This window comes from Coregonus lavaretus, assembly GCF_964263955.1.
Source record: "Coregonus lavaretus genome assembly, chromosome: 26".
Taxonomy (NCBI): domain Eukaryota; kingdom Metazoa; phylum Chordata; class Actinopteri; order Salmoniformes; family Salmonidae; genus Coregonus; species Coregonus lavaretus.
Genome location: NC_140013.1, coordinates 31,682,680 through 31,742,092, shown reverse-complemented (window position 1 = coordinate 31,742,092; position 59,413 = coordinate 31,682,680). Strand labels below are relative to the sequence as shown.

Sequence of the window (59,413 nt, the reverse complement as noted above, 5' to 3'; positions counted from 1 at the left end):
AGACACAACCAAGCAAACACCACCTCTTCCTTCCTAATCTGACCCTTGAATCTTGGTCCACCAACCTTTCTTTGGAGGGCATATAAATGCCGGCCCTTGGGCTCTGAGTCCCACCTCTTCTGCCACACATCTATCATAATGGCTCTAATCTTAAATTTGGCCTCACTTCTACTAAGAGGAGCATGAATATCAATTATATCTAGTTTTAAAGCCCTTTTGGCTACCTGGTCTACTCTTTCATCCCCCCCACTCCCAAATGATCTGGGACCCAACAGAATCGCACTACTACACCCTATCTCTCGATTCTCCATAATAACATGAATGCCTCCAATAGTAGATCATTCCTATTAGATTTACTAGATTATAAACTATTCAATGCAGACAGGGAATTTGAACATACTGCAATTCTGACAGGTTGAAGGTCCTCCACCCACTGGAGGGCAGCTACTATCGACAACAGTTCAACAGAGTGTACTGACAGTTAATCTGTTAGTCGTCAACATATCAAATTAAGGAATGTATTCACCTGCTCCTGTACGACCACATCTGTAAAACTCGGTTAAAAAACGTCTATCAATGTAATTGTTAACCAGTTCCCCTATATCACTGACTTCTAACCAATCTATTATTTTCTCTACCAAGATTAGATCAACAACAGGATCCAGGAGGAACCACGGAACAACATACCACAGCAGGGCCAACCACCAACTCCCTCAGACCACACTCATCAGCAAGCTTTCAACTGTCCATCCAAAGCCACTGCCTTGTCTACTAGGGCGCACCACTCTTTGCTGCTGTCACTGTTCTATGGTCACACTTAGGGAGATTCTCAATTGGTTTGCTCAACTCCTCCGTCCTCTCCACGACTTATTTTGAAAAATGTCAAAGGAAACCGAGGAGAGGAAATGTGGAAACAAATACGCGTGAATGAAATGAGGTTCTTTCTTCACTTCCATGCAAATGACGTTCACAGGGGTGGAATCCCAAATTAAATGTGTAACGAGGTAAAAAGTAATATGTGCTAGACATTTTATAGATAAAAGGGTAAGTAGCGTATCGTTTTTAAATATGTGAATGCTTTTCTCCTCTGAGTAAACAACAGCTGATTCAAAGGGGGTGTGGCACATCTCAAAATTATTCCGCGAAGGACTCAGGTAGGATACTTCCTCTTCTTCTTCTTTGGTATTAGGATACTTCCTCTTCTTCTTCTTCTTTGGTATTGTAGCGACCCGCACAGACAGCTGTGTGTTATGTGTTAGGCTAGTAGATGGTTGTGTTGTACCTACCAGTACCCAGTGTTCGCGGTGTCCGACATGTCAATCAACCTGCTATCTGCCAATCACGGGAATGCCTGGAATGTTCTGATGCCGGGCATCCTGGCGGTTGGCGGAGTGGCGTGGAGGGGGGTTGGGCAGGGGGATGGAGCATTGGAAGTTAAGACCAGGTTTAGCCTTTGTTCTCTCTCTCTTTTACGTCTGGGCTTCACAAGAGAAGGTCACGATTGGCTTGTGGGTTATCTTTCATTTATTTGGCGTGGGCTACGGCCAAACAGTAGCCTGTGTAAAGTTGGTTTAATAAACCCTCCATTCGTAAACTCAATCCTCTGTCTGGACAGTTGTTCTTTTATGATCTAGTCAGGTCATTACATTGGTGTCAGAAGTAAAAACGTTGATAAAAGTTAGCCAGCTAGCTAGCTGACTTCTGTGGCTAGCTACCGTAGGTGAGAACGGGGGTTGAAGATGCTTCGAGGGAATCCGAAAGTGAAGGTGGAGGTAGGGGACGATTATGGCCAAGGAGGTGCGTGTGCATGGACGTCGGGGGTTCTGGCTGAGGAGATCGCCAGGGCATCGGAGCCCAGAGGCCGCTTGAGGGAGGACGTTAGAGTGATGGCGGCTGAAGCGGGCATGAGTGCTTCGTCGACTGTGTTTCGCGCAGATTCTGGTGGGCGGACCGAAGGGGTGACGTCGACGCGGCGGGACGAGGAATCTGGGGCTCAGGATGTAAACAAACATGGCGGCGCCCAGTTCCCGGCTGCGTCCGTATCCGTTAAGACCCCGAAGTATTCCGGTAAGGCGGATTGGGAAGCTTTTCATGCTCAGTTTGAACTGTTAGCTCATTTTAGGGGGTGGTCGGATGAAGATAGGGCACTGCAGTTGGCTTTATGCCTCACGGATGAAGCTCTGGCCTGTTTGATATTGATTAGCCCCGAGGACAGACGTGATTATGGTGCTTTAGTGGGAGCACTGAGGAGGCGCTATGGACAGTGTGTACAGCCCGGGCTACTGCGCTCCGAACTGAGTAATAGACGCAGGCAGCCTGGAGAGCCTCTACGGGTGCTAGCTAATGACATTGAGAGCCTCTCTCGGCGGGCATATGCTCACATGCCCCCCTCCGTGCAGAGCGAGCTAGCACGGGACCAGTTCATACAGGCGCTCTCTCCTACGGAGCTGCGCATACAGACCCAGCTGGCTCATCCTGAGTCATTGCAGGTAGCCTTGGAGATGGCTTTGGAGAGGGAGCTGGTGTGGGCTGGGGCTTCAGCTGGGGCTTTGGTGGGGGTGCAGGGAGACAGACCCTCTGTGCGAGCTGGGGGGCAGAGCAGCCCGGAGCCGGAAAAGCCTGCATGGGTGGCTGAAATGACAGAACTCATTCGTGCTGTGTCGCTACAGGCGGCACGAAACACACGCCCTGGTCCCAGGGTCTGCTGGGGTTGTGGCCAGCCAGGCCATCTGCGCCGAGATTGCCCCATGTCCCCCAGAGCTCAGGGAAACGGCTCGGGGTCCGCATAGACCGGGTAGTGCGGACCCCTGGCTTTCTATCCCAACCACCATCTTCTTCAGGAGGAGCCCACCGGCACAGACGGGGAAGCAAGGCTCCACTTCCCCCAGAAGCAGACGAGGGCAAGCGGATGGAGCCTGTTGTTGTGGTGGGCCGGACCTGTGTTGGGGACTTTTGTCATGTCCCTGTCACTGTGGAGGGGGTGCCCTGCTCCGCCCTGGTGGACACTGGGTCCACAGTAACCCTGGTGAGGCCAGATATTGTGCCAGGTTGGACTCAGTGTGAGCCTACAACTGTGCAGCTCCGCACAGTCACAGGTGAGCTGGCACCCATGAAAGGGAAGGGAATAATGACTCTGACAGTAGGGGGCAGGACTGTGCGTCATCCTGTGTGGGTGGCGGCTGTGCAGGACCCTTGTATCCTGGGGTTGGACTTTCTTAGGAGCACAGGCTGCCAGTTAGACCTAAATAGGGGCACACTGAGCTTCCAGGGAGGGCCGGAGGTCACCATGGCCCCTAATGTCACATTCACTCAACCCAACAAACCCTTTACTCCAACAGTTAAAGCAGCAGAGACTCATGGCTGCCCCCCCTCCCCCACATCTGGGTGTGACTTTTCCCCAGCCCCCCTGTCACCTACGGCATTGCGTTACATTCCCCCAGCTACCTCCACGACACAGTCCTCTGTGAGCCCGGGCCGCGCCCCCCCAGCCCAGCTACCCCAGATGGGAGGGGAGAGGACACTGTCTGCAGTGAGGGAGATATGGGGGAGGAACTGTGTTGGTCTTGACCCCGAGCAGCAGGAACGGTTGAGGCAGTTGCTGTTTGAATTCAGAGACAGCTTTGCGCTGAGTGAGGAAGAGGTGGGTCAGACTCATCTGGTGCAGCATGAGATCGACACAGGTGATGCTCGACCTATCAAGATGCGTCCCCGCCGTATCCCGCTGGCACGCCAGGAGGTGGCAGACAAGGCTGTGTTGGAGATGCAGCGGGCAGACTTCATTGAGCCCTCAGACAGCCCCTGGGCGGCGCCAGTCGTCATGGTTCCGAAGAAGGGGGGCAAGCTGAGGTTCTGTGCGGACTACAGGCGGCTGAATGAGGTAACCAGGAAGGACTCATACCCCATACCACGTATCGATGAGTCGCTGGACCTGGTTAGGGGGTCCTCCTGGTTCTCCTCACTAGACCTCCGCAGTGGCTACTGGCAGGTGCCCCTCTCCCCAGAGGCCAGAGCCAAAACTGCGTTCTCCACTAACAGAGGACACTGGCAGTTCAAGGTCCTGTGCTTTGGCCTGTGCAACGCTCCAGCTACTTTTGAGCGTTTGATGGACAGGGTGCTGGATGGCATCCCCCGACAGCAGTGTCTGGTATACCTCGATGACATCCTGGCCCATGGTAGCTCCTTCCAGTCAGCCCTGGGGGCGCTACGGTGTATGCTGGAGAGGGTGGCTGCCGCAGGTCTGAAGCTTCACCCCGAGAAGTGCCACTTCATGAGGAGAGAGGTGTCCTTCTTGGGCCACCGAGTGGGGAAGGAGGGGATCAGCACCATGGAGGACAAGGTAGCGGCTGTCAGAGACTGGCCCACCCCCACCGACCAGCGTCAGCTGAAGAGCTTCCTGGGCCTGGCCTCGTACTACAGGAGGTTTGTACGGGGCTTCTCAAGCGTTGCTGCTCTACTGAACCGCCTGCTGCCGAAGGACAAGGCTTTCACTTGGACAGTGGAGTGTGAGGAGGCGTTCAACACCCTCAAACGTGCACTGATCGAGGCCCCCGTGCTCGCCCCCCCTGACCTCACATTGCCCTTTATCCTGGACACAGACGCGAGCAATGTGGGCATGGGTGGGGTGCTGGCCCAGGTGGGGCCAGAGGGGGAGAGAGCGGTGGTGTACTTCAGCAAAACATTTGACAAACATGAGCGCCGCTACTGTGTCACCCGGCGGGAGCTCTTGGCTGTTGTGGCTTCCGTCAAACACTTCAAGTACTACCTGGGTGGTCTGCCCTTTACTGTAAGGACTGACCACTCTGCTCTCCAGTGGCTCATGTCTTTCAGAGAGCCAGAGGGGCAGGTGGCACGCTGGTTGGAGGAGCTTCAGCCGTATGACTTCACGGTGGTGCACAGGGCAGGGGCACGCCACTCCAACGCCGACGCCATGTCCCGTCGGCCCTGTACTGCAGACGGCTGCCGCCACTGTGAACGGAGAGAGGGACGGGAGAGAGAGCTGTGTGCAGAGGAGGGGGTCTGTGCCACAGTGTGTCGGGCGAGCGGGCCTGTCTGCTGTGAGCTGCAGACTGTCGACGTGGCTGAATGGGGGCAGCAGCAGGGACGGGACACAGACCTACAGCCAGTGCTACAGTGGGTAGAGGCGCAGGTGAGGCCACCATGGGAAGAGGTGACAGCGCTCTCACTCGCGACCAAAGGGTTGTGGTCAAAGTTTGAGCGACTGCGGCTGGCTGATGGCGTGTTACAGCGGGCATGGAAGGAGTCAGCTACGGGGGAGGAGAGGTGGCAGGTGGTGGTCCCAAAAGCATTGCGGGAGGCTGTGCTCCAGAGTACTCATGGGGGGGTGGGGACTGGACACTTTGGGGTCACAAAAACACTGCGCCGCCTCCGTCAGGGCTTTTACTGGGGGCAGCACAAGAGGGATGTGGAAGACTTTTGCCGCCGCTGTGACAACTGCACAGCGAGAAAGGGCCCCCCAGGCCGCTCTCATGCTCAGCTCCAACAGTTCCCAGTGGGGGCTCCCATGGAGAGGGTGGGAGTGGATGTAGTTGGGCCGTTCCCCACCACAGACAGTGGAAACCGCTGGGTGCTCACGGCCATGGACTATTTCACAAAATGGCCCGAGGCCTATGCTCTGCCTGACCAGGAGGCAGAGACCATCGTCGACGCCCTGACAGCGGGGATGTTCAGCAGGTTTGGAGCTGCAGAGTCCATCCACAGCGACCAAGGCAGAAACTTTGAGTCCCGTGTGTTCGCCACCATGTGTGAGAGGCTGGGTATGCACAAGACCCGCACTACTCCTCTCCATCCTCAAAGTGATGGCCTTGTGGAGCGCTTCAACAAAACGCTTGGACAGCAGCTGGCCATCGTCTCTTCCAAACACCAGCGTGACTGGGACAAGCACCTGCCTATGGTCCTCATGGCATGCCGCTCCGCTGTCCAAGACTCCACCTCCTGCACGCCTGCCCTCCTCATGCTGGGGAGAGAGATCCGTACCCCTGCGGAGATGGCGTTTGGTCGGCCCCTGGATAGCCCTCATGTTTCCCCGGGGCCGGAGTATGCCCGGAGACTCCAGGACCGCCTGGAGACAGCCCACACCTTCGCCAGAGAGCAGCTGCTGAATGCAGGTGTGAGGCAGAAGAGGAACTATGACGTGCACACCCGGGGAAGGCACTTTGTGGCTGGGGAGCTGGTCTGGGTCTACAGCCCGCTAAGGAAAAAAGGCAGATGCCCCAAGTTGGACAGTCACTGGGTGGGACCCTGCAGTGTCCTGGAGAGGGTAAGGGAGGTTGTTTACCGGGTGCAGCTTCCTCCCAGGGGGAGAAAGGTGACACTGCACCGGGACAGGTTAGCCCCATATAGAGGGGCCTCTTCTCCCCAAACCCCAGGAACCCCCACAATTCCCCTCTCTGGCAATGACATTCTCCAGGCACCCACCCCCAGGTGCCGCAGACAAGGCTCCAGACAGCCCACTCCCCCTGTGTCACCGCGTGGTTCCCCAGAGCCACGGACTGTATTACCCGTTCCCGCTTCCTTGTCCCCCATGTCCTTGCCTTCATCCCCTGGTTCCCAGAGGGGCACTCTGCGGCCATCACAGCCACGCAGGCAAAGGAGACCTCCGGGTCGCTTCAGAGACTTTGTTTGTTCCCTCGGGGACGAGGGACTTTGTGGTGGGGGGGCTGTGTAGCGACCCGCACAGACAGCTGTGTGTTATGTGTTAGGCTAGTAGATGGTTGTGTTGTACCTACCAGTACCCAGTGTTCGCGGGGTCCGACATGTCAATCAACCTGCTATCTGCCAATCACGGGAATGCCTGGAATGTTCTGATGCCGGGCATCCTGGCGGTTGGCGGAGTGGCGTGGAGGGGGGTTGGGCAGGGGGATGGAGCATTGGAAGTTAAGACCAGGTTTAGCCTTTGTTCTCTCTCTCTTTTACGTCTGGGCTTCACAAGAGAAGGTCACGATTGGCTTGTGGGTTATCTTTCATTTATTTGGCGTGGGCTACGGCCAAACAGTAGCCTGTGTAAAGTTGGTTTGATAAACCGTCCATTCGTAAACTCAATCCTCTGTCTGGACAGTTGTTATTTTATGATCTAGTCAGGTCATTACAGTATTATGGCGTTTGCACATTTTGTTTGTGCATCCCGCCACCTACTGTACGGTAGCGTGTTGTCGATCACGTTACATTTTGTGATACAAAAACAAAAAGGAAAAAATAAATAACGGAAAAGTGCTGCGTGCATATGTATTCACCCCCTTTGCTATGAAGCCCCTAAATAAGATCTGGTGCAACCAATTACCTTCAGAAGTCACATAATTAGTTAAATAAAGTCCACCTGTGTGCAATCTAAGTGTCATATGATCAGGTGGCGAATCACATCTCTGCATGTCTGGCCGACATATCAGTATGGATGACGGATCACCACCTCAAGCTGAACCCTGGCAAGACGGAGCTGCTCTTCCTCCCGGGGAAGGACTGCCCGTTCCATGATCTCGCCATCACGGTTGACAACTCCGTTGTGTCCTCCTCCCAGAGTGCGAAGAGCCTTGGCGTGACCCTGGACAACACCCTGTCGTTCTCCGCTAACATCAAGGCGGTGACCCGATCCTGCAGGTTCATGCTCTACAACATTCGGAGAGTACGACCCTGCCTTACACAGGAAGCGGCACAGGTCCTAATCCAGGCACTTGTCATCTCCCGTCTGGATTACTGCAACTCGCTGTTGGCTGGGCTCCCTGCCTGTGCCATTAAACCCCTACAACTCATCCAGAATGCCGCAGCCCGTCTGGTGTTCAACCTTCCCAAGTTCTCTCACGTCACCCCCCTCCTCCGCACACTCCACTGGCTTCCAGTTGAAGCTCGCATCCGTTACAAGACCATGGTGCTTGCCTATGGAGCAGTGAGGGGAACGGCACCTCCGTACCTTCAGGCTCTGATCAGTCCCTACACCCAGGCGAGGGCATTGCGTTCATCCACCTCTGGCCTGCTGGCTCCCCTTCCTCTGCGGAAGCATAGTTCCCGCTCAGCCCAGTCAAAGCTGTTCGCTGCTCTGGCACCCCAATGGTGGAACAAGCTCCCTCACGACGCCAGGACAGCGGAGTCACTCACCACCTTCCGGAGACATTTGAAACCCCACCTCTTTGAGGAACACCTGGGATAGGATAAAGTAATCCTTCTACCCCCCCCCCCCCCCCCCTCCTCCCAAAAAAAAGAAATAAAAAATAGTATAATTGTAAAGTGGTTATCCCACTGGCTATAGGGTGAATGCACCAATTTGTAGTCGCTCTGGATAAGAGCGTCTGCTAAATGACGTAATGTGCCCTTGAGCAAGGCACTTAACCCTAATTGCTCCTGTAAGTCGCTCTGGATAAGAGCGTCTGCTAAATGACTAAAATGTAAAATGTAATCTGTCACATGATCTCAGTATATATACACCTGTTCTGAAAGGCCCTAGAGTCTACTACTCTTCTTTAGCAGGAGGAGAGTAGCTTAGTGAGCTCATGGTCGGGGATGCTAGCTAGCTAGCTAGCTAGCTAGGCTAGTGCTAACTTAACAAGCCAGCTAGCTGACTACTAACAACTTAATATTAAATTAAATAGGTTAACAAGTAGATACGACCGAAGTGTGTTTAAAACACAGTAGCTAATATACACCGAAAGCGTCTAGAGCTTGAATCTTTCGGCTGTTGGCTAACCAGCTACGGAGGTGGTCACCTGAAGAGGAGGTTGTCGGGTGAGATCGTCGGGTAAGCTTGGCTTTATACATAGTTTGGGCTTTGTCGAGTAAGGCTTAAACTATGTATTTAGATTGTAGTTTAGGTATTGTAGGTAGTTATCGTGGGTTGTTGTATGTAATTATTGTAGGTTAGTATTGTATTCGACTGAGCCCGGTGAAGCACGAAGCTAGCTTGCTAACCCACTACCTGGACTAGCTGGCGGGTAGCTACTGGCAACTATTATCAACGGTATAGTTGTTTCACGCCTGAGAGTGCCTGTAATTACGCCAGCTGGCTGCCTACAATAATTACATACAATAATTGCCTACCATTCAGCTGTTTTCTAACCTCATTGTCTGAACCGTTAACGTTAGGTAGTAAGTGGCTACTGTGCTTGAAATTTAGCTAGCTTGTTGCTACCTGGATAGCTACTAGTAAACAATAGCTGGAACGACCTAGCGAACAGACGCGAACTGGCGGAGTCAATTCAGTGGCTAGCTTTGCACTTGGCTAGCTAACAGTAGCTGCTAGGGGTAAGTCATAACCTACATTTGTGTTTTGTTTTTACACATTGGTAGCCAGAGTCGTTCAAGGAATTCGGGACATGGGTGACTAGTTAACATTAGCTTGGCTCTCTCTGTGTGTTCGTGCCGTGAAAGGAGGGGTTTCTTCTTTGTCTGAAAGCAATGGCTAGCTAGTATGCTAACTATTCTAGCTAACTAACTGGCTGAATAAGTTGACGACGGACTCGCTCAAGCTGTCGGGACTAACCCACAACGTTAGACACGGACACGAACGATCTGCTTGCCGTGTTGACACACTGGTGGTTTGTTGTGGCAGAGTATTGGTGTTAAACCGTGTTGTTGGAGTCCGGCATGCTAGCTGGCTGTGGCGTCTTATGACTAGGTGCCCTGGACGATTTTCACGGAAGAATACTGTACCTAGTTAGCTAGCTGAATAAACTAAGTTAGTCTATTCCTAGAAAACATTGAACCGCTGTAGTTTACAACAATTATAGTTTCTGAGGTGGAAGTTGGGAGAGTTATATTTGGGTGTTGTGGTGAGGGAGGCCCCGCTCTCTCCTTTCCCAGATGTTTAGTTCATTTCATTCCGATCTCCTTTGCATTATTGTAGCCATTTTCTGCAGCCTGTCAACTATGCCTCTGTCTATCCCTGTTCTCTCCTCTCCGCACAGGCTATACAAACGCCTCACACCGCGTGGCTGCTGCCTCTCTAACCTGGTGGTCCCTGCACGCACCACCCACGTGGAGTTCCAGGTCTCAGGCAGCCTCTGGAACTGCCGTTCTGCTGCCAACAAGGCAGAGTTCATCTCAGCCTATGCTACCCTCCAGTCCCTCGACTTCTTGGCGCTGACGGAAACATGGATTACCACTGAAAACACTGCTACTCCTACTGCTCTCTCCTCGTCTGACCATGTGTTCTCGCATACCCCGAGAGCAACTGGTCAGCGGGGTGGTGGCACAGGAATCCTCATCTCTCCCAAGTACATTCTCTATTTTTCCCCTGACCCATCTGTCTATCTCCTCATTTGAATTCCATGCTGTCACAGTCACTAGCCCATTTAAGCTTAATATCCTTGTCATTTATCGCCCTCCAGGTTCCCTTGGAGAGTTCATCAATGAGCTTGACGCCTTGATAAGTTCCTTTCCTGAGGATGGCTCACCCCTCACAGTTCTGGGGGACTTCAACCTCCCTACGTCTACCTTTGACTCATTTCTCTCTGCCTCCTCCTTTCCACTCCTCTCCTCTTTTGACCTCACCCTCTCACCGTCCCCCCCCCCTACTCACAAGGCAGGCAATACGCTTGACCTCATCTTTACTAGATGCTGTTCTTCTACTAATCTCACTGCAACTCCCCTCCATGTCTCCGACCACTACTTTGTATCCTTTTCTCTCTCGCTCTCCTCCAACACTACTCACTCTGCCCCTACTCAGATGATAATGCGCCGTCGCAACCTTCGCTCTCTCTCTCCCACTACTCTCTCCTCTTCCATCCTATCATCTCTTCCCTCTGCTCAATCCTTCTCCCTCCAATCTCCTGATTCTGCCTCCTCAACCCTCCTCTCCTCCCTTTCTGCATCCTTTGACTCTCTACGTCCCCTATCCTCCCGGTCGGCTCAGTCCTCCCCTCCAGCTCCGTGGCTTGATGACTCATTGCGAGCTCACAGAACAGGGCTCCGGGCAGCCGAGCGGAAATTGAGGAAAACTAGACTCCCTGCGGACCTGGCATCTTTTCACTCCCTCCTCTCTACATTTTCTTCATCTGTTTCTGCTGCTAAGGCCACTTTCTACCACTCTAAATTCCAAGCATCTGCCTCTAACCCTAGGAAGCTCTTTGCCACCTTCTCCTCCCTGCTGAATCCTCCTCCCCCCCTCCTCCTCCCTCTTTGTGGATGACTTCGTCAACCATTTTGAAAAGAAGGTTGACGACATCCGATCCTCGTTTGTTAAGTCAAATGACACTGCTGGTCCTGCTAACACTGCCCTACCCTATGCTTTGACTTCTTTCTCCCCTCTCTCTCCAGATAAAATCTTGCGACTTGACGGCCGACCGCCCAACAACCTGCCCGCTTGACCCTATCCCCTCCTCTCTTCTCCAGATCATCTCCGGTGACCTTCTCCCTTACCTCACCTCGCTGATCAACTCATCCTTGACCGCTGGCTATGTCCCTTCCGTCTTCAAGAGAGCGAGAGTTGCACCCCTTCTCAAAAAACCAACACTCGATCCCTCTGATGTCAACAACTACAGACCAGTATCCCTTCTTTCTTTTCTCTCCAAAACTATTGAGCGTGCTGTCTTTAGCCAACTCTCTTGCTATCTCTCTCAGAATGACCTTCTTGATCCAAACCAGTCAGGTTTCAAGACTGGTCATTCAACTGAGACTGCTCTTCTCTGTGTCACGGAGGCTCTCCGCACTGCTAAAGCTAACTCTCTCTCCTCTTGTCCTTCTAGACCTGTCTGCTGCCTTTGATACTGTGAACCATCAGATCCTCCTCTCCACCCTCTCCGAGCTGGGCATCTCCGGCGAGGCTCACTCTTGGATTGCGTCCTACCTGACCGGTCGCTCCTACCAAGTGGCGTGGCGAGAAGCTGACTCCGCACCACGTGCTCTCACCACTGGTGTCCCCCAGGGCTCAGTTCTAGGCCCTCTCCTATTCTCGCTATGCACCAAGTCTCTTGGCTCTGTCATATCCTCACATGGCCTCTCCTATCATTGCTATGCAGACGACACACAACTAATCTTCTCCTTTCCCCCTTCTGATAACCAGGTGGCGAATCGCATCTCTGCATGTCTGGCAGACATATCAGTATGGATGACGGATCACCACCTCAAGCTGAACCTTGGCAAGATGGAGCTGCTCTTCCTCCCGGGGAAGGACTGCCCGTTCCATGATCTCGCCATCACGGTTGACCTCTCTGTTGTGTCCTCCTCCCAGAGTGCGAAGAGCCTTGGCGTGACCCTGGACAACACCCTGTCGTTCTCCGCTAACATCAAGGCGGTGACCCGATCCTGTAGGTTCATGCTCTACAACATTCAGAGAGTGCGGCACAGGTCCTAATCCAGGCACTTGTCATCTCCTGTCTGGATTACTGCAACTCTCTGTTGGCTGGGCTCCCTGCCTGTGCCATTAAACCCCTACAACTCATCCAGAATGCCGCAGCCCGTCTGGTGTTCAACCTTCCCAAGTTCTCTCACGTCACCCCGCTCCTCCGCACACTCCACTGGCTTCCAGTTGAAGCTTGCATCTGCTACAAGACCATGGTGCTTGCCTACGGAGCTGTGAGGGGAACGGCACCTCCGTACCTTCAGGCTCTGATCAGTCCCTACACCCAAACGAGGGCATTGCGTTCATCCACCTCTGGCCTGCTGGCTCCCCTACCTCTGCGGAAGCACAGTTCCCGCTCAGCCCAGTCAAAACTGTTCGCTGCTCTGGCACCCCAATGGTGGAACAAGCTCCCTCACAACGCCAGGATAGCGGAGTCACTCACCACCTTCCGGAGACATTTGAAACCCCACCTCTTTAAGGAATACCTGGGATAGGATAAAGTAATCCTTAATCTGATGTTTTTCATCGGCAGGGACTGGGAAACTGGTCAGAATTGAAGGAATGATTGATGGCGCTCAATACAGGGAAATTCTTGAGTGAAACCTGTTTGCAGCTGTAATTGCTGCAAAAGGTGGCTCTACAAAGTATTGACTTTGGGGGGGTGAATAGTTATGCACGCTCAAGTTCTGTTTCACAATAAAAAATATTTTGCATCTTCAAAGTGGTAGGCATGTTGTGTAAATCAAATGATACAAACCCCCCCCCAAAAATCCATTTTAATTTCAGGTTGTAAGGCAACAAAATAGGAAAAAAGCCAAGGGGGTGAATACTTTTGCAAGACGCTGTATACCACTATTTCATACCACCAACTAACCCTACATCGATATACCACTATTTCGTACCACCAACTAACCCTACACCTACAGGGGGGAGAACAAGTATTTGATACACTGCCGATTTTGCAGATTTTCCTACTTACAAAGCATGTAGAGGTCTGTAATTTTTTTTATCATAGGTACACTTCAACTGTGAGAGATGGAATCTAAAACAAAAATCCAGAAAATCACATTGTACGATTTTTAAGTAATTAATTTGCATTTTATTGCATGACATAAGTATTTGATCACCTACCAACCAGTAAGAATTCCGGCTCTCACAGAACTGTTCGTTTTTCTTTAAGAAGCCCTCCTGTTCTCCACTCATTACCTGTATTAACTGCACCTGTTTGAACTCGTTACCTGTATAAAAGACACCTGTCCACACACTCAATCAAAAAGACTCCAACCTCCCCACAATGGCCAAGACCAGAGAGCTGTGTAAGGACATCAGGGATAAAATTGTAGACCTGCACAAGGCTGGGATGGGCTACAGGACAATAGGCAAGCAGCTTGGTGAGAAGGCAACAACTGTTGGCGCAATTATTAGAAAATGGAAGAAGTTCAAGATGACGGTCAATCACCCTTGGTCTGGGGCTCCATGCAAGATCTCACCTCATGGGGCATCAATGATCATGAGGAAGGTGAGGGATCAGCCCAGAACTACACGGCAGGACCTGGTCAATGACCTGAAGAGAGCTGGGACCACAGTCTCAAAGAAAACCATTAGTAACACACTACGCCGTCATGGATTAAAATCCTTCAGCGCACGCAAGGTCCCCCTGCTCAAGCCAGCGCATGTCCAGGCCCGTCTGAAGTTTGCCAATGACCATCTGGATGATCCAGAGGAGGAATGGGAGAAGGTCATGTGGTCTGATGAGACAAAAATAGAGCTTTTTGGTCTAAACTCCACTCGCCGTGTTTGGAGGAAGAAGAAGGATGAGTACAACCCCAAGAACACCATCCCAACCGTGAAGCATGGAGGTGGAAACATCATTCTTTGGGGTGCTTTTCTGCAAAGGGGACAGGACGACTGCACCGTATTGAGGGGAGGATGGATGGGGCCATGTATCGCGAGATCTTGGCCAACAACCTCCTTCCCTCAGTAAGAGCATTGAAGATGGGTCGTGGCTGGGTCTTCCAGCATGACAACGACCCGAAACACACAGCCAGGGCAACTAAGGAGTGGCTCCGTAAGAAGCATCTCAAGGTCCTGGAGTGGCCTAGCCAGTCTCCAGACCTGAACCCAATAGAAAATCTTTGGAGGGAGCTGAAAGTCCGTATTGCCCAGCGACAGCCCCGAAACCTGAAGGATCTGGAGAAGGTCTGTATGGAGGAGTGGGCCAAAATCCCTGCTGCAGTGTGTGCAAACCTGGTCAAGACCTACAGGAAACGTATGATCTCTGTAATTGCAAACAAAGGTTTCTGTACCAAATATTAAGTTCTGCTTTTCTGATGTATCAAATACTTATGTCATGCAATAAAATGCAAATTAATTACTTAAAAATCATACAATGTGATTTTCTGGATTTTTGTTTTAGATTTTAATTACTTAAAAATCATACAATGTGATTTTTTGGATTTTTGTTTTAGATTCCGTCTCTCACAGTTGAAGTGTACCTATGATAAAAATTACAGACCTCTACATGCTTTGTAAGTAGGAAAACCTGCAAAATCGGCAGTGTATCAAATACTTGTTCTCCCCACTGTATATACAACTATTTCGTACCACCAACTAACCCTACACCTATATACCACTATTTCGTACCACCAACTAACCCTACACCTATATACCACTATTTTGTACCACCAAATAACCCTACACCTATATACCACTATTTCTTACCACCAACTAACCCAACACCTATATACCACTATTTCGTACCACCAACTAACCCTACACCTATATACCACTATTTTGTACCACCAACTAACCCCACACCTATATACCATTATTTCATACCACCAACTAACCCTACACCTATATTTCATTATGTTTCTTTTTAAACACCACCACATGCCACTACTTTGACCCTAACTGATCCTACACCAGGCCGACGGCTTGGGAGGACGGGACTCTTTTGTTCAACACACCTTGTAACTCTTCTGCAGTAAAACCTCGTACACCCAAGTACTTCTCTGCAACTGCCACCACAACATCTATTTTCTGTGATTTACATTCCATTTCTGCGGTACAGTTGATAACCATGGCAATGAATGGTAAGAAGCCAACCTTACTGAAGCACACATTTGTATCACTGTATTGGCCTAGGCCTACTGCTCACCCTTGACTCATCATCCTCTTCTCTCTTCACTGCCTCAGCATAACACCTTGTTATACTCTGACCCTGGCAATCTCAACCTATCTCTCTCGCACCGGACACTTCTGATCCCTAGCAACATGGGCACCCCCACAATTGACACAAAGTGTTTTCCTCTGATACTACACAATCCTTTGTCCCATGACCTCCTGCACACTTCTCACATCTTGGAATCTCCCTCTACACACTGCTGCAACATCACCATAAGCTTGGCATCTGAAACACCTTAGTGGGTTCGGCACAAAAGCTTTCACGGGTTAACAGACTTCATCAGGTAAAGACTCTGCTTCAAAACTCAAAAGGACAGACAGTGTCTTCTCAGTTCCCCCACGCTCACCACCGGCCTGCATCGCACCAAACGGCAGGCGTCACAGAGCAAAAAAAAATCACTTGCTCCACATCAACACTAAACTCCACCCCAGTAATCACTCCTTTCAAAGGCGCCCTGCTCCGGATAGCAAAGCAAGACACAGGTCTTGTCCCTAGGCGCGTGAAGCAACGTGCCCGCTTCCTATGGACGGAAGAAACACAGAACATCATCTCATGTCCACTTTGAGCTACCTTCACCGATTTAACAGTACCCAACTTATTTTCTACCCAGCCTGAGACTACATATGGATCAGCCAAAAGGCAGGTATCCACTTTCTCGAAAAATGTCACTTCCACTGTGCCTGAATCATTCTTTGCATGACAATCGGGGTGAGGCTCGGACTTGGAGGTTTTCACCACACCTGCCACCACAGGTAATTCATTCTCACTCTCGTCAGGTTCAATTTCTGAGCCATCATACAGCAGAATAAATGTTGTACTTCAACACACATCTTCCCACTGCACTCGGTTCTTCTCCTTCTTCCTCGCTGTCCATAACCACGTCTATCCGGTCACTACGCTCATGCCATGCCTTCATCCGCTGTGCTGCTTGCAGAACACATGGATGGCCTTTCTTCAATACCCACCTTCTATTCCTTAGCCCAATTTACTCGTCTGCCTATCTCTAGCCTCTCCATGCTCGCAAAACTTTACCTCACGTGCTTCGTCGGTGAGAGGAGGCGAGGACACTCCTCCATTCGCCTACTAACTCAATTACACTCTCCTCGACCACTCAACAACTTGAGTGGTTTCCAGGTCACGGAGGAGAGAGGAGTCGAGGAGAAGACTGCTTTTCCCAAATGAGAATCTCCCCGAGTCAACTTGCACATCCAAAGGTACGTTTCCATAATAGAAGGTATCCTTTACATATAGCTAGAACTTTATATGAATTTACTTTATAGAATGTTTTTGTATATTTGATTGATAAAACAGAAAGGATGTTTATTTAGACACACCCCTCAATATTTTCAGTTTTTCAAATACCAACTCATCCACCTCAATGGTAATTGTTACAGTCCATATGAAAAAAAAACTATACAAAGTACAGGAGTACTCAAACAGAGTTTAATGCAAATGATTGACATATCAAAACATGGGTTTGAGTGGCTAAATTAATTCAGTGACTTGGAGTGTAACTTTCCAATCTGGAATTGAACATGTAAAACCACCAATAACATTAATTCAAACTGAAATGTACCCCATATAATATACATGTTTGACATTCAGGGTCATATAAAAAAGTTAGCAAGTACTCTAGAAAGTATGCAAAAGATAATTTAAAACACTACAGAAATGTCTCATTGGCAGAACACTATATTATGGACCATAGAAAAAGTCAAATAAAATGCAAACATTTAAAACAAATAGCATCATTGTCCATATTGTACACAAATCTCCAGATGGCAAAAATACAAGTGAGTATGAGTGTGAATTGTGTTTGTGTGTTGTATGGGTGTGTTTGCATGTGAGCAAGGAAGTGTGTGCTGTGTATATTAATGTATTATTCTGAAGCTCAGAAGGCACATTCCAGTGAAAGGGATATCTGCAGGCAGGAAAGACTCAAGGCTGATTGACCTGGCCCATGAAGAGGATCGTACCTGAGGACCAAGGAAACAAGTCATTCTACAGCAAATAGAAGGAAATGAACATAGCATGCATGTCAATAAGAAAAAAAAAGACAGAATATGACCTGACCTGCTTCCCGATGTATGTCATGTCAATTATACAACAGCTAGTTCAACAACTAGTGATCTTTGCCAAAGAGGATGTCAGTCCTTTAAAACCATTAGAGTACATTCTAAAAGTTATAGAAAAATGAGAGCCAGACAGACAGCATGCTGTACCTGTTGGGTTGTGCCGGATGAGGAAGAGGAAGGGTCGGTCTACGATGACCCAAGGTGGAGAAGACCTGGCCATTAAGATGGCAGCTGGAGGAAAATGAGAAATGCAAATCAAAACATGTCTTCAACCTGCCTTATCTTCTCTAATATTCAGAGAAAATATCCACACAGATGCACAACTCAATGCAATACAAACAGACACAAAATGACTAAACCAACAAACACGCACTCGTGGCAGCAGCTGCTTTGGTTCCATCCTCATTGACCTCGATCTTGGCTTTCTGTAGCGCTTTAGATACATACACAGGTTCTGTACCTGAGGGAAAAGTTAGATGACAAAATATTCAAGTGCTGTAAAGTTCCATTGATAAAAACAATGTTCCACTTGGTGGCACTAGAGGACAACCCAATTATGCACACGTTTATTCTGGTCCATAATATTATATAAAAGAAAGCCTGCCAAAGTCGTTAGAGGAAAATAACATCTTATGCTTCATCACCACTTCACACCGGACAGCTAGACATGAATCATGGCTATTTGGAGCTCTCATTGCAGTAAACAGTCAACGATGTTTTCATATATTAGCTCCAGTCATTGTTGTGTCAAGCCAAACTGAGACCAATGGTTGGTTGATACATAGTCAGAAAGAATACATTACAGTTCTATGTGATGTTTGATTTATGATCCCAGTGCCACTCACTGAGGTGTCGGAAGTCGGCTTTGCCCTCAAAGATGTCCGTTATCCCCAGGGCTGAGAGGGAGGCTTGCAGGTCCACTTCGGCTTCAGCAGTAAACCTACACATACAGGCCAATGATGTAATGACCATTTCCTTCACCAATTAGTGAAGACTTTTAATACACATAACAAATAGCACAATGTTGTACCTAGAAGTTAGTCATTTCAGTGTGACATATGATGAGTGTTAGCGGGTGTGTTATTTGCTGATAGGAAGTGCTTCCTGGCTATAAGAGCCAGGAGTGGGTGTGTCTTGTCTTTGACCTGTCCCTGCAACAATACTTGGAAGTTACTTGGTCATTGGGGTGCAACATTACAGACACACTTCTCTCATGTAGTGGGCAATAACGTCAGCTCTATACAATATATTTTTACCTGCAATGAGTTCAGAACATTGCATCCTCCTGAACAGGATCCTGGGTAAGGGTTTTTGAACCAGTGAGTGGGTTGTTGTGTTCGGGTCTTACTTGGGCAGCAGCAGGCGGACCTTCCTCTGGTGCAGCAGCTTGGACCAGCTCTGTACAGTGGCTGTGCTGATGTGAGGGATGACATCACCTAGGGGCGTGTCCTCCTCCGATGGCAGGGCGATCAGCATGCTTATGCTGTTGCCGTGATACGGTAGCTCAATGACCTTATAATTCAGCCCCTTGGGTGTGCTGGCCAGACCTAGGAGATAAGGGGTCAGGGGTGAGGAGTATCCATACCGTAGGCTAAGAAGTGTTACTGTATTCATGGTCCATCTGAAATTATTCAACACCTACAGTATATGAGGATATTTATCTTGTGAATAAATACTCTCTCTCCCCTATAGTAATATGAATATTTACATTTTAGTCATTTTAGCAGACGCTCTTATCCAGAGCGACTAACAGTTAGTGAGTGCATACATTTTTCATACTGGCCCCCAGAGGGAATCGAACCCACAACCCTGGCGTTGCAAGCACCATGCTCTACCAACTGAGCTACAGTTGTATGTTAAAGAGTTTAGTCTAGTTTGGCGTTTGTTGGTTCCCAGGACAATCTGTGGTGGGGTGGTCCGCTAGACAAAGACGCCAAAACCAGTGATACCAATCCAACAACACAAGCATTCATAGACAGGACCATATACAATCATGCAGTAAAACAGCCATAAAACAAGTAATCAAAGCTGAACTCCACATGTAGTCATAAAGCAACAATATGGTTCCCATTATACTCAAATATCAACCCACAGAAAAGTGATTTAACCTGTCATGACTGAGAAGTACGCTTGCCAAATGTGATGTTCTGTAGTATTTTCTCTGTAAATGGAGGATGAAAATATAACTCCCAAGAGCAATGTTTAATTCCAGTAATTGTATTCAAGAGGCTTTCACAATTTATTATCAGAAATAAACTAGGCACGTCAGGGAAATAATCCCAGACGGTCCAGAGTAGCTATTCTGTCCTGAAACTGTAAGGCATTGATAAATACCCCACTCGACTACTCTTAGGCCTACATGGCAAACTCTATCCATGTCACTTAACAGGCTAAACTACAGCCAAGATAGAATTATGTGGTCTAACTAGAGCAGACTAGTACAGTATATCATTTCACACACAGGTCAGAATATTATCCCAGTGAGCAGGTCAGAAGGGTTCAGAGTGGTGTCTCAGAGCAGAACTCACCAATGTTGAAGACCGACAGCTGGGACATCATGGGGACTTTGTATGCATTGCCGTCTCCCGCGTTGAAGGTTCTCATCTTGGTGTTCTCCGGCTGGAAGCGGGACTTCCACAGGCCTTTAAAGTAGATGGCGTTGATGGCCACCAGGCGGGTCAGAGCTCCGTCCAACATGTCTGCCTTGACCAGAGTGGGTATGTGGCCTGTAAATTAAGCAGTCAGAAAAATGTATCATTCCAACACCAATGACACACTGACCAAAATAAACCTTAATGAATTGAATAGGACAAGTTAGTTGCCCCCATTTGAATGTAAAATCACCACAAAACCTAGTGAAATAAAGTCTGGTGCTACATGAATGTAGCCTAATTACATACCATTAGAGATCTATGGTCATGTTTTAATTGACTGTTCTACAGTAAGCTTGCCTCCAGTTGGAGTCTCACCTTTGGTCTGGTTGTTGACCCAGTTGTTGATGGTGGCTGCAGCCACCTGGGTGTCAGTGAAGTCCAAGGTCCGGCTCTCACACTGGAAGTTGGCCCTGTTGGAGGACATGAAGGCCTCCTCCATAAGGAAGCCCTGCTGGGAGAACATAGCGTTGGCGATAGTCACGATGTCCTGGTTGGACTTGGCTGTCAGCGTCTTGTGGAGCTTCCTCAACATCTTATAAGGGCCTGGAAAGAAGAGTTGAGGAATTTCAATGAGACATTTTGGGATTTTCTGAAAACATTGTCGTTCCTCAGGGTAGAAGTATGACTGGAAGTCATGTCGTTCAAGCCATCATCACGTTGTTACTCTGGGTAGCGCAATGACTAGAAGTCTACAGGTACAGTAGCATTCGCTAGCGTACCTGTAGACTTCCAGTCATTGTGCTAATACTAGTTAGCATTGGCTCACAACACTACCTCTAGCTTCCTTCATATTGCAAGAAGAGACATACAAATGGTATCCACAAGTTCATCTGACTCTGGGTAAGAAGAAAAGTGGCTTAATTGGCAGAATCTCGCAGTATCCCTTTAATGAGAGACACTGGATGAGGCTATGAAAGGACTAGTATTGAGGGAGTTTTACCATTCTTCTTGTAGCGGAGTGCTGTGAAGAGCTGCCTGCGGGTCTCTCCATGGGCGCCTGGCAGCAGCATGCCCAGGATGGAGGCCACACCGTGGGGGGAGAGCACCACGTTCTCCTGGGGTCTGGAGCGGGCCACCTGCTGGAACACCTGGAGCCCCAGGTCGGAGCCCCGTTCGCCATAGGAGGGGGTGGAGGGGGTCTGGGAGAGCACCCCCCGGTGGCCACACAGGGTCACCAGCACACACAGGCAAAGTAATGAGAGGCCCATCTCAGGTCTCACTCACTGACTCACACACCTAGAAGAGGGGAGAGAGAGTCATGGAAGTCATTTGCACGTAGGATTATGACACACCGTGGTTCACCACAATCCAAACAGAGAGAGCAGTCTTGCATGTTCTTGTTCCTTATGGTTTTGACAGGAGCTGAAAGGTCCTGTGCCCCTATGGTACTGGCCTTAGTATCGCCATTGTCAAGTGAAAGAGGGATACCTAGTCAGTTGTACAACTGAATGCATTCAACTGAAATGTGTCTTCCGCATTTAACCCAACCCCTCTGAAGTGTTAGTCATGCTGTCTAAACATGACTAATGGATACTGTCAGCCCAAAACCAGCACCAAGTAGTTCACTACTTATATTGTTTTTGGCACCTCATTGCCAGTCTTTCTATAGTTCATATTAAGTCTTACAACAATTTTTAGAAGACTACATCAGCTCTAGCCTCCTTCCTGTGGAAATACTGGCTTTATGAATTCAATTATGCAACAGCTTGCAATAAAACCCAGACAACCATTGTCTCAGTACAGATTGAGAAACCGATGGGGTGGGTGACTTATATTATAAAAAATATTAAATAATATAAGTAAGGAGTTTGTCTCTACATATGGCCTATATCAATTTAGTTATCAAGCCAATCATTGGAATTCTCTGACATTCCTTGGGATGTTTAATCCTCCTAACAGTTACTTTGTTGTGAAACTGTTACTAAAAGCAAAAGGCCTGGGAACAGTAGGCTACTGACTGAGATACAGAACAAGATTTTTTATTTAACCTTTATTAACTAGGCAAGTCAGTTAAGAACAAATTCTTATTTACAATGACGGCCTACACTGGCCAAACCCGGACGACGCTGGGCAAATTGTGCGCCGCCCTATGGGACTCCAAATCACGGCCGGTTGTAATACAGCCTGGAATCGAACCAGGGGGTCTGTAGTGACGCCTCAAGCACTGAGATGCAGTGCCTTAGACCGCTGCGCCACTCAACACCAAGCCCAAGCTTGACCAGGAACTATCAACAACACTCAGTCATAGTGCTCAGTCATAGCCTCCTGCAGCCCAGGTATTTAAGGGTGGTGACAACCCACCCCTGCCTCTCCTGAGTCTCCCCCACAAGTGAATTAAACTAACTCCAGTTCAGACATGTACAGACAGACTGTAAACAGAGCTCCTTCAGAGCTGTGTGTGTGTGTGTTGGCTTGGAAAATGTAGGCTAAAGCCTGCCCTACTGTAGCCTATTCAGAAAAATTGGTTACAAAAGTGAAGGATGCCAGTCTGAAAATTTGAATAAAGAAATTAGTTGACAAGCAGCCTACTAAATGTAGAGGTGCGCGTATATAATATATAATAATAATAATAATGTGCCATTTAGCAGAAGATTTTATCCAAAGCGACTTACAGTCTTGTGCGCATACTTACATTCATGTGCGCATACATAAAATCACCTTGACATCTACTTTGAGATACACTATCCATGGATGAAACAAAAAAATAAACACCAGTATAATTCTGCATTTCAGTTATGGAAATGTGGTAGGCTCTGCTAACAGTACATGACGTTTAACCGTGAAGTCGAGACAAATGAGAATATGACCCCGGTGTTGACCATTGATGATCATTGTTTACAAGGTAGCTAATTAGAATAGATCCACTTTGAAGCGTTGCACTTGAAGTTGAATATTCGTCCATCCTGGTTGGCAAAAATGTTGCTTCACATCACTTATCTCTCTAACTCTACAAAGAACATACGACGTAGGCTAGGCTGAAACATGGTAACATTGCCATATACTACATTCATTTTTTAAGTGTATATCGCGTCTCCCTGTGGAGATAACAGATCTTTACCTGAATAGTTTGAATGTAAACGGTCCAAAAACGTTATATGAGCATACAACCGTTCCGGTTGGTAACACAATACGAATACGATACCAGCCTCTCTCGAGTTATGAGCAGAGTGAACAGCCAGGCACAAGGTCTCTGTCGATGTCCCAAAGGTAAAGGTGCTGTCTGACACTCAGATTATAATATAGAGGGTTTTGGTGAGTTGAACTCCGCCCTTCCGACAGTCAAACTCGAATCGGAGAACGGTTGTTGAGAGAAGAAAAAACAACGCATAAAGTGACAACTTGCAAGTGTTTAGTAGGCTACTGTCAACAGGAAGTGACAACGAACATGAGCGCGCCATAGAATACTCCTTGTTATTTCACGGTTAAAAATAACTGTTTTATAACTGCTACTGCTAGCCTACCATTTGGGATTCAAAATGGTTCATGTATTTCATTTAGCTTTTTGCATGTGATAGGTGTTGGGTGTCCTCTTTTAAACATTTGCTTAAATCATTTTTATTAATGCACACAAGGGTGTGGCTCACCCAGCAATTACATGTCATACCCAGAAGAGAAAGTGTTTGTAACATAAAGTTATAAGTAGCCTACTCAAACTCCACCTCTCCCACACTCACTATGGAGACATTGGAAGACAGCTTGTATTGTAAGTCAATTGCCCACAGTGGCCCCTGTGTTGGTCCCCCAGATAACTGTAGGCCGTCATTGTAAATAAGAATATGTTCTTAACTGACTTGCCTAGTTAAATAAAGGTAAAATAAAAACTGTTGGCAGGACAGAAGGACCACCTGGTGCTTCTGTTTATCTGTGTGCCCAGCCCCTTTTTATTTATTTAATTTTAGTCATTTAGCAGACGCTCTTATCCAGAGCAACTTACAGGAGCAATTAGGGTTAAGTGCCTTGCTCAAGGGCACATCGACAGATTTGTCATATAGTCGTCTCGGGGATTAGAACCAGCGACCTTTCGGTTACTGGCACAACGCTCTTAACCACTAAGCTACCTGCCGCCTCTGCCATACTAAAAATACATGATTATTTAAGAGTTAGTGGATGTATGGCGTGTTGAGTTACAGGAGTTTAATAAGAGTGAAGGTACATGTAATCAAGAGGCAGTGTGCATTAAAACCCCGCCTTGATTTCCATTCAACTTTTATGGTGCCAATAACGCTCTTTATTTGCTGTATAATTTTAAAACTATTGGAATTAGGCCACAGCAGTTTCTTAAAGAAAGAGCAATGGCTATTTTCACCACATTTCTGTAGAGGTGTGGGCAAAATGTTTTGATATTTTGTAGTTACTTTTTCAAACTAAACAAGCATTCTGCCTACAGTATATATAGTGAGTACCTGTCCATGAATTCTGCAAGATTGATTGTATATTCAAAACTATTTCAAAGTCGGATAAACGCTACAGCCCACACTGCTATGCAAAATATGAATTGTTGTTCAATATTTAGTTTATCAATAGATTATTAGGTTTCTATGTCCTGCCTTGGTATAGGCGCTGAGATGAACTAGGCAATGATGTCCCGCTCTTATCGCACAGCAATACTGTAGACTACTCAAACTTTCAAATATTTTACATAAGCTACCACTTTGTTGGCAGGATGTTTTAATCTTTAGAGGTAATTTATGCTGTATCTGTAAAAGGACTGTGTTCTATAGGAGAAAACATTGGTAAATTGTTGTGGACCTGTCAGCAGAACGTTTGAATTCAACAATGTTTTGCATCAACTTTTCCCCCATCCTAAATATGATGGACTGCCCGCGAATTCTGAAACATTGTAAAGAAAATGCAATTACACCCACTGGGTACAGACATCAATCAACGTCTATTCCACATTGGTTCAACTTAATTTAATTGAAATGATGTGGAAACAACATTGATTTAACCAGTGTGTGCCCAGTGGGAATAGGGTAGCCTAGTTACAGTAGCATACATAGGCCTACTTCAATGTAAAATTGAAGTATATTATAAACTGCGCTGCCTATGATTTCAAAACTTGAAATATATATAGCCTTTCTATTTCCTAGACTAGGTTTAAATAAAAGAGAGCTGCACATGGTTGTATGGCTACTTCGGGAATAGGAACCCATCACGGTCTGTAATGGTCATGAAAATACAGAAAATAGGAACAATATTCCTATTATTTTAGATTTAAAAAATAAAAGTTGTCCACACACATTTTGGGGTATATTTTGTACATATGCACAGTTTATGAGGCCCCAGGTGTTTCAGATTAGGCTCCAGATGATTGAGTTCGCATCCCACCCCCTGTGTTGCTGTGGGCAGTGGGGTTGAATCCAGGGGACTGAGGGAGTAGTGGCCCTGCTGGGATATAGAGATGGGATTGTTGTGAAAAGAAACATAGTGGAGGGCCAGTGTGTGTGTGTGTGTGTGTATATGTGTATATGTGTGAGAGAGTGAGGCCACACAGCTGTGTTAGGATCATGCAGGATCCTGCAGAGGGATTTTGCAGTATCACTGAATCTCAAGCTCTTAAGTACTAGATCTCCCCATACATTCTTGACCAGGGCAAATATGGCCTGGATGATATACTGTAACACAGCCCCTCTGTCGTAGAGTGACTGTATTTCCATAATGTTGTTTGTGTTTGACACGTCATCTTCTGGTCTTTTTGTAGGACATAATCATGGTTCTCCTACTGTCATAGTGCCAAGAGAGAGAGCATCATTTATGCATTTTCCTGACGATATTTCACAAGAGAAGACAGTCAGACATTGTGAAGTGCACTGACTGTCTGGAAAAAAACAATTCAGTAATATTGGGAATACACTTTTTATTTTGAAATAAGATTCATCTTTCACAGTTGTTTTATTTTAAAAGTTTTATCTGTCATGTACAAGGGGACAACATTACATTGATATAATCAACATTCCTTCCATTCTTATAGCACAATCACTATTGTACAACTGTGGTCATTTTCTTTCTCCAAACAAACATAAATCCTTATCCTTCAGCCTGATTGGCCATCCTTGCTGGCCATCACCTCTCCTTCAGCCTGATTGGCCACTGTGGCTGTCTATCACTTCTCCTTCAGCCACATCTGTAGGAGCTGGAAAATGTGTTCCCGAGCCAGGGTCAGCTGGGGGAGGTCCACAGCTCTGGCAGGGTACATGTTGGCACAGTGGGCTGTTCCTGGATCAGAGTGAGTGAGTGAGTGACTGAGTGAGGGAGATAGATAGATAGATAACAGATTCTCTGTTACAAGACACCATAGACTGTCACAAGACACCATAGACATCAGTTGAAGGATAGAAGGACCAACGTTGAGCCCTCACCCTTTATGAAGATGGCAGGGAGGTCATCTGAGATGCTAGAGGTGATGCCCAGGGCATGCCAGGGGTCGATGGAACCGTTGGGGAAGACTATTCTGGTGGCACGGATGTTGTAGCTGCCGTAGTTCTCATTGGTCTGGTCTATTCCAGCGTAGAGTGTCTTAGCGCTGATGTTGAAATTGTCCTGACACTGTTCCACATGGTACCTGCCAGAGAGGGAAGGGATGGAAAGAGAGGAGGGAGAGGGGGATGAAAGAGGAGAGAGGCCCATTGATCCAGTCATACCACAGAGAGACATTCCTTCACTAGTACACACACACCTGGAGGAGAATACTTGTCAGCATTAAATAAGTACTCACTGGAGGCCAAAGCCACCGAAGGGCTGGTTAGGAGAATCAGTGGTCTGGAAGTAGCCAAACTCAGTGCAGGTCTGGTACGTCCACTGTCTCCCTGGATACACAGATGGATACATACATGGACACATTCACACATGCGAACAGCGCCTTGACTTTTTCCACATTTTGTTAGGTTACAGCCTTATTCTAAAATCAATTAAATTGTTATTTTCCCTCATCAATCTACACACAATACCCCATAATGACAAAGCAATAACAGGTTTTTAGAAATTGTTGCTAATTTAGAAAATAAAAAACCCCCGGAAATATCAAATTTCCGTAAGTATTCAGACCCTTTACTCAGTACTTTGTTGAAGCACCTTTGGCAGCGATTACAGCCTCAAATCTTCTTGGGTATGATGCTACAAGTATTTGGGGAGTTTCTCCCATTCTTCTCTGCAGATCCTCTCAAGCTCTATCAGGTTGGATGGGGAGCGTTGCTGCACAGCTATTTTCAGGTCTCTCCAGAGAAGTTCGATCAGGTTCAAGTCCGGGCTCTGGCTGGGCCACTCAAGGACATTCAGAGACTTGTCCTGAAGCCACTCCTGTGTTGTCTTGGTTGTGTGCTTAGGGTCATTGTCCTGTTGGAAGGTGAACCTTTGCCCCAGTCTGAGGTCCTGAGCGCTCTGGAACAGGTTTTCATTAAGGATCTCTCTGTACTTTGCTCCGTTCATCTTTGCCTCGATCCTGACTAGTCTCCCAGTCCCTGCCACTGCAAACCATCCCGACAGCATGATGCTGCCACCACCATGCTTCACCGTAGGGATGGTGCCAGGTTTCCTCCAGACGTGACGCTTGGCATTCAGGCCAAAGACTTCAATCTTGGTTTCATCAGACCAGAGAATCTTGTTTCTCATGGTCTGAGAGTCTTTAGGTGCCTTTTGGCAAACTCCAAGTCGGGCTGTCATGTGCCTTTTATTGAGGAGTGGCTTCCGTCTGGCCACTCTACCATAAAGGCCTGATTGGAGGAGTGCTGCAGAGATGGTTGTCCTTCTGGAAGTTTCTCCCATCTCCACAGAGGAACCCTAGAGCTCTGTCAGAGTAACCATCGGGTTCTTGGTCACCTCCCTGACCAAGGCCCTTCTCCCCCTATTCATTGCTTAAATTACATAGTAATACCACAAGACTTGAATGACACAGGTTAGGTCGACAATCAGTCAAAAATAATTTTATGGGAAAAACGATTTACTGTTCAAATGCACTGTCTTGTGCCTTTGAGCAAAGACAAAGAAAGGAAAGAGAAAGGGAGTGAAGTCACCAGGAAGAGAGGGAGAGAGAAAGGGAGGAGTGGACGGTTTACAGACGCTCCGGGTGGCTCTTTAAAAGCCCCCTTCCTGTCCCAGTGATCCCCACTAAACCAATAAGCCCTCCCAGTCAAGGAAAATAGCCCTGGGAACCACAGCCAAAGGCCAGAGCACAACATGGAAATTGGTTGAACATTATTACTAACCGAACACAACCTATGACAGGGCTCTAACCAATGTTCTGGATCAGAGGATATAGAGAGACAACACTTTCCACTGTAAAACTAAAAGGAAGATGTGTAAAATGCCTGTCTTAGCACTGCCTTTCCAAATGCACGCACACACATGCACACAAACAAACACACACATGTACACACACAACCATACCGTTGAGCAGTATAACAAGGAGGGATCTTTCTTTAATGCTGAATAACACTATTAAAAGTCTATAAAACACACTTTGCACGATGCAGAGGCAAAAGGAGCCGAAGCTGCTCTAGTTACAAGCCATCACTTATACTCTTCATTTGTTCATTTTTATCTCTTATTTTTCATGACAAAAGATATAGCAAGAGGTAGTCGATTCAAATGGTGTGTATAGTGATCACCATTCAAATTTAGCAAAGCAAATAATTGTGCAAATAGCAATGCAAATAAAAGCCTTATGGATAAGGGTCCCCTGGACCAGTATTGAGTGACGGCCTCAGTGTTCCTCAGGGTGTTAACTGCTGATGAAGCAGGTTTGGCTTCTTCTGTCCCTTGGCATTGTACAGAGTTGGTTTTATTGAGGACATTGACATACAGTGGGGAAAAAAAGTATTTAGTCAGCCACCAATTGTGCAAGTTCTCCCACTTAAAAAGATGAGAGAGGCCTGTAATTTTCATCATAGGTACACGTCAACTATGACAGACAAAATGAGAAAAAAAAATCCAGAAAATCACATTGTAGGATTTTTAATGAATGTATTGGCATATGATGGTGGAAAATAAGTATTTGGTCAATAACAAAAGTTTCTCAATACTTTGTTATATACCCTTTGTTGGCAATGACACAGGTCAAACGTTTTCTGTAAGTCTTCACAAGGTTTTCACACACTGTTGCTGGTATTTTGGCCCATTCCTCCATGCAGATCTCCTCTAGAGCAGTGATGTTTTGGGGCTGTCGCTGGGCAACACAGACTTTCAACTCCCTCCAAAGATTTTCTATGGGGTTGAGATCTGGAGACTGGCAAGGCCACTCCAGGACCGTGAAATGCTTCTTACGAAGCCACTCCTTCGTTGCCCGGGCGGTGTGTTTGGGATCATTGTCATGCTGAAAGACCCAGCCACGTTTCATCTTCAATTCCCTTGCTGATGGAAGGAGGGTTTCACTCAAAATCTCACGATACATGGCCCCATTCATTCTTTCCTTTACACGGATCAGTCGTCCTGGTCCCTTTGCAGAAAAACAGCCCCAAAGCATGATGTTTCCAACCCCATGCTTCACAGTAGGTATGGTGTTCTTTGGATGCAACTCAGCATTCTTTGTCCTCCAAACATGACGAGTTGAGTTTTTACCAAAAAGTTATATTTTGGTTTCATCTGACCATATGACATTCTCCCAATCCTCTTCTGGATCATCCAAATGCACTTCAGACGGGCCTGGACATGTACTAGCTTAAGCAGGGGGACACGTCTCGCACTGCAGGATTTGAGTCCCTGGCGGCGTAGTGTGTTACTGATGGTTGGCTTTGTTACTTTGGTCCCAGCTCTCTGCAGGTCATTCACTAGGTCCCCCCGTGTGGTTCTGGGATTTTTGCTCACCGTTCTTGTGATCATTTTGACCCCATGGGGTGAGATCTTGCGTGGAGCCCCAGATCGAGGGAGATTATCAGTGGTCTTGTATGTCTTCCATTTCCTAATAATTGCTCCCACAGTTGATTTCTTCAAACCAAGCTGCTTACCTATTGCAGATTCAGTCTTCCCAGCCTGGTGCAGGTCTACAATTTTGTTTTTGGTGTCCTTTGACAGCTCTTTGGTCTTGGCCATTGTGAAATTTGGAGTGTGACTGTTTGAGGTTGTGGACAGGTGTATTTTATACTGATAACAAGTTCAAACAGGTGCCATTAATACAGGTAACGAGTGGAGGACAGAGGAGCCTCTTAAAGAAGAAGTTACAGGTCTGTGAGAGCCAGAAATCTTGCTTGTTTGTAGGTGACCAAATACTTATTTTCCACCATAATTTGCAAATAAATTCATTAAAAATCCTACAATGGGATTTTCTGGATTTTTTTTCCTCAATTTGTCTGTCATAGTTGACGTGTACCTATGATGAAAATTACAGGCCTCTCTCATCTTTTTAAGTGGGAGAACTTGCACAATTGGTGGCTGACTAAATACTTTTTTTCCCCACTGTACATCCCCAGAGAGTGGCTCTACCCCTTCTCCCTCATCTCTCCACACCCCTTCTCCCCCAACCACCACTCCAACTTCACCTCCCCCACTATGGGATCCTTTGCCCCTCTCACCTCCCCCGCCATGGGGTCCTTTGCCCCTCTCCCCCTTCACCTCCTCCGGTGTGGGGTCCTTTGCCCCTCTCCCCTCTCACCTCCCCCGCCATGTGGACCTTTGCCCCTCACCTCCTCTGGTGTGGGGTCCTTTGCCCCTCTCCCCCCTCACCTCCCCTGCCATGTGGACCTTTGCCCCTCACCTCCTCCGGTGTGGGGTCCTTTGCCCCTCTCCCCCCTCACCTCCCCCGCCATGTGGACCTTTGCCCCTCTACCCCCTCACCTCCCCCACCGTGGGGTCCTTTGCCCCTCTACCCCCTCACCTCCCCCACCGTGGGGTCCTTTGCCCCTCTACCCCCTCACCTCCCCCGCCTTGGGGTCCTTTGCCCCTCTCCCCCCTCACCTCCCCCGCCATGTGGACCTTTGCCCCTCTACCCCCTCACCTCCCCCACCGTGGGGTCCGCTATAGGATGTGTTCCTGAGGTCCTGAAGGTTGGCGTTGTAGGTGAGGTCTTTAAAACAGGGCTTAAGAAGGTAGGTCCTGGTTCTGAGGCGAACAAAAGCAGCGAAGCGGTAGTAGGGGTCTCCCAGAGAGGCATCGGACATCACACCACACACAGTCTTAATGGTGCAGTTCGTGTCCAACGCACTCTGCAATGACACAAACATAATGGTTACTCACTACAACTGTGGGTGGAAGTCTGTAGATTCTCATTGACTACCGCTGTGTATCTACTTCACTGGTATCATACAGAGCTATACATTTCTAAGTATGCTAAGCAGCTAAGGTACACGTGAGATCTTTAGTTAGTTGCATATTTACTACAACTGGGTTCTACACAGAGCTGTATAAATTAACCTCACCTGTGACCATCACAAGAAGACTTGTCTATATTTGGATTAAGTTAATACATAGGAAAATAAGAACCTTATAAACGTTGTTTCATAAGATAAGATTACATAAATTCCTTCCTATTTTATGAGCCACACATGCAGGGGTATTAGATTATCTGGTTAGATTACACCCCTCTATCTGCTTTACTCCCTATACAAGTTCCTCAGTGGTACCTGAACCCCCAGCCCCTATCCATCCCCCTGGGCGCTGGATCCAACCAATCACTCTATTAGTGTGTTGTTCTGTGGCGTTCATACAACACTCCTTTTAAAGCAGCTCTCAGCTCTGAGGCCAGGAAACTGGAGCCTGTCTGAATCCAAAGGCTCTTTTGTGCCTTTTTCCACATCAGCTTATTGGTAATTGGACTCACATCTCCACCGGCAACAGGCCACAGAGAGAATCGCCATGGTGACCACAACAGACCTCTTGGAAAATGGTCAGATAGCCCATCTTTAAGCTCGGACCCCCCTCCCTGGCCTCCCTTCCTGAGGGAAAGACAGACACTACTTGGTTATGAGAGCGGTCACGGTTTCGGATAGAGGTGCATGAAAGCCCAGAGAACCACCAGGAGAGCCTCTTCTCTTGGCCACAACCCTGGGCCTCTCGCATTGGAACAATGGCGGTTTTATTTCCTCCCTTGGGCTTCAGCTTTGAGCTACCTTCTTCCCCAACCCCATTTCACCCCCAAACTACCCCAATCCTGACTCAAAATGGTTCCTCTCCTAGGTCAACCAGGCACCTTATACTCTGAAATGATATACTGTCCACAAACCTCTCTTACCTCAAATTCTATATTGTCATTGTTGTATTGGACTGTGTTCATGATGTTGTCTGCCAGGGCATCTAGGATGTATGCCCGGTCCTTCTCTGACTGGATCTGCAGTTTTGAACATAAACTGAGAGACAGAGAGTGAGTGAGTGAGTGAGTGAGTGAGTGAGTGAGTGAGTGAGTGAGTGAGTGAGTGAGTGAGTGAGTGAGTGAGTGAGAGAGAGAGAGAGAGAGAGCTGTGACCGAGGGCCACTGCTGATGACAGTATAGACATTCATGGAACTAGTCCTCTGTATACAGTGCCTTCGGAAAGTATTCAGACCCCTTGACTTTTTCCACATTTTGTTACGTTACAGCCTTATTCTAAAATTGATTACATTGTTTTTTAGCAAATAAAAAACTGAAATATCACATTTACATTAGTATTCAGACCCTTTACTCAGTACATTGTTGAAGCACCTTTGGCAGCGATTACAGCATTGAGTCTTCTTGGGTATGACGCTACAAGCTTGGCACACCTGTATTTGGGGAGTTTCTCCCATTCTTCTCTGCAGATCCTCTCAAGCTCTGTCAGGTTGGATGAAGAGCGTTGCTGCACAGCTATTTTCAGGTCTCTCCAGAAATGTTCGATGTCAAGTGCCTTTTACTGAGAAGTGGCTTCCGTCTGGCCACTCTACCATAAAGGCCTGATTGGTGGAGTGCTGCAGAGATGGTTGTCCTTCTGGAAGATTCTCCCATTTCCACAGAGGAACTCTGGAGCTCTGTCAGAGTGACCATCGGGTTCTTGGTCACCTCCCTGATTGCTCAGTTTGGCCGGGCAGCCAGCTCTAGGAAGAGCCTTGGTGGTTCCAAACTTCTTCCACTTAAGAATGATGGAGGCCACTGTGTTCTTGGGGACCTTCAATGCTGCAGACATTTTTGGGTACTCTTCCCCAGATCTGTGCCTTGATACAATCCTGTCTCGGAGCTCTACAAATTCCTTCGACCTCAGGGTTTGGTTTTTGCTCTGACATGCACTGTCAACTGTGGGACCTTATATAGACAGGTGTGTGCCTTTCCAAATCAGGTCCAATCAACTGAATTTACCACAGGTGGACTCCAATCAAGTTGTAGAAACATCTCAAGGATGATCAATGGAAACAGGATGCACCTGAGCTCAATTTCGAGTCTCATAGCAAAGGGTCTGAATACTTATGTAAATAAGTTATTTCTGTTTTGAAGTTTGAATACACATGCTACAATTTTTTTTTAAACTGTTTTTGCTTTGTCATTATGGGGTATTGTGTGTAGAATGCTGAGGATCTTTATTTATTTAATCAATTTTAGAATAAAGCTGTAACGTAACAAAATGTGGAAAAAGTCAAGGGGTCTGAATACTTTCCGAAGGCACACAAACATAAAACATAAAACTACCTGGAAGTGTAAGCAGATTCCATATTTGGTGGTACCGAATGCACGCCATTGATATGAGTGCTATGTTGCAACAGACTGACAGAAGGAAACACTTGACCCATCCTGTCAGCTAGGTTGAAGATAAAAGGTTAAGACAACGTAATAATTCCATGTAGAAGCGTTCGAAAATAAACAAATTAATTGGACTCAGCGCCGGAGCGAAAATGACGGAGTGAGTGGTAGCAGTAAAGAAGTTCGCCATCAAAGTGTAAAATGAACACAATCGTATTGAATTTCAGCTAACTACTCAGCAAACACATAGCATAAACTGTTTTACTGTCATTCTATTCATTTAAACGTTTTTCTAATTATCTACAGACAATTTTATTACTTGATTTCCCAAACGCTGGTTAACTTTTCAATCCTAATCCTGTAGAATCAACCACGGCGCTGGTTCAATGAATGTGCTTATTTTCGAACGCTCCGCATGGAATTATTATGTTGTCTCAGCCTGTATTTTTTCGACATAGCCTGTCAGCAGGATATTACCAGGATATTACACACCAACTGTAACCAGGGGATAATGAAGTTGTTTGTCATGGTGACAGTGATTGGGTTGAGGTGGGGCGGCCCAGGGGGTAGCGTGGGGTAGGGCTGGCACAATTACTGTATAACCAACGTTTATGGATGAAGACCAGCGTGAAAATAAAATAACCGTAAAAAATAAAAAATAAAGGAACAGCTGACTGAACACGGGACAGCCGGGCATTCGTGTGGTTGAGTCCGTTTCTGCTGTAACATGCACTCTTAACAATGCGATTAAACTTTGTTGCTCCTTTCTGAAACAAGGAAGGTGTTGCAGCAAACAAGTCTTTGGTTGCCTAGGCAACACCCCCCTCCCTGCAGCAGCAGCACACATAGAGGGTGCGTTTGTAAATTCACTCTGGCTATCTACTCCGATTTCAGAGAACTCCTGTCCGAGTGTGCCAGAGCGCAGAATAACTGATACATATACGAACGCTCAACACCCGTTGAATATGGCTGGTGTCAGTAAACCTCGGCAAAAAACGTAATTACATTCTTGCCAGCAGCACAGTTACAATCCCTAACGATCTGGATAACATGAAAACAGTTTAACCAGCTCTGCTAGGGTGAGTAAAATGGTCAGAGTGAGGTGTTCTCTCATTTGTGTCTGGAAGTAGCTAGCAAGCTAGCCAACGTTAGCTTGGGTGATTGACTGCCGTTGTGAGGTCAGAATGCTCGGATCAAACCTACTCCTCAGCCAGAGCGTCCAGTGTGCGCTCTGAACACTCAGAGAGCGAAACGCTCTGAATTTACGAACGCCCAGAGCGCACTCTGAGCGCACTCTGGCACTCCAGATTGAATTTACGAACACACCCAGAAATAGAATGAATAGAATAGGCTTGGAACCTCTAACCCTGGAAGTTTGACTGGTAAACTCATGGGTACACTCGCCATGGCTGCCTGGTATTGTGATGTAATAATTTATATGGTAATGTAGAATGTTCATTCAAATTATGTTAACAGATGTGGCCCATGCAATGGAATGTCATTTTTGTAATGTCAGTTAAGTTTAATCAACAAATCACAGCATATATTGATGGGTTCACTTCCTGCCTTTACTTCCTGCAATGGCCTCCGGTCCACCCATTATGCCATCATTGACTTGAATGGGGACGACCATTCTATTCATTCTATTTCAGGACTCAGGACTCAGGAGCAGAGGAGAAAATGTGAGGTAATGTGTGTTTTTTTGCTAATCGAACAGTTATTACGGTGACCGCAGTCATTTGGCTGGCAAATTACCGTCATCCAAAAGCCCTAGTGTGAGGTACTGTTGTACACATCACAGAGGGTTGTTGTTGTTGTTTGTGTTGTCATTAGTCACCCCCCACAACAGGCCCAGTCCCACCCTCTAGTTGAGGTCACATGTTGACTTTGGAAGTGACCCGTGACAGAGCGATCTCAGGACAGAACTGTGATGCCGACACTGTATCGCAGAGGTATCTGGTGGTTAGAAAACCGGGCAGACTATATGTGTGTACATTTGTGTGTGTGTGTTGGGTGTGTGTGCGCACACTTGTACAGTGTGGTCAGGCGGCTGCCCAGACAAATACATGGTCTGTGTGTCTGTGGGTGTCAGTCTGACATCAGTAGCAGTAGCCAGACTAATAAAGCAGTCTCAGCCCACCATTCACCATATAAAATGACCATACAGTCACTATGACAACCTGGAACAAGCACACAGAGAACATGCAGTAATAAGAGACTGCCCATAAAGCCAAAGACCAATGTGACCAAGGCATACACACACGCAAACTCATAGCCACATAAACACTTGATTAAAACCCTTTCACTGTCAAGTCTACAAACACACCAATAAATGATACAATAGAGATAAAGGTTAAGAGGTTACCGGCTAGGGAGAGGGAAAGGTTAAGAGGGAGAGGGAAGGATAGGAGGGAGAGGGAAAGGTTAAGAAGGAGAGGGAAGGATAAGAGGGAGAGGGAAAGGTTAAGAGGGAGAGGGAAGGATAGGAGGGAGAGGGAAAGGTTAAGAGGGAGAGGGAAGGATAGGAGGGAGAGGGAAAGGGAAAGGTTAAGAAGGAGAGGGAAAGGTTAAGAGGGAGAGGGAAGGATAAGAGGGAAAGGGAAAGGTTAAGAGGGAGAGGGAAAGGTTAAGAGGGAAAGGTTAAGAAGGAGAGGGAAAGGTTAAGAGGGAGAGGGAAGGATAAGAGGGAAAGGGAAAGGTTAAGAGGGAGAGGGAAAGGTTAAGAGGGAGAGGGAAAGGTTAAGAAGGAGAGGGAAAGGTTAAGAGGGAGAGGGAAGGATAAGAGGGAGAGGGAAAGGTTAAGAGGGAGAGGGAAGGATAAGAGGGAAAGGGAAAGGTTAAGAGGGAGAGGGAAAGGTTAAGAGGGAGAGGGAAAGGTTAAGAGGGAGAGGGAAGGATAGGAGGGAGAGAGAAAGGTTAAGAAGGAGAGGGAAAGGTTAAGAGGGAGAGGGAAGGATAGGAGGGAGAGGGAAAGGTTAAGAAGGAGAGGGAAGGATAAGAGGGAGAGGGAAAGGTTAAGAGGGAGAGGGAAGGATAGGAGGGAGAGGGAAAGGGAAAGGTTAAGAAGGAGAGGGAAAGGTTAAGAGGGAGAGGGAAGGATAAGAGGGAAAGGGAAAGGTTAAGAGGGAGAGGGAAGGATAAGAGGGAAAGGGAAAGGTTAAGAGGGAGAGGGAGAGGTTAAGAGGGAGAGGGAAAGGTTAAGAGGGAGAGGGAAGGATAGGAGGGAGAGAGAAAGGTTAAGAAGGAGAGGGAAAGGTTAAGAGGGAGAGGGAAGGATAGGAGGGAGAGGGAAAGGTTAAGAAGGAGAGGGAAGGATAAGAGGGAGAGGGAAAGGTTAAGAGGGAGAGGGAAGGATAGGAGGGAGAGGGAAAGGTTAAGAGGGAGAGGGAAGGATAGGAGGGAGAGGGAAAGGGAAAGGTTAAGAAGGAGAGGGAAAGGTTAAGAGGGAGAGGGAAGGATAAGAGGGAGAGGGAAAGGTTAAGAGGGAGAGGGAAGGATAAGAGGGAAAGGGAAAGGTTAAGAGGGAGAGGGAAAGGTTAAGAGGGAGAGGGAAAGGTTAAGAGGGAGAGGGAAGGATAGGAGGGAGAGAGAAAGGTTAAGAAGGAGAGGGAAAGGTTAAGAGGGAGAGGGAAGGATAGGAGGGAGAGGGAAAGGTTAAGAAGGAGAGGGAAGGATAAGAGGGAGAGGGAAAGGTTAAGAGGGAGAGGGAAGGATAGGAGGGAGAGGGAAAGGTTAAGAGGGAGAGGGAAGGGGAAGGATAGGAGGGAGAGGGAAAGGGAAAGGTTAAGAAGGAGAGGGAAAGGTTAAGAGGGAGAGGGAAGGATAAGAGGGAAAGGTTAAGAGGGAGAGGGAAAGGTTAAGAGGGAGAGGGAAAGGTTAAGAGGGAGAGGGAAGGATAAGAGGGAAAGGTTAAGAGGGAGAGGGAAAGGTTAAGAGGGAGAGGGAAAGGTTAAGAGGGAGAGGGAAGAATAAGAGGGAGAGGGAAAGGTTAAGAGGGAGAGGGAAGAATAAGAGGGAGAGGGAAAGGTTAAGAGGGAGAGGGAAAGGTTAAGAGGGAGAGGGAAGGATAAGAGGGAAAGGTTAAGAGGGAGAGGGAAAGGTTAAGAGGGAGAGGGAAAGGTTAAGAAGGAGAGGGAAGGATAGGAGGGAGAGGGAAGGTTAAGAAGGAGAGGGAAGGATAAGAGAGAGAGGGAAAGGTTAAGAGGGAGAGGGAAGAAAAAGAGGGAGAGGGAAAGGTTAAGAGGGAGAGGGAAGGATAGGAGGGAGAGGGAAAGGTTAAGAAGGAGAGGGAAAGGTTAAGAGGGAGAGGGAAAGATTAAGAGGGAGAGGGAAAGGTTAAGAGGGAGAGGGAAGGATAGGAGGGAGAGGGAAAGGTTAAGAAGGAGAGGGAAGGATAAGAGGGAGAGGGAAAGGTTAAGAGGGAGAGGGAAGAATAGGAGGGAGAGGGAAAGGTTAAGAGGGAGAGGGAAAGGTTAAGAGGGAGAGGGAAAGGTTAAGAGGGAGAGGGAAGGAAAAGATGGAAGGATGAGAGGGAGAGGGAAGGATAAGAGGGAGAGGGAAAGGTTAAGAGGGAGAGGGAAGGATAAGAGGGAGAGGGAAAGGTTAAGAGGGAGAGGGAAAGATAAGAGGGAGAGGGAAGGATAAGAGGGAGAGGGAAGGATAGGAGGGAGAGGGAAGGATAAGAGGGAGAGGGAAAGGGAAAGGTTAAGAGGGAAAGATAAGAGGGAAGGATAAGAGGGAGAGGGAAAGGTTAAGAGGGAAGGATATGAGGGAGAGGGAAGGATCAGAGGGAGAGGGAAAGATTAAGAGGGAGAGGGAAGGATAAGAGGGAAAGGGAAGGATAAAAGGGAGAGGGAAGGTTAAGAGGTGGAGAGTGATTCCTTTGTCCGCCTGGAGCACCAATGCCTTTCAGAGAGACTCTAAGGCCGTGTCTAGACTTGACAGTTCATGCAGCTTTAGTATTCTGATCATAGAGTTCTGATCATGGAATTCCGAACGAGTCATGCATTTACACCTACATTTAAATGTGTCTACCATGTCCACAGTGTGTCCAGATTCCATTTTCTAGCGCTATATTCAAATGCCTGTATGCATTCTACAAACGCTGGAATAGGCAAAATATGATAATAACACAACAGCTGATGGCAGTAGCTAACTACTGTAGCTAACTAGCCAGCTAACCTCTGTAGCTAGCCAGCAAGCTAGCAAGCAATGCTAAAGGAATTGCATATTGGTTAGCATAACTATAGCCAAACATTATAGCTGTCTAGCATTTGAGGCCAGCAAACACATTACTCACACACTAGGAACACATTTCCTCCAACGTTATAATGAAAAGGTGCCTCTAGGTCCCAAAACACAAGCTTTCTGGATACTTGTGGGAGGAGTGCTGATGACGTCGCCCACTGTTTGCGCTTTTGGTTGCCTGATTGCGTCCAGACGGAGGAGAAATCCGCACACAATGCATCCCTGACCACCTCCTGAAGTGGTCAACCAGATCCGAACACAATCAGACCACAAAGCGACTTTTGTCCCTCTAGACCCTTCTTTGTATTCTGATAGCAGAAGTCGCATGTACAGTGGCTTGCGAAAGTATTCACCCCCCTTGGCATTTTTCCTATTTTGTTGCCTTACAACCTGGAATTAAAATTGATTTTTGGGGGGTTTGTATCATTTGATTTACACAACATGCCTACCACTTTGAAGATGCAAAATATATTTTTTTGTGAAACAAACAAGAAATAAGACAAAAAAACAGAAAACTTGAGCGTTTGTAACTATTCACCCCCCCAAAGTCAATACTTTTGCCCACTCTTCATGGCAAAACTGCTCCAGCTCCTTCAAGTTGGATGGGTTCTGCTGGTGTACAGCAATCTTTAAGTTATACCACAGATTCTCAATTGGATTGAGGTCTGGGCTTTGACTAGGCCATTCCAAGACATTTAAATGTTTCCCCTTAAACCACTCAAGTGTTGCTTTAGCAGTATGCTTAGGGTCATTGTCCTGCTGGAAGGTGAACCTCCGTCCCAGTCTCAAATCTCTGGAAGACTGAAACAGGTTTCCCTCAAGAATTTCCCTGTATTTAGCACCACCCATCATTCCTTCAATTCTGACTAGTTTCCCAGTCCCTGCCGATGAAAAACATCCCCACAGCATGATGCTGCCACCACCATGCTTCACTGTGGGGAAGGTGTTCCCCACAGTGAAGCATGTATGATATTCTAACAATTTTAGTCTCATCTGACCAGAGTACCTTCTTCCATATGTTTGGGGAGTCTCCCACATGCCTTTTGGCGAACACCGAATGTGTTTGCTTATTTTTTTCTTTAAGCAATGGCTTTCTCTGACTAGTCTTCCATAAAGCCCAGCTCTGTGGAGTGTATGGCTTAAAGTGGTCCTATGGACAGATACTCCAATCAGATACTCCAATCTCCGCTGTGGAGCTTTGCAACTCCTTCAGGGTTATCTTTGGTGTCTTTGTTGCCTCTCTGATTAATGCCCTCCTTGCCTGGTCCGTGAGTTTTGGTGGGCAGCCCTCTCTTGGCATGTTTGTTGTGGTGCCATATTCTTTCAATTTTTTAATAATGGATATATTTTTATAACCCAACCCTGATCTGTACTTCTCTGCAACTTTGTCCCTGACCTGTTTGGAGAGCTCCTTGGTCTTCATGGTGCCGCTTGCTTGGTGGTGCCCCTTGCTTAGTGATGTTGCAGACTCTGGGGCCTTTCAGAACAGGTGTATATATACTGAGATCATGTGACAGATCATGTGACACTTAGATTGCACACAGGTGGACTTTATCTAACTAACTATGTGACTTCTGGAGGTAATTGGTTGCACCAGATCTTATTTAGGGGCTTCATAGCAAAGGGGGTGAATACATATGCACGCACCACTTTTCCATTATTTATTTCGTATTCTTTTTATTAACACGTTATTTTTTTCATTTCACTTCACCAATTTGGACTATTTTGTATGGCCATTATAATAAATTACAGGTTATAATGCAACAAAATAGGAAAAATGCCAAGGGGGATGAATACTTTTGCAAGGCACTGTAAGTGTCAAGTGTAGACACGACCATAGAGACAGGAGTGGATGCCATGGCATTCCGACGGATTCCAGAGAGCGTGCCCGACATTCCGATATCTCAAGCTGCCAGTGCAGACCTTGAAGGCCAAGAGAGGTGAGCTGAAACCAGACCCATCTCAGACCAGCACCCTCAACACACACACACTCTTAGGACAGGACAGTTAGGAGAGGAGCTAGAGTGACTAGATAATTTCCTGGCACTTGACACCAATTTAATAACACACTGTTTGTCCTCAGCCACACCACACACCTGTTCTGTGGTATTCATCATACTCTACTATGTAGTTATTCTTCTTACTGTAACTATTCTCTACTATACCAGTAGATGTGAATGACTGAATGATGGAGTGTATCTGCTTGTGGGCTATATTGTGAGAGGCGGAGGGAGGGAGGGAGGGAGGAGAAAAGGTGTAGTACTTGAAGTCTTTGGTGATGTTGTCATAGTTGTCAGGGTCTTTGATGCGCTCCTGCAAGGTGTCAAAAGCCTTCTTTACCAGCAGGGGGCACTCTGGGTTCTCTGCTGCCAGGGCCCGCCACACCACCTCCAGGTACTCTGGGCAAAACGCAGCAAGAGAGACAACTCACAGTTCAAATACAAGTCACTATGAACCAACACTATTTAAACAGAGCAAATAACATTTTGAGACAATATAAAGACATGGTAACTGTTCTAACATAGAGCCAGTAAGGTATGTCATAATATATCATGAGTTGATTGTATTTATAGAACACTTTCCGCCTCCAGTCTCTAAGTGCCTCCCAATGTCATACTTAACCAGTGTGTAGGAGTACTGTTCAAATAACCTGAACCTTATTTAGAATATCATACAGTGTTAAGAGTTAGAAGAATTTTCAAACATATTGTTGAAGTGTCTCCATCTCAGTACGGACACAGGCCAGCTCCATGTGTGGTTACCACAATAATAACCGTATTATTTCAATGTTTATGACTTTCTAAACATGATGATCTTTACAGTGGAAAATGTGAGCCTTGTTCAGACAAGCAAGAGAAAGCACTTATGGGTAAAAACACTCACTAAACTACAATGACCTGCTCATTGTTGGGAAATAGAAACTTGCGTGGACTGGGAGAAATATGACGGTATCTGACATCAATGCAGTATTCCCAACTGAGCTTCTGTGTTTGTGTGTGTTGGTTGATCTCTAAATGTTCCCAGTCTCATCAAAAGGGGTCAGTGTGTGTTGTTATAGTTTCCATGTTCCAAGGCACCGTTGCCTTGGTGACACCCTTGTAGTCTTCCTCAAGAAACCAGTGAGAGACAGCAACCTAGAGAGGACCCTTCAATCTTCCCCATCCTCACCTATTCCTCTATCTGCCCTCCAGGGTATATAACACTGGCCATTATCCTCAACTCAAATATACATAGTGACCAGTGGAGGCTGCTGAGGGGAGGACGGCTCATAATAATGGCTGGAATGGAATCAAACATATGGTTTCCATGTGGTTGATCCCATTCATTCCATTGACTCCATTCCAGCCATTACTATGAGCTGTCCTCCCCTCAGCAGCCTCCACTGATATTGACAGACTCATAGTCAGTGCATGACTATTTCCAGTTCATTATTCCATAACAAGGATCTGCCTGGGGTCTATATTCAGCAAGGTGAAACATTCAGAACATTGAGATCTCCTGAATACTCGCTGGGAGGTAAACGGCAAGTCGAATCCAGGCTCAACCTTTTGTTATGCCTCTCAGCTGTTTACTGAGTGATTTGCTTAAGTTTATTTCAGACAAATGTTAAAATGGTTAAGGGACACCCTCCTCCAGGTATCCTGTAACACCCTGAAATTCCCCCAGGCAGAGTGACACACTGGTCATGGAGAGAAAGAGAGATGGGGACTTGGACAAGCCTGAGTAGAGGTAAAATTTGAGCGAAAAATGACAGATCACTGAGAGAAAGGAGGATTACTGTGTGTGTTATTATTACCTGAGAAGTTGACTTTGGCGTGGAGAGGTGCGCTGCTTGCCACGGCAGCATGAATCAGGTGGGGGTACTTGAGTCGGGACCAGGCTGCCAGCGCGCCCGGGTATGACCCGCCGAATGCCACCCACTTGCTGTTGGTCAAGCCCCGTTGTTTAGCGATAACAGTGCGGAAGTGAGCCAGGTCGGCCAGAGCTTGTTGACTGCTGAGGAACCGCAGATTCTCTGTGCTCAGGTCACTGTGAGGGACAAGACAGACAAGGGGCTAATCAAGTCAGGAGGAAGCCAGTTTGAGAGCCTCACTCAACACCTGGTTTACTATTTCTATACTCTGCATGAACGACACGTCAATCAATCCCACTAGATTCTCTGAATTAGCCAAATAGAAATAATAACAGACATCCATCAGTCAAATGAGGTTCATATTGAGAGAGCACAGGACACTGCTGGACAGGGGGCTCGCCTTTCAATGGAACTCTGTCACCTAGAGGTTATTTGATGAAGAACAGCCACCGTAATATTGTGATACAAGCGCATTGAAAATTACTAGACAAATCTAAACATACATAAAACCAGTGGTGTAAAGTACTTAAGTAAAAATACTTTCAAGTACTACTTAAGTAGTCTTTTGGGGTATTTGTACTTTACTTTACTATTTATATTTTTGACAACTTTTACTTCACTACATTCCTAAAGAAAATGAATACTTAGCAGGACAGGAAAATGGTCAAATTCACGCACTTATCAAGAGAACATCCCTGGTCATCCCTACTGCCTCTGATCTGGAGGACTCACTAAACACAAATGCTTAGTTTGTAAATTATGTTGTAGTGTGCCCCTGGCAATCCGTAAAAAAAAATAAAAAAGACAATTGTGCCGTCTGGTTTGCTTAATATAAGCAATTTGAAATGATTTATACTTGTACTTTTACTTTGATACTTAAGTATATTTTTGCAATTAAATTAACTTTTGATACTTAAGTATATTTAAAACCAAATACTTTTAGACTTTTCCTCAAGTAGTATTTTACTGGGTGACTTTCACTTGAGTCATTTTCTATTAAGGTATCTTAACTTAACTTTTACTCAAGAATGACAATTGGGTACTTTTTCCACCATTGCATAACACCAACCAATATATATATATACTGTATACATATATTTTTTTAACTTACGCCATGGGACGACTGTCGCCGTAGAAACGGTGCTCTACCATAAGACAGAGGGCGCCGAGCTTCTTGGCATAGGTAAGCCAGGCCGACCTAGGGTTCATGGCTATCCATCCGGAGTTGATTGGACCCTCTCCGCCGATCATCAAAAACACCGGTCCTCCAGCTCTGTAGTACGTCTCAGTTACGACGAATTTCTGGCAATGTAATAAACGTTATGTTGTGTTATGCATGAACTAACACACTTGATCACGCCTAGACAGTACACAGAAAAACTCACAGGTAACTTACCTCTCCATGTACTGCAGTGTGAATAAGAATATAATGAAATCAATGTCAGAACTTACTTGATTCCACACTCGACTGTCTGCACCGTTGAAGTGGTCCAGTTTTTGGGTAATCCATTGCTCCTGAAAGACAGGTTTGCCTTTTCCCTCCTGCACATCATTAGAAGATGTGTCTATTTCTATGAATTTTCTGTTACCTTTTAAAAATCCGTCACAACAGATACACAGACATGCAAAAGTAAAAACTATGAGCGCTTGAAAAGCCATGTTGACGGGCTGGAAAAACTAACAGGAAAGATCCTAGAAAAGTTGAAAGGACTCTTTTGGAAATAGAAATGCACGTGATATTTGTTTACGTGATCGTGTGAAAGCTTTTTCTTCTTCGTGTAAATGTCAACATTGGATAGACTAAGTGCTGCCATCTATCGTCGTGGGGTTAGAGTAGGGATTGGTGCAATATTATTCCCGCATAGTAGGTGGCGGTAGAACACTATCGATGTCAGCAAACTGCCACGGTTCTAAGGAGAGGAAGCCGTGCACACCGTCTCCGGTTGTTCAGTTTATCGGTAGCCGAATTTCGTAAAACAGCAACTATGGAGGAGGCAAAAAATAAAGAGAAAAAGCAGTCCGAAAAGACCGAGGAAAAGGAGACTAAGCCCACCGGGAAGGACAAGGATAAAAAAGAAGAGCAAGAACTGGTGAGTTGGGGCACTTTTCTAAACATCTTGAACAAGGGAAGCAGAGCAGCGTTTTTGCCTGAGTCACTCACTGCCTGGTTGACATGGTTGAACAGGCCGAAAGCGTTGTCATTCAAAATAATAACGAACTATTTGAGTCCCCTTTATTGATGAAAAGTATGTCATGGCTGGCTAAGTACGAGGTGCCAACAATTAAGATTATTGTGTCCGACTGAAAGCGAGCTATAAAACACGTATACACCTAGCTAACGTTAGCATAGCCGCTAGCTGGCTGTGCTAGCCGGTGCTAGGTAACGTTAGTGAAATTAACTACCGATAGGTAATCTAAAAGTTAGCGAAGTAGTTAGCCAGCCAAGTTACAATAATGTAACGTTAGCTAGCTAAATAACGTTAGTGTTGCATTGTAAACAGTTCGCTATCTCAGTTCGCTAATGTTGTTAGCTGGTTAACGGTTAGCTACAGTACAGTACAGTAGCTAGTAACTTTGCAACTGCAGTAAATTAACCTGCCTGTCGTTATCAGATTGTATTTTTGAGACCGTCAGTGTAGCTACCAATATTTGTCATGATCAGTGATCTTTGATTGCGAGGTGGGTTTAGTTATTACGTGTTATTTGTTTAGCTAGTTATTTACATATATGGGTTTTTAAACTTATTAGCGAGTACATTAACATTAGCCAATTTCAGACACAATAAAAATGGAGGCAACGTTACCTACATAGCTAGTTATCAGGGCAACCCTACCATCAGTCGACAATGGTATAGGACCGGTGTATGACAGAATGCTCCAATATCTAGCAGTTAGCAAATTGCAGAGCCTTTTATTGCAGTTTCCTGTTGGAAGAACAGTCCTTTTACTGTTTACTGTGCAGGGTTCGGTTATTCAATTTCCCAACATGGCATGTTGAATCTGTCATACTGTAATGTCAGTTCCTCTATTCTCTCTCCAGTCTGATGAGGACAAACAACTGCAAGAAGAGCTGGAGATGATGGTGGAGAGACTTGGTGTGAGTACCACTACCACAAGAACTGCTAAACCTCAAGTCTGGTTTTGCTTTGGACTCTCTGGGACTATAGCTTATTACATTATTCTTTTTTACTGTACATAGGGCATTAGTATGGAGAGTCAGTAATTTACACACACTGCATTAAGTCTTTGGTGATTATGCATATAAAATAACATTCTTTGTACTTATGCAATGTACACCCCACCCCCTTTCTCTCTCACCCACCCACCCACAGGAGACGGACACGTCTCTGTACCGGCCTGCTCTAGAGGAGCTGCGCAGGCAGATCCGCTCCTCAACCACTTCCATGACCTCTGTGCCTAAGCCCCTGAAGTTCCTGCGGCCACACTATGGCAAGCTCAAAGAGATCTACGAGGGCATGGCGCCTGGCGAGAACAAGGTGCTAAATGGCTAACTGTGAGAGTGGGGAAAACAGAAGACTGTCTCAACCACTGTATTGCTTCCTTTCCCTGTCTGCTTTTACTTTATAAGCAGAAAATCAGGATGGATTTATTTTACAATGTTACTGGAGATACAGAAAATTAAACAAGGATAGATACAGTTGAAGTCGGAAGTTTACATACACCTTAGCCAAATACATTTAAACTCAGTTTTTCACAATTCCTGACATTTTAATCCTAGTAAATATTCCCAGTCTTAGGTCAGTTAGGATCACCACTTTATTTTAAGAATGTGAAATGTCAGAATAATAGTAGAGAGTGATTTCTTTCAGCTTTTATTTCTTTCATCACATTCCCAGTGGGTCAGAAGTTTACATATACTCAATTAGTATTTGGTAGCATTGCCTTTAAATTGTTTAACTTGTGTCAAATGTTTCGGGTAGCCTTCCACAAGCTTCCCACAATAAGTTGGGTGAATTTTGTCCCATTCCTCCTGACAGAGCTGGTGTAACTGAGTCAGGTTTGTAGGCCTCCTTGCTCGAACACGCTTTTTCAGTTCTGTCCACAAATGTTCTATAGGATTGAGGTCAGGACTTTGTGATGGCCACTCCAATACCTTGACTTAGTTGTCCTTAAGCCATTTTTCCACAACTTTGGAAGTATGCTTGGGGTCATTGTCCATTTGGAAGACCCATTTGCGACCAAACTTTAACTTCCTGACTGATGTCTTGAGATGTTGCATCAATATATCCATATAATTTTCCTTCCTCATGATGCCATCTATTTTGTGAATTGCACCAGTCCCTCCTGCAGCAAAGCACCCCCACAGCATGATGCTGCCACCCCCGTACTTCACGGTTGGGAGGGTGTTCTTCGGCTTGCAAGCAACCCCCTTTTTCCTCCAAACATAACAATGGTCATTATGGCCAAACAGTTCTATTTTTGTTTCATCAGACCAGAGGACATTTCTTCAAAAAGTACAATCTTTGTCCCAATGTGCAGTTGCAAACCATGGTCTGGCTTTTTTTTGGCGGTTTTGTAGCAGTGGCTTCTTCCTTGCTGAGCGGCCTTTCAGGTTATGTCGATATAGGACTCATTTTACTGTGGATATAGATACGTTTGTACCTGTTTCCTCCAGCATCTTCACAAGGTCCTTTGCTGTTCTGGGATTGATTTGCACTTTTCGCACCAAAGTACGTTCATCTCTAGGAGACAGAACGCGTCTCCTTCCTGAGCGGTATACTTGCGTACTATTGTTTGTACAGATGAACGTGGTACCTTCAGGCGTTTGGAAATTGCTCCCAAGGTTGAACCTTTCTTTTCATTTTCCCATGATGTCAAGCAAAGAGGCACTGAGTTTGAAGGTAGGCCTTGAAATACATCCACAGGTACACCTCCAATTGACTCAAATGATGTCAATTAGGCTAAAGCCATGACATCATTTTCTGGAATTTTCCAAGCTGTTTAAAGGCACAATCAACTTAGTGTATGTATAATTCTGACCCACTGGAATTGTGATACAGTGAATTATAAGTGAAATAATCTGTCTGTAAACAATTGTTGGAAAAATTACTTGTGTCATGCACAAAGTAGATGTCCTAACTGACTTGCCAAAACTATCTTTTTATTTAACCAGGTAAGCCAGTTGAGAACAAGTTCTCATTTACAACTGCGACCTGGCCAAGATAAAGCAAAGCAGTGCGATTTAAAAACAACAACACAGAGTTACATATGCGGTAAACAAAACATAAAGTCAAAAATACAAACAGAAAATATATATACATTGTGTGCGAATGTAGTAAGTTATGGAGGTAAGGCAATATAGTGCAAAATAGTTACAATTTCGTATTAACACTGGAAAGATAGATGTGCAAAATATGATGTGCAAATAGAGATACTGGGGTGCAAATTAGCAAAATAAATAACAATATGGGGATGAGGTAGTTTGGTGGGCTAATTTCAGAATGGCTGTGTACAGGTGCAGTGATCTGTAAGCTGCTCTGACAACTGACGCTTAAAGTTAGTGAGGGAGATAAGAGTCTCCAGCTTCAGAGATTTTTGCAGTTCGTTCCAGTCATTGGCAGCAGAGAACTGGAAGGAATGGCGGCCAAAGGAGGTGTTGGCTTTGGGGATGACCAGTGAGATATACCTGCTGGAGCGCAGACTACGGGTGGGTGTTGCTATGGTGACCAGTGAGCTATGGTAAGACGGGGATTTGCCTAGCAGTGATTTATAGATTACCTGGAGCCAGTGGGTTTGGCGACGAATATTTAGTGAGGGCCAGCCAACAAGAGCGTACAGGTCACAATGGTGGGTAGTATATGGGGCTTTGGTGACAAAACGGATGGCACTGTGATAGACTACATCCAATTTGCTGAGTAGAGTGTTGGAGGCTATTTTGTAAATGACAACGCCGAAGTCAAGGATCGATAGGATAGTCAGTAATACGAGGGCATGTTTGGCAGCATGAGTGAAGGAGGCTTTGTTGCGAAATAAGAAGCAGATTCTAGATTTAACTTTGGATTGGAGATTCTTAATGTGAGTCTGGAAGGAGAGTTTACAGTCTAACCTAGGCATTTGTAGTTGTCCACATACTCTAGGTCAGACCCGTCGAGAGTAGTGATTCTAGTCGGGTGGGCGGGTGCAAGAAGCATTCGGTTGAAGAGCATGCATTTAGTTTTACTAGTGTTTAAGAGCAGTTGAAAAACTATAGTTTGTTAACAAGAAATTTGTGAAGTGGTTGAAAAACAAGTTTTAATGACTCCAACCTAAGTGTATGTAAACTTCTGACTTCAACTGTACCTAGTATATTGGACATCGCAGATCTGGATGGCACTAGGGATTCATGTTCAGATGGACCCATCATAAATGTCATTATAGAAACGTCTAGCTAACTCCTGTCTGTTTTGTTTTGCAGAGTTTCTGTGCGGACGTAGTGTCGGTCTTGGCCATGACAATGAGTGGGGAGCGGGAGTGTCTGAAGTACCGTCTGCTGGGCTCCCAGGAGGAGCTGGCGTCCTGGGGACATGAATACGTCAGGTAGGATACGGGACACCAATTCAAACGTCTAACAACACACACGGGTGAATCCTACCTTCTACTTAAGTAGAATTTTCACTTAGTCATGCATTGATAACAATGGAAGACTAAGTAAAAATTAGACTGAAATGGAAGTTAGGATTCACCTCAGTCATTCCATACCTGGCAGGAGTAGGCAGTTTGTTTGGTCTGACCTAGGGCTTTGACGATACCAGTATGGTGATATTTTTTTGCCTGGCAAAAATGCAAACACAAAGCAGACTGACACTTTGGTTCTTTAAAAACCTGCTGTGTGTCAAATATTGTGTGCTATAGCTTGGAAAATAAATAAATGTGTGTCTGGATGACAACGTAAGGATGTTTGTTTCCAACATTCGGGCTGTTTCCTAAAGAAGTTAAATCTGCTTTGTGTTTTCTTTCATTTCCGCGAAACTGGTATCATCCCGGTCCTAGTCTGACCCAAACTCTGTGTGTGTGTGTAGGCACCTGGCGGGCGAGGTGGCCAAGGAGTGGCAGGAGGTTGAGGAGAGTGATAAGACGCAACAGGAAACTCTGCTGAAGCTGGTGAAGGAGATTGTGCCCTACAACATGGCCCACAACGCTGAGCACGAGGCCTGTGACCTGCTGATGGAGATCGAGAGGCTAGAGATGCTGGAGCTCTACATAGATGATAATGCATACGCCAAGGTCTGCCTCTACCTCACCAGGTGAGTGGACAACACACACCTTACCACATGAGGGGCAAACATATGTACCTTCACACACACAGACACGTTCAAACACCTGTACCACAGTCTGCTTCTGCCTCAACATACCTGTAGTGTGCTAACAGCAGCCTGAAGAGACTAAAGGAAGTTCCTCTCATCAGTAATCCTAAACCCCTCTGTCATCTCTCTCTTTCTCTCTCTCCATTGCAGCTGTGTGAGCTACGTCCCTGAGCCAGAGAACTCTGCCCTGTTAAAGTGTTCCCTGAACATCTTCAGGAAGTTTAACCGTTACCCAGAGGCCCTGAGGCTGGCCCTGATGCTCAACGATGTGGAACTGGTGGAGAACATCTTCACCTCCTGCAAAGACATGTAAGGACTGACACAACACCTTCGCTGCACTCTCTCTCACACTGAATTATCTCACAGCAACACTTTGGCAAAAAGTGCTACCTACAGGTAACTGCCAAATACTTGAGTAAATGAGGGATACAAAGTACAGTAATCCCTCGTTTATCGCGGGGGTTACGTTCCGAAAATGACCCGCGATAAGTGAAATCCGCGAAATATAAAACTTTTTTTTTTTTTACAATTAGCAACTATTACATGTATACAAATACAGTGACTCACGTGTAGGCCGTTTCGTCGACATTATGGGTTTAGAAGATGTTCGAAATTACAAGATAATTTGGCCAACTTAATGTAAATTTGCCAAGCTGTTTTATGTACGTACACATAACTGCACGAGACGACAAAATGATAGCACAATTCGTAGCATGTTTTGATACAAGAAGCGGGAGTGAGTTTTTAGCGAATCAGAATGCAGAGCACAATGCACCAAAAAAAAAAAAAAAATGCATTATGAAAATCCGCGAAATAGCGAATCCGCGATAAGTGAACCGCGAAGTGGCGAGGGATCACTGTATATTGAAAGCAGGTGCTTCCATGGAAGCACAGGTGTGGTTCCAAAGTTGATTAATTCTTAAAAGTCTAAGCTGTTGAGGGGTGGTTCTAAGCTGACATATGGAATTGTTTTAAAATGGTCATACTATAGATCATTTATCTATTTGATTATAAATGTTCGGACCCCTGTAAGTATTGAAAACAATGTGTTTTTTTAAATAAAATATTGAATTTGGCCTTTTACTACTATAGACCAGAGAAACTCGTTGAATAACACATTCATAAATGGCAAAAAAAGACAAACAAGTTTTTTAAGTGTTTGTCTTATATCTAGGAGGTAAAAAAAAGCTCAGGAAATGTATATTTAAAAAAAAACACATTTAACCCTTTTTTTTGGGTAGGCACAAACCTACCTACCTTCATACTTCCATTCATAAAAATAAAAAACCGGTACCGGTTACGTTCAGACGACTCCCATGTACTTGGGGGGTTTGGGGGGGGGTCGTAGAGCAAAACGGAGAACACTATCGTGTTCATGAGATTCTCCCCTTTCCATTGAGTGGTCATAGTAGGTTGCTACAGACGTTTATGTGAGAAGATTTTTGGGATGTCTCATGGTCTGACCAACACCGCTCTAGCTCTGCCACCTTTCACCGCAGATGCGGACGTGCGACATCGGCGGATGAGGTGGATTGAGATGCATCTAATGCAAAAAAACGAACATATCTCTAGCTTAAACTGGGGGATTTGGATGGGGATTGTTTTATTATGTTAGTTAGACTGACGCAATTAAAACATCTCATCATGCTTAGTTAGGGTTGCCCATTATTTTGGCTACCATGGCTAGAAGAGATCTTAGTGACTTTGAAAGAGGGGTCTCAAAGGAGCATAGGGGGTTTAAAGAGGTGTGTGTGTGTGTGTCTCCGTCACCATATCTCAATCCAGTTGAACACTTATGGGAGATTCTGGAGCGGCACCTGAGACAGCGTTTTCCATCAACAAAACACAAAATTATGGAATTTCTCATGGAATAAATGGCATCCCTCCAATAGCGTTCCAGACACTTGTAAAATCTATACCAAGGCGCATTGAAGCTGTTCTGGCAGCTCGTGGGGCCCAACACCCTATTACGACACTATGTTGGTGTTTCCCTTATTTTGGCAGTTCCCTGTATAACCTATAGTGGTAAACAGTTTTCTTTCTAGTCATTATTCACATTTTCAACTGACCGTCATTGGGAATGCATTCAGCAGTGTGTTCCGTAGTTAATGATGTGCTTGAAGAGTTGACCGTTTAGTGGGTGTTTCCTGTAGCGTGATCCAAAAGGAGATGGCCTTCATGCTGGGCCGACACGGCATGTTCCTGGAGCTCAACGAGGACGTGGAGGACTACGAGGACCTGACGGAGATCATGTCTAACGTCCAGCTCAACAGCAACTTCCTGGCCCTGGCCCGAGAGGTGAGGAGAGAGGGGGGGTTAGAGGAGGGTTGATGGGTAGACTACTAGAGAGAGGGGAGTGGGTTGGAAGAGTGTGAGACTGTTTAGAGCAGGAGTGGGGACAGTGGGGACTGAGTGTATGTTGGAGAGGGGGAGAAGGTGTTTAGAGTAGGGCTAAGGAGAGAGGACGTGTAGAGATGAGTCAGAGGACCGTTCTCTATTTGATATTGTTGAGGGGGGGAAATGGAGGAGGCTTGAAGAAGGTACTAAGAGGCGAGTGAAAGAGTTGTGTGGGGGTCAGGGTGGGAGAATAATGGATAATGGTGCAAAGAGTGAGAGAAGAGATAAGGCTGGAGGATAATGAACTGCTGGCTGGTCTAGTGAATAAACCAATTAGTGAAAGAGATGAAGCGAGCCAGTAACACACTGTTCCCTTTCTTTACAGTTGGACATCATGGAACCCAAAGTCCCAGATGACATCTACAAAACCCACCTGGAGAACAACCGTGAGTTCTCCTTCACTACAGCAGCACACTAATTGTCCTGGTCGTGTTATATCACACTCCTCTTTCCTCAACCTCCCTCTCATCATGCCATCTTCTCTCTGTCAGGGTTTGGAGGAAGTGGTTCCCAGGTGGACTCTGCTCGTATGAACCTGGCCTCCTCGTTTGTCAACGGCTTCGTCAACGCAGGGTTCGGACAGGACAAGCTGCTCACAGACGACGGCAACAAATGGCTGTACAAGAACAAAGATCATGGTGAGAAACCCACACACAGTCTCCCATCCCTGTCTTCAAATCGGGCTCATGATTCACATTTGGGGCATTTGACTGAAAATTGTTAATGTTTGGGGGTTCGACAGTGAATACCAGTCTCATGAATCTAGGATTCTTAGCAGCAACTTAATGTATCACCTTCATTGCTAATCCTTAATTGCAAGCACAGTAACAAAAATAACATATTGCTGTTGTGTAAATGTTGATGCTAATTCTGTGTTTCTCTCCAGGTATGATGAGTGCTGCAGCCTCTCTGGGGATGATCCTGCTGTGGGATGTGGACGGTGGTCTGACACAGATAGACAAGTACCTCTACTCCTCAGAGGACTACATTAAGGTCAGCACACACACTGACACTCTTACCAAACACCCTGCATTAAAACCTCCTCCCCGCAACCTTCACAGCATCCAGAAAAGCCCTAAACATCCTATTAATGTAGATATGTCTCCCTCTCTTTCTCGTCCCTCCTCTCTCTCCCTGTAGTCGGGGGCCCTCCTGGCTTGTGGCATAGTGAACTCTGGGGTGAGGAACGAGTGTGACCCGGCCCTGGCCTTGCTGTCAGACTACGTCCTCCACAACAGCAACATCATGCGGATAGGAGCCATCTTCGGGTAAGGAGAGAAGGAAATGTGTGTTCAGTCCCAAATCAACCCCTAGCCACTACTGCCTGACACCTCTTACACATGAAAGACCTTCATTGAGGTCTGTTTAGTCCTTTCTTAGCACAGTGTAATATCTGCCTGTGAAAAGTACTTGTTTTAGGTAGGGTTTGTCCCCCTGACCTTCCCCTCTATCTTCAGCCTGGGCCTGGCGTACGCTGGCTCGAACCGCGAGGACGTCCTCTCTCTGCTGCTGCCCGTCATGGTAGACTCCAAGTCCAGCATGGAGGTACTCTGTGTGTGTGTGTGTGTGTGTGTGTGTGTGTGTGTGTGTGTGTGTGTGTGTGTAGTTCCACAGTTTGTCTGGGTTTAAGTCAAGTACACATCCACACTCATTAAACCCAGCTCACTGTCCCATGTTACGTGTCTTGTCACACACACTCAGGTGGCAGGTGTGACCGCGCTGGCGTGCGGTATGATCGCGGTGGGCTCGTGTAATGGTGACGTCACCTCCACCATCGTCCAGACCATCATGGAGAAGAGTGAGCTGGAGCTGAAAGACACATATGCCCGCTGGCTGCCGCTGGGCCTGGGCCTCAACCACCTGGGTAAAGGGGAGGCCATTGAGACCACCCTGGCAGCGCTGCAGGTGGTGCCTGAGCCCTTCCGCAGCTTCGCCAACACACTGGTGGACGTCTGTGCCTACGCAGGTCAGTCTCATCATAGCTCCAGCTTTATCATTTTGTCTCCCAATTGTCTTTTGTTTTTTTATTTGATTGACATATAATGTATTTATACAGGTGATCTCATTGGGATTTACAAGAGATGGCTTTCCTGTATTTATCTCTTGTTTCCCGCCATGCCAGGTTCTGGTAACGTACTGAAGGTGCAGCAGCTGCTCCACATCTGCAGTGAGCACTATGAAGCCAAGGAGAAGGAGGAGGAAAAAGACAAGAAGGACAAGAAGGACAAAGACAAGAAGGAGAGTGCAGCCGACATGGGCTCCCACCAGGTATGCCAGGCTTCTGTTAATGAAGCGGTGTCAGGTAGCCTAGCGTTTTAAGAGCGTTGGGCCAGTAACCGAAAGGTCGCCGGTTTGAATCTCAGAGCCGACTAGGTGAAAAATCGGTTGGTGCCCTTGAGCAAGGCACTTAACCCTAATTGCACCTGTAAGTCGCTCTGGATAAGAGTGTCTGCTAAATGACAAAATGTTAAATATAATCAAATGAGTGGTATGAATGAAGATTTGATATTTAACTAATCTGCTCTCTGCTTCCCCCTCCCAGGGTGTGGCTGTCTTGGGTATTGCACTCATTGCCATGGGAGAAGAGATTGGCTCAGAGATGGCACTACGGGCGTTTGGACACCTGGTCAGTATAACCTCTGACCTGTTCACTCCATTTGGCTTCAACACATTTTCAGGACATTGATTTAGCCCCTGTCTCTTTCACTCGATCCGACCATCCCACGTCAAACTGTTTTTCTCTTTCTCTCTCCATTGTGTTTTCCTTCTCCACCTCACTCACTCTCCTAGTTGCGGTATGGAGAGCCTACTCTGAGGCGTGCGGTGCCTCTGGCCTTGGCCCTGATCTCCGTGTCGAATCCTCGCCTCAACATCCTGGACACACTCAGCAAGTTCTCCCATGATGCTGACCCAGAGGTCTCCCACAACTCCATCTTTGCCATGGGCATGGTGGGCAGCGGTGAGTGGGCCCTGGCATTACTGGTTAATGGGCTCTATTGTGTGCCTGCTGTCTGGAACCCAATCAGTCAGTGGCTTCATTATTATATTGGGGCGGCAGGTAGCTTAGTGGTTAAGAGCGTTGTGCCAGTAACCGAAAGGTCGCTGGTTCTAATCCCCGAGCCGACTAGGTGAAAATTCTGTCGATGTGCCCTTGAGCAAGGCACTTAACCCTAATTGCTCCTGTAAGTCGCTCTGGATAAGAGCGTCTGCTAAATGACTAAAATGTAAATGTAAATGTATATTGAGATGTTCAAAGTTATTTTGATTTGCCTCACTAAGTTATCACAATGTTCCTCTGTAATTATTCCTTGTCCTTGAATAAGAAACAGACCGTAAAGCTGTGAATTCACTGTGCCAGATGACAAAGTATGAGACCTTCTATACTGACTGCGTCTCAAGCTGTGGTTGGTTGCCATGAGGACTCACGGCTCCATCTCTCTGTCCGCAGGAACAAACAATGCCCGCCTGGCTGCCATGCTGAGGCAGCTGGCTCAGTACCATGCCAAAGACCCCAACAACCTCTTCATGGTCCGACTGGCACAGGTGGGTAGCAAAAAGAGGTTCCGCTCTGGCACTCTAACCTGTGTGTTAGAGAGAGAGTATGTGTCTCTGTGTCTCTAAACGCTTGCTCTGTGCCATGTCCACAGGGTCTGACTCACCTGGGTAAAGGGACATTGACGCTGTGTCCGTACCACAGTGACAGGCAGCTGATGAGTCAGGTAGCCGTGGCCGGACTACTCACTGTCCTCGTCTCCTTCCTTGACGTTAAGAACAGTGAGTCCTTTCTCATTGCTCTACCTACTTCACCATTCCTTTTTATTTGCCTCTCCCTCCCCCCCATATTTCCACATCCTTGTGTTTTAGGGTTGGGGGTGATGTCCATTTCTGTTGTCATTTGAGGAAGTGAACTGAATTTCAATGTATGGATGGAAAATTCCACATAGAAAACAATTAGCAATTGTTCAACTCCTGAATGGCATTGGCCTTTGCCCAGCTAGTTTCATTGTCCTCCTTTTATATTGGTTAGTAAGTCTGCTGAATGTCTTAACCTGGGTCTGAGTGTTTGGCTGTTTGTGTTGACATCACCCCCTGCTGTTTCCTGTGTGTGCTCCAGTAATCCTGGGGAAGTCTCACTACGTTCTCTATGGCCTGGTGGCTGCCATGCAGCCCCGTATGCTGGTCACCTTCGACGAGGAGCTGAGGCCGCTGCCCGTGTCCGTCAGGGTGGGACAGGTAAGGACTGCTGCTCACACTATGCTCTTTAATAAGAGCCTGGGTGATTAGCTTCATATTCAAAATATAATGCTAGTTGAGGATGTAGCTAGATGGTGTGACGAAGGCCGAAAAGTCAGCACGATATGACGCAATGCTTTGCAAGTGAAATGTGCTGGAGATTCCTTTCATTTTAACTATGGTTGAACATCTCTAATGCAAAGTAACGTCTAGATGTGCAAGTGCTTTTTAATCTCAAGATTAGGATGTAATGCCATAAGATGGTAGAGTGGACTTGGCCTCATGGTTCATGTATGTAATTGGTCTATAGGCGGTGGACGTGGTTGGCCAGGCCGGTAAGCCCAAAGCCATCACAGGTTTCCAGACCCACACCACGCCGGTGCTCCTGGCTCACGGAGAGAGGGCAGAGCTGGCCACAGAGGAGTACCTCCCTGTCACCCCTATCCTGGAGGGCTTTGTCATCCTCCGCAAGAACCCCAACTACGATGCCTAGATTGCCCCCTATTGTCCTCCCCTGGTACCCACATTGGTAGCCCTCCCTGGCTCTTTTAGACCACATATTTTACTACTTTATTCCATGTCAGAAAAGAGCCAGGAAGGCCTACCCCTTTCTCTTGTCAACAGCTTCTCTCCATCTGTGAAACTATATGGTTGCGTTCTGGGTGTTCAAACTGACTGGAGCAGGGAGTAGGACCTCATTCACACTCTTAGATTGGTTTATTTGTTCTGATCTAGGATCAGTTCCTGGTAAATACATTAAACCAGCTCTTTCAGGCTCCACAAATATATAACTGATCTAGGGTCAGCTGTCAGGAGGGAACTGTGATCAGCATCTCCCTGTTTCTCATTCAGCCTTCAAAGCTACCTTTTACACAGGCAGCCCAATTTTAATATTTTTTCCACTAATTGGTCTTTTGATCAATGACATCAGATCATTTTCAGAGCAGGTCTGATTGGTCAAAAGACCAATTAGTGGAAAAAATATCAGAATTAGGCTGCCTGTGTAAATGCAGCCCTAGTGATGAACAACAATCTCAGTCAATCTCCCACAATAGTACAACCGGTTTCTCTTTCCCACCCATGATAACCTACTTTTTGTAATTAGAGCATGGAAAATGTGTCCTCATCATTCAGTTTTTGTTGGTTTTGTTACAGTACTGTAAAAGGTTAAAATAATAAACGTTTCAGATCCACTTGGTGGAATTGTCTATCACTGGGTCTGTTCTTTGTCTGTTATATCTGAGGGACAAGTTTCTGAAATATACTTTTTTTTTTAATGACATTTAATAACACAGCCTGCAGATCTGGATGGCTAATTATGAAACTGCGCAGTGGAGAGGTACTGAGGTGAGGTTGGTCATGAACCCTCACTGCAGCAGAGGTTCTGAATACTTACTTGCTGGATGTTGCAGACAATTGTATGTATTGTATGGAACATTTGAAATACACATTTAAGTTAAGTAAATGCATTTAAACACTGATACATTTGACATATCTTGATTAATTTTTCAGACCGCACACTGACCTCATCACAGACAAGACTCTGGCCATGCCCATGCGAGCAAAAGCAACCATCTAACCGTAGTGATGAATTTGTTTTATTGTGCGTGTATGAATTAGTTTAATATTACACGAATACTGTACTGCACATTAGTTTGTCGTTTTAACTAAAACGTGTAGCTAGAATCACACCGGCGTTCCTGTCACATGACTGATTAAACCGGAATTTGGCTACCGGCTTCCGGGACCGCCCATTCCGTCCGACTGCGGACTGAAGGAGAGAAAGGTAAATGTTATGGTTTCCATCTATACTCTTTGCTAATTCAGAATTGTGTGAGAAACCAAGAGACAATCCGCGCTTTTAAAATTGACATTAAACCCAGTAGATCGATCTGGGGGCTCGAGCTGTGTCTCCTTTCCCAGACTGTGATTTTGCCACTGTTAGCCCAACCAACCCACACCCCAAAAAGGGATAGGACACCCCCTTCCTAGGAGGTGATAAACGTTATCTTATTAAGGAGAATTGACGAAGGCAGGAGATCGACAGAACCGAAAACAACCATTTGAATCCCTTTATTAGCTAGCTGGCTAACTAATACCCTTCAAAAACGTTTAGCTAATTTCTGGTAAGTAATCTACTATATGTAGCTAGCGCTAGCCGGCTAACTAACTGTCTTGACATTTTGGTAATGATTTGTGGTAGCTAGCTAACGTTAGTTGGATTTGTTGTTAGCTTAGCTAGTTAACGTTATGAGAAACTGTCCCATAATTTGTTCGGTGTGTGGGTGAATGGCCCCGTGTAGTTCAGTTGGTAGAGCATGGCGCTTGCAACGGGTTCGTTTCCCACGGGGGGCCAGTATGAAAAGTCGCTCTGGATAAGAGCGTTTGCTAAATGACTGAAATGTAAATTAATGATTACTTGTTTTCGGTAGCAAATTTTATGCCATATCAGTTTACTTTATTCTTGAGAAATGGTCATTGAACCCAATCGTTCCTGCCCTTAAACAAATATTGTCGTTTTGAAACTGCACGTAAAAATGCAGTAACTGAAGTCGACTTATTTAGGAAGCAG

General features: G+C 46.3%; 3 protein-coding genes across 6 annotated transcripts; 1 reads left to right on the top strand and 2 right to left on the bottom strand.

Moving 5' to 3' along the window:
• Positions 1-16,767: 16,767 nt before the first annotated feature.
• LOC311101829 (glia-derived nexin-like) lies at positions 16,768-23,750 on the bottom strand. Of its 2 annotated transcripts, none has more exons than XM_084143039.1 (9): positions 23,258-23,750; positions 21,140-21,435; positions 20,515-20,742; positions 20,074-20,271; positions 18,894-19,092; positions 18,391-18,485; positions 17,919-18,005; positions 17,693-17,776; positions 16,768-17,446 (listed from the first exon to the last, which is right to left on the bottom strand). In XM_084143039.1, exons 2-9 carry the CDS (start codon positions 21,405-21,407, stop codon positions 17,409-17,411), a joined length of 1,197 nt encoding a protein of 398 aa, XP_083999165.1. In that variant the 5' UTR covers positions 21,408-21,435; positions 23,258-23,750; the 3' UTR covers positions 16,768-17,408. The 2 variants fall into 2 exon arrangements, with proteins under 2 accessions (XP_083999165.1, XP_083999166.1); XM_084143040.1 differs by having other exon boundaries at positions 22,832-23,709.
• A 2,293-nt stretch (positions 23,751-26,043) lies between these two features.
• prss59 (serine protease 59, putative) lies at positions 26,044-44,688 on the bottom strand. Its single transcript, XM_084142972.1, has 9 exons — positions 44,361-44,688; positions 44,020-44,210; positions 42,852-43,084; positions 41,319-41,454; positions 32,357-32,471; positions 31,124-31,331; positions 26,915-27,005; positions 26,559-26,761; positions 26,044-26,415 (listed from the first exon to the last, which is right to left on the bottom strand). The coding sequence occupies exons 1-9, from the start codon at positions 44,565-44,567 to the stop codon at positions 26,303-26,305; spliced, it is 1,497 nt and encodes a 498-aa protein (XP_083999098.1). The 5' UTR covers positions 44,568-44,688; the 3' UTR covers positions 26,044-26,302.
• A 127-nt stretch (positions 44,689-44,815) lies between these two features.
• LOC311102263 (26S proteasome non-ATPase regulatory subunit 2) lies at positions 44,816-58,051 on the top strand. 3 transcript variants are annotated; one of them, XR_014609985.1, is made up of 21 exons: positions 44,816-44,998; positions 45,948-46,004; positions 46,240-46,404; positions 49,323-49,444; positions 49,927-50,151; positions 50,362-50,520; positions 52,365-52,509; positions 52,934-52,994; positions 53,100-53,246; positions 53,495-53,601; positions 53,749-53,876; positions 54,066-54,153; positions 54,310-54,574; positions 54,731-54,876; positions 55,151-55,234; positions 55,399-55,567; positions 56,057-56,151; positions 56,256-56,382; positions 56,723-56,841; positions 57,152-57,701; positions 57,836-58,051. XR_014609985.1 is itself a non-coding variant. In XM_084143545.1 (20 exons), the coding sequence occupies exons 1-20, from the start codon at positions 44,894-44,896 to the stop codon at positions 57,332-57,334; spliced, it is 2,697 nt and encodes an 898-aa protein (XP_083999671.1). In that variant the 5' UTR covers positions 44,819-44,893; the 3' UTR covers positions 57,335-58,051. The 3 variants fall into 3 exon arrangements, 1 of the variants encoding a protein (XP_083999671.1); XR_014609986.1 differs by having other exon boundaries at positions 44,827-44,998; positions 57,152-57,680; XM_084143545.1 differs by having other exon boundaries at positions 44,819-44,998; positions 57,152-58,051.
• The last annotated feature ends 1,362 nt before the right edge of the window (positions 58,052-59,413 follow it).

Bases quoted from the DNA above. Each gene is read 5' to 3' on its own strand.
- LOC311101829 (XM_084143039.1), bottom strand. From the start codon at position 21,407: ATGGGCCTCTCATTACTTTGCCTGTGTGTGCTGGTGACCCTGTGTGGC. The intron at 19,093-20,073 runs GTGAGTTCTGCT...CTTATCTCCTAG, and splicing joins GCTGTCGGTCTTCAACATTG to GTCTGGCCAGCACACCCAAG. The intron at 17,777-17,918 runs GTGCGTGTTTGT...ATTTTCCTCCAG, and splicing joins CAAAGCAGCTGCTGCCACGA to CTGCCATCTTAATGGCCAGG.
- prss59 (XM_084142972.1), bottom strand. From the start codon at position 44,567: ATGGCTTTTCAAGCGCTCATAGTTTTTACTTTTGCATGTCTGTGTATC. The intron at 44,211-44,360 runs GTAAGTTCTGAC...TTACATTGCCAG, and splicing joins ACAGTCGAGTGTGGAATCAA to AAATTCGTCGTAACTGAGAC. The intron at 26,762-26,914 runs GTGAGTACTTAT...CCTCTCTGGCAG, and splicing joins TTCGGTGGCTTTGGCCTCCA to GTACCATGTGGAACAGTGTC.
- LOC311102263 (XM_084143545.1), top strand. From the start codon at position 44,894: ATGGAGGAGGCAAAAAATAAAGAGAAAAAGCAGTCCGAAAAGACCGAG. The intron at 44,999-45,947 runs GTGAGTTGGGGC...TTCTCTCTCCAG, and splicing joins AAAAAGAAGAGCAAGAACTG to TCTGATGAGGACAAACAACT. The intron at 53,247-53,494 runs GTGAGAAACCCA...GTTTCTCTCCAG, and splicing joins GTACAAGAACAAAGATCATG to GTATGATGAGTGCTGCAGCC.